The sequence below is a fragment of the Ursus maritimus genome, unplaced genomic scaffold (genome assembly GCF_017311325.1).
Source record: "Ursus maritimus isolate PB19 unplaced genomic scaffold, ASM1731132v1 scaffold_21, whole genome shotgun sequence".
Lineage (NCBI taxonomy): Eukaryota > Metazoa > Chordata > Mammalia > Carnivora > Ursidae > Ursus > Ursus maritimus.
In genome coordinates, this window is record NW_024424564.1 from 40,597,273 (window position 1) to 40,667,754 (window position 70,482).

Genomic DNA, 70,482 nt, shown 5'->3' on the forward strand with positions numbered 1-70,482 from the left:
AAGTAACTTGCTCAAGATCACCCAGTTAGGCAGGATGGAGCCGGATTGGCCCTCCCCAGAGTTCCTAACCATTCTACTCCACAGGAAGATATCATGAGCTCTGGAACAGACAGTTGGATAAATAAGCCTGGACCCTGGAAGAAGCTTCTGGGCAGGGGCTGTACCATGAACGAGAATGCAGTGAATGCCAGTGGAGAAGTACACTGTGCTCAAGAGGGACCTTGACTGCATCTATCTGACGGAAGAATAATTGACTTCCTGGGGAGGTTGCCTTACCTTTAGAGCCTAAAAGAAATACATAAGAGTTTCTGCAGTGAGACTGAGATCAAGGGTAAAAAGGGCATTCCAGGCAGAGAAAGGAATGTGAAAAAGAAGTCAGTAGAGGCAGAGTGGTTACTTAAGAGGACCCTGCCAGCTCTTTCTTGTGCTTTACCTATTGCTTCCAGACGTCTGTAATAGCACATGGGGCATTTGCAGGCATGTCTGCACACACTGTATTGTAGCTAGTCATTGAATATTCATTAGAGCTCCCATTTCTACAATCATTGAACAGGAAAGGACCAAACTCAGCATCTATCCCAACACGGGAACAGTGTGTCTCTTGCTGGCCTCCTGGTCCATTCCTAGTCCTAGTTTGAAGAATGGGACTCTGGAAGGAGACTAGTTTAAGACACAGGTGTGCAGCAGTGATCTAAACACAGGGACCTGGGTGCCTGGCTGGCTCAGTTAGTGGAGCATGCAACTCTTGATCTTGGAGTTGTGGGTTTGAACCCCACGTTAGGTGTAGAGATTACTTAAAAATAAAATCTTAAGAAAGGGGACAGAACTTACGTGCCATCCCCTGGAATTCAGGAAACCCTCAGCCCACTGTGATCTCTGGCTAACACATTCCCAGACTTTTAGAGCTGAAAGGGACCCAGAGATCATGCAGTCCCAAACTCCCATTTTACTGCCTATGATTTGAGGCTCAAGAAGGGAAGAGGCCACCCCAAAGTCATGCAGCCCTTTACTCAGGAATTTTATTCCCTCCCCCAGCCTCCTCCTTTGTTCTTCCAACTCAACAGCTCCAGTAAATTTCTCTACCCTCAGACACATATCCCATTTATTATCTCACTATACGGCTTTGTACTGTGCATCTATCCTCCTTACCCTGCCCCCCACTTTTGGTTTTTGTATGTTTGTTTTGCCGTGTTTTACTTTGTTTCAACCATTTATGGAGCATCACTGTGGCCCAGAAGACCCTGCTAATTGATTTATATGCATTATCTTTTGTATCCTATAGTCGTCCTGTAAATTATAGATATTCTTATGCCCTTCTTACAGATGCAAAAACAGAGACCTTGGGAGATTAAAGTGCTCTTCTCCAGCTCACATAGTGGGTATTTATTTGAGCCATGATTTTAACCCTTGTCTACCTGACTCAAAGCCTGTGCTCACATCCAGGCAGCTACAGTGTCTCTACCCACTGCTTCTCCTTCACAGAAGCCTGATTTCTTTTAGGCTAGAAGCATTGAGTGGTTGGCAGTCTATATTCTCCTTGAGACATGGGTGTCCCTTTACACAAGTAACAGGTTTTTCTTTCATAAGTGTGCTTTTTATTGCTTCTTGGCCTTTTGGTTAAAATCAAGTATAAAAGTGTATTTCTCCCATGTGCCATCTATTTTAACAACAGCTGGTATTTTCAGGCAAGATTGAAATAGAAATTCATGATGTATTGTAATGGCTTTTCTTCTTCACCTAGGGAAATACTGTGATTTTTAAATATGATTTTTTGTTGATTTCTTATCTAATCCTCAGAACTTTGGAGGAGGGGAAAAGCATGGCTACCTTGACTGTCAATTTTGGATAAGCACTCAATTTCCATAGTTTATGTATAGCTCTTTGGGAAAGATAGAATCAATTTTATCTGGTACCCAAAAGGATATGATGCCACATCTCATTGTTTTCTATGTCCTTCTGGTGGAGTGTCAGCAACTGCTCTTATTATGGATCCATTTAGCCTGGCCCGTAACTAGAGAACATTATCTCCCTTCCCAGAATGCTCTTGGAGGAGCCTACATATCAAATTACCACACATCACGCAGGAATCTCAGGACTCTTGCCACTTACTGTGAATTTACAGTTCTTCATCCTCTTCCAAACTCCTAGCGTTTCTTTTGATGTGAAAAAGCAATTTTAAAATGTACCATATCTAATATAACACATGGACATATTCACCACACACATTCTTTTAATTAAAAGAATCGGTACACTGCCTTTTGCTGACAGTTAACACCAATGCTTTAATGCCATTTTCTATTATTGATTTATGAGGTGCATACTCAAAGCAAATTAGGGAATAAATCATCGATGACATTGATTTGCTTACCAGCTCTCTAATAAATGTGTATAATTAATTGTGGGTGTGCTACCTGCCCCTGCTTGTTGAGACCTTCCCACAGTTTTGGCCTCTTCTCTCTGGTACACTGCTGGGCTTAATGGAGAAGGATTGGTGGTATACCTGAAGGTCTAGTGCAGGTGAGAGCTTAAGCCATCAGTATATGTGAGACTCTGAGTTGGAAAAGGAATTTTCGCACATTTCTTATGAAGAGATGGGTGGGGAGGGAGTTTCTGCTTGTGTGAGGCAGCTCCTTATTTCGAAGGATTTGCTTGGGTCCCAGTAACACCTCTGGAACCAGTTATTTCTCAATCAGGATGGCCATAGAATCAAGTGGCTTTTACTTTCAAGGTCATGCTGGGGAAGGGCCTTGGTCTGCAGGTGTCAGGTAAGAGGAGCAGGTGGACATGCTTTTGTTTCATTGGTCAAAGAATCTGCTCTTAAAAAAGCAAGGTTCTTTTTGTTTGTTTTTGTTTTTGTTTCTGAATGCAGGAGGGGAGCTCAGTACCCTTCAGGGGGCGGTAGGGTGCAGTGGGAAGTGTACTTCCTTTAGGGTGAGCGTGATTCAAATCCCAGCAACGTGACTTACTCTCACACTTCAGTGTACCTTTGGCAAGTTATTTAACTTCTTGGTCACTATTTCCTTGTCTACAAAGAAGGAAATAATAATTGTAGCTACCTCTTAGGGTTGCTCTAAGGATTAAATGAGATAATTTGTGTGAAGTGTTTAGACCAGAGCCTGGCACATAGTTGACATTACATGGTCACCATTATTATTTATTATTCTGGAATCCATGGATGGGCTTTTGTGTGTCTGTAAATCTGAAGGTCTGTGAAAACTTTGTGTGTGTACACGTTTCTGGGGAGTGGGTCCATGATATTCATCGGAATCTCAGAGGGATCCCAGACATCCCAAGCGTTGAAGACTTTCTGCCCAAGGGGATCTCCTTCCCAGTTTTGGAGCATTCCTAACTTGGGGTCTCCTTCTTGCTTTGAACATGCTATTCCACCTGCATGGACTATACTGACACAAATCCTCTCCCTCCTTGCCAGTAATAATACTACTACTAACGATGACAGTAAAAGCCCAATGTTTACAGAGCTTTTACTATGTGGTCAGGTCTCAACTTACATAAAGAACTAATTTTTCTCTGAGCCTCATTTTCACATCTTGTAGGGCTATTGTGAAAATTAAATGAGAAAATGTGGGCATAGGAGCTGATACTCTATTGGTATATAGGATGTAATCAGTATACCCTCTTCATTTTCCTATTTTGCATATATATATATATATATATATATTTTTTTTTTTTTGCAATCCTCAATGGATAACAAGCATTAGGATAATAAGCCTTTGTTGTTTTAAAACATTAAGTTCTTGGATTGTTTGTTACTGGAACATGATGTAGCCCATTCTGACAGATACATTACTGTATCCCTCAGTGCCCAGGATAATCAGGCATGTAATTAAATATTCAATAATTACATGTTGACTTACTCAGTGAGGGAAAGAAGAAAAGAAGGGTGGGAAGAGGAGAGGAGGAAAAATGTTGGAGAGAGTTAGGACAAAGTTAACTAAAGTGACTCATAATGGGTCATCTTCTCTAGAGGTGGCCTAACCAATAAATACTCTTCCATCTATAAAAATAAAGATTTTTCTAAAGCCTCCAAAAGACTGAGATTTAATTATAAAGGGAGAGAACATTTTGAGTTTGTGATGGGATCCAGGAGTCGTGGCGCATCCTGCTCTTTTTTGGGTGGTCCTCAGGTTAATCACTGTGATATTTCCAATCCTCCTTGGTACCTGTGGTCTCCTGAGAAGGATGAGACCAGAAGAAGTTTTAGACAAGAGCCTGGCACATAGTTGGCATTATGGTCACCATTATTATTTATTATTCTGGAATCCATGGATGGGCTTTTGTGTGTCTGTGAATCTGAAAGTTTGTAGGATGATCTGCAAGAAGATTCTATTGCATGTAGGCCTTTGATCCAGCATTACCGTCCTGATCTTTCACAGAAATACCCTCTTCCTTACCAGCTCTGTGTTGACCAAATCCCAGTTCTCATTGGAGTGAGGCTCATACCTCTGTGTGTCTGGCTGCAGAGGCTCTCAGTCATGTACACTGGGTCTCAGCATACTCCTGGCTGCATGGCCACACAGAATAAAGAATAAGACCAATTAAAAACAGATGCTTTGCACAACCACCAGGACCTCTCTCTATTTTAATCTCCTGAAGCACTGTTTCTCAGAGCTCAGGAAGACTCTGGCTGGTGACATAGCCGTGTGAAGGACTGATGAATTGTTGGCATTCTTTTGTTCTGAGGAGAATAAACTAGTTTCAGTTAAAATAAGAACCAGATTGCCCAAAAAAATGTCTAAGTCTTGGGACTTGCCAGTTCAAAACAACTTCTAGAGTGTTTGAATGAGAACTTTTCCCGAGGATGGCTTTGGTGAAGGAGGAGAGGCTGCCAGACACTGCATCATTAACTAAATACCACAGAAAATGGCTCTATGTTTTATTGCCGTGTGTGTTAAACTATGGAGAACAAGAAATTGGAAAGCCCAGTTGTATTCAAAGAATGGAGAACAAAATGCTCCAGCTGTTCTGTTTGGGGAAGGATAATTCATAAACAGAGAAACAGGCAACACATTTTTGGATATGACTCAACAACTAGTTGGAGGCCATCATGGTGGCAGAACTCTTTTGGCCACCAAGCACCACTCCCCACCTTCTCCCCTCAGATGTGTCTGAAGACATGTCTTAATTCGATCCTGGAGGAAGTCACGTAGCATGCGTGAGCCTGTCAAATTACCTTGGTCCTTCTGGTGACTGTTTTTTGCTTATATGGGCCTTGCAAAGTGATGTACGACCTAACACAATACCAGGGCAGCTGCTGTTGCTCCTGAGTTTGGGTTTAAAAAGAGAAAAAGTAAGAAAGAAAGTGGCAGAAATGTACCACCCACTGTCTCCTGTTAGAATCATATTAGAGCTTCCATTCAAGTCTGGAAAAATTCATCCGATGACATCTGCTTGACCTCCTGGGAAATAGAGGAGGGGTGGGGCTTGCCAACAAGATAACTTCCTCCTTCCTTCACTTCCTGCAGCCTCCCGCTCCAGCAGCGCCCATGGCTGCCTTCCAGCTGGGCCTGGATCCTCTGCTATCATGGACCCCACCCTGCACGTTCATGTCTGCATCTGGAGGCCCCACGTCCTCTGGCTGGTGGCCTACTAGAGCAAGGCAGACTTTCTCAGCCCAGCAAAGACGTTGGCTCTGGAGACAAGAAGTTAGAGAGGGCTCAAGAAGCCAATGGGTAAGAAATTCCAAGGTCTTTGTGGAGCTTCCAGTGAAAAATAGAGGTCAACCCTCCTTCAGGAATGTTGGACTCTGTTATTCCGTTTGAGCAAAAACATGAATAAGATAAGGAAAGTCCATTTCATTCAATTGTTTGTAGATTAATTCCTACCATTCAACTGTTCTTGAGCTACGAAACTGGTGTTTTCATATGGTTCTACCTACTACATTATTTCAAGATTGTTCTGGGTACTGTGAATAAAAAGAATAGTAGAGAAGTTCCTTCAGGGGACATAGCATCCAATAAGGGAGATTGGCTTATAAGTGTATGTCACAGAACATTGTGAATAGTCTAATTGTAGAGGGTGTGGCAAATCCTGCTTGACCAGAATGGAAGATTGCCAGAGTCAGTTCTTAGTTATTGCATACATGTGAGCTTCTTTGTTTAAGCCTTGTTAGTAACTCTCTAACAGCTCTTAGAATCGGGAGAAGGAGGTGTGTAACATTCTTTTTTCATTCAACTTGTTATTTTTGATTAATTTGGGGTTTATAGAAAAGTTGCAGCGATAGTACAGAGTTCCCGTATACCCATCACCCCGTTTCCCCTAATATCTTACAGTTCCATGGTAATTTGTTAAAACTAAGAAATTAGCATTGACACATTACTATTAACCATACTCTAGACTTAAGTTAATTTCATGTTTTTCCACAGTTGTCCTTTTTCTATCCACATTGCATTTAAATAGGGGTGGTTTTAAAATGTGTTTGCAAATTTTTTGACTTTCCTCCCATGGAAAGTGGGGTCTACGTTCCCTGAAAACTGGACAGTCTTTGGCGACTGTCTTGGCCAATGTAGAGTGGAAGTGACAATGCATGACTTTCCAAGTGTAGGTCATAAGTGGTGATTCTCTTGAATACTCCAGTCTTTATGTAAGTAGGCCAACTGCTCTGAGCTGCCATGTTGGGAGGAAGCTCAAGGTAGCCCATGCAGAGAGGCCACACGGAGAGTCCTTGAGACAACATGGGAAGAAATACCCAGTCACACTCCAGCCTCCTAACCCCCAGCTCCTCCACACAGTTCCAACTTTAACTATTGTCAGACTGCAACTGAGTGAATGACCCTGAGCCAGAGCTTGCCAGTCAAGTATTTCCTGAATTCCTAACTCAGAGATGCTATGAGAGGTATTACAATGATTGCTGTTTTAAGCTACTCTGTGTTGGGCTATGTTAAGCTACTCTGAATATCATTTTGTAGCACTAAATAAATGGACTAAGATGGCTCTCCCAGCAGGTCTTAAATAAGGTATGAAACTCATTCACACATAATAACCTCCCAGACATTCCACTATTTCATTTTTCACACATTCACTGAGCACCTACTATGTGCCAGGTACTGTACTAGGTGCTAGGAAATTAGGTGCCTGAGATAGTTTCTGACCTTGAATAAAGAAAAGCAGATGGTTAAACCAATGGCCCGAGTATGATATGTTAAGGCAGTGTCATGAGATGAGAGAAAAAGGACAAATTTCCCAGGAGATGTGTTGAAATACCCTTTGCATGGGCCAGAATTTGAAGGATGAATCAGAGTTCCCATTGGAGAAGCGAATGAGAGTGCATGGTGTGTTTGGAGAACCCAGAAGAGCTCTGTGTAGCTGGAAACACAGGGTTTATTTGCATAAGTTGTGTTTGGGGTTGGGGGTGGAGTGAGGCATGGAATAGGAAGTAAAAGTGAAAAAAACTGAACAGGGAGATTAAGGTCAAGTTTCCAGAGTGAAATCTGAGGTGAGAAGTAGAATGTCATATCTTTTAGCCTGGATCTGATTCTCCTTCTAGAAACTTCTCAAGAAGATATTTATTTATTTATTTATAAAAAATTTATTTATTTATTTTAGAGAGAGAGGGAGTGCATGAGTGGGAGGAGGGGCAGAGGGAGAGAATCTTCAAGCAGACTCCACACTCAGTGTGGAGCCGGATACAGGGCCCAATTCCACGACCCTGAGATCATGACCTGAGCTAAAATCAAGAGACAGCTGCTTAACCAACTGAGCCAGCCAGGCATCCCAAGAAGATAACATTTAAATGTTTGTCACTAGTGCCCTCAGGAATTTGGGCTCAAAATATACATCCACCGTATGTAGCTTGACCTCCTGGAAGACTAAATTTTGGAAATGAGTAGAAGTTAGGTTCCAAACCTCTGAGCAAGTCTGTCAAAATGCTGGTCAAGGGATTTATGAGGTTTTTATTTCCATGGGTTGTCTTTTCCATGGAGCCAAGTTTGTGTTTGTGTGTGGGGCGTGGGGATAAAACATGTATTTAAAAAGTAAACAGAGCTTAAGTAAAAGGAAATCAAATAAACTCTGTGAAGGCAGCAACCGAGGACGAACTGGGAAGAAGGGTAGAAGGAGAGTGAACTCACGATGGCAGGGGAGAAGGGGCAGTCAGAGCCCAGAGGAGAGGGGCAGTCGAGGGGGTGGATAGAGCCTGCTCTTCTGGAACTTGGCTCCTGCTTGGGCCACTGCGATTCCTTCTTTTGTTTAATCTAGTGTGCGTTTGTTTCTTGCCCCTTTGAAACGCAAGGGTCTTGACTAATTTTAGGCTTATATATACTTCCTCATTTGTTTCCCCCAAAATGTGGATTCTCAACGAGATGAAATAATTTGCCTAAGGTCACACTGCAGGTAAGTGACAGAGCTGGATTTGAACTGATTGTCTGACTCCAGCGTTGGTGTTCTTTCCAGAAACCGAAGCAATGCTTCACACCGACCGCCCTTATTTTACTCTCTGTCTGACAGCTTCCCAGCCTCTGCTGGCAAAAGATGGCCGATGCCCCAGAAGCTTGCATGGGCCCTTATGAACTCCAAGTTATTAGAAGGACTATCATTGTAGAAGGTCATATCACTGCTCTCCCCTCTCATTTTATTTCCTCAACTTCGAAACAGAGAGAGAGAGGATATGCCTCCCAGTTGCCACTCAAAGCAAGGCAAGTGCGTTAGTCTGCTCAGGCTGCCATGACAAAATATCACAGACCCGATGGCTTAACCCTCAGACATTTTCCCTGCAGCCTGGAGGCCACAAGTCCCAGAGCAGTGTGCAGCACGGTGGGGTTCTGGCTCGCAGACTGCTGCCTTCTTGCTGTGTCCATACATGACCTGTTCTCCGTGCAGTCCCTCTCTTCACCTTGTCATAAGGCCACCAGTGTGATCGAATCAGGGCCTCTGCTTATGACCTCATGTAACTTTAATTACCTCCTACCTACCCCATCTCCAAATATATATGAAGGGTTAGGGCTTCAACATATGAATTTTGGGGAGATACAATCTAGTCCATAGCAGTAAGGAAGGTAATATTGCTATAATTTCACAGATTAGGGAGCTGAGGTTCAAAGAAGATGTCCAATGGCTGGGAGCAGCTGACGGGGAACTTGAGACCAGGTCTCTGACTCCAAAATCCATGACCTCCTTTCCCAGAACTTTTGATGCATTCTTATCATTACTGATGATAAAGCAGTACAATTAGCTAATACACACACCGTGCGTACTGTGTACCAGGCACTGTTCTAGTACTTTTGGTTATGCACTCATTTTTATCTTGGAGACTGTCCCATGTTGTATTCTGTAGGTGGGGAATACAAATGCAGAAGTTACTGGAAATGAGTCTTCAGAGTAGGTGACCCTTCACTTTGGCATCTTACCTTATTCTTTCCTTTCACACCTTTGTGCATCCTGCTTGTGCTTGAGGGGGGTTTTATGGTGCTTGTCTGGGTAAGAAGTGGGGGTTTGGGTGAGTGATGAAGAGTCCTTTATCCCCTCAGATAAAGATCTGTGATTTGCTTTCTTGCACCCTTCCGGGTTTGTGGCTTCTATGCACACCTCCCCATTTCTTAGAGTTTCTGGCCAGGGCAGGGAGGGAGGTCTTTTCCATTCGGGTCTCATTTTCCACCTCCCTTCCTGCCTCCTTCTGGCAAAGACTGATCTGTCTCTTTGACAGCTGGACACCTGTTGCCAGAAGAAATAATCCCCATGTGTGCAGGGTGTTACCAAAGGGAACAGGGTGGAGAGAGGAGGGAAGGGCTTCCTGCCAGCAGCCCAATAGACAAGGGAGAGATGTGGGAAGGCCGCACTGGCCCTGGAGGGTGAGGCAGATGTTTGCAGGGAGAGGATCTGCCTGGGAAGGAGCGGGGTCCAGGGGCAGCTGGGAAATAACAAGGGATGGGAGAAGCCAGGAGGCAGAGGGGAGTCAGAGGCAGCTTGCAACTGGAAAGGGAAGGAGGGGGTGGCTGGAGGCTGAGGAAGCACATGGGGTGGGGAGGTGCTGGTGGAGGAGTCAGGCGTGGGCGGTGGTAGCAGCTCACTATTGTATGGCATTTCACTGCTTACATAGCATTTTGACCTACATTGTTGTACGTGTATAACATGTTAACCTTAGCGAAAGTCTCTGGGTCTTGGCTCCCTTGTTTGTAAAATGACTATAGCAGCACCTAGCAGGCAGGCCTCCTGAGGCTACGCATTCTGCTGAAAAGTAAGGCAAGGCTCACATCATAAGTGGGTAATGCTAATGCTTACTGGGTACTCACTAGGTGTCAGGGAATATCCTGGGTGCTTTTACGTCTGTGAACTGAGACAATTCTCAAAGGCAGGTAGACGAAGCTGCTCTTTTGTAGACAAAGAAACAGGCTTCAGTTAATTCCTGAGATACATACTAGCCAGTACCAGTTTCCAGGAGGCATGCAGAGGCTGGAGGCAAAAATCAGTGGAAACACTTCGCTTGGGCCAGGACTGTTCCACGGGCTTTGTGTACTGACTTCCATGCATTTTCACAACCGGGAGATAAGCATGCTATTATTATCATTCCCTTTTTACAGATGGAGAAACTGAGTCACAGGCAAAGTGGCGGGGAGGTAGGTTGTGAGTGAAATTTGAACTGAGGCAGTGTGGTTCTAGAGTCTACGGATTCGTCTACCGTTTTCTACAGCAGTGAGTGAAAGAAATGTGGCTTTGTTCTGAATTTCAGGTGACTGACTCCAAATCCTGTGTCCTTCCCACTAAACCAGACTGCCTTTTGGACTTCACTGAAGGGACAATATATATGTCCTAAGAGTAGTGAAAGGGAATTGTCATGCAACACATGCCAGGATGAGCTGAACAGATGGCCCTCTTCCCTACCTGCCAGGTACAATCTGACTCGAGGACCCCACACCAGGATCCTAACAAACAAATATGTCGATGAAAATGCCATGGTTTCTGGTTCCTTGCAGATCAACCAGGTTTCATGCACTTGGGTGACATCCAGCTCCAGAATAATCTCTACACACAGGGAAGTAGGATATTCAAGTGGTTTAAATGCCAGGCTCAGGTGACAGACCTGGCTTCACGTCTCTGTTCTGCCATTTGCTGGTGTGGGACCTCCATCTCATTGCTTCATTCCCTTGAACCTTAGTTTTCTGCTGTAAAGTGGGTTGGAACAGTACCGATTTTTTAAGGCCATTGTCAGGATTAAGTGAGATCATGCTTGCAAAGGGCTGCACCCTCTACTTGGTGCATGGTCAGGTGTGAAGTAAATGTTAGCATTGGGGTTAAGAGCGTAAGGCCTGGCCAAAAGTACTTAGGTGTAAGCCCAGGCTCTGATATTGACTCTTTGTGTGGCCTCAGCAAGTCAGCAAAGGCCTCTGGGTCTTGGTTCCCTTGGTAAACTGGAGATGGCAGCATCTACCACACAGGATGGCTATGAGTGTTGAGTGAGTGACCTGAAGCAGGAACAGCACGGCAGCTAAATGATTCAAGAGCTCTTACAACTCCCAGAAATTAGGAAGTGACCACTGGGCTGCTTCTCTCAGTCTCACTTTGTCTTGCCCACTATTTCAGGGCACTTTCCCCTACCGGCCAAAGTCTCGAGAAGTGGCCATCACTCATGATGGCCTAGAAACTCATGAAATTGGGAAGATTTCACTAGAGTATAGTTTTATGAAACCTTTATCATTGTGTGGAACACGCCTGTGCTAGGGGCTGCGGGGTATGCAGAAATGTCAAGATAGGACCCTTTGCATGGGCTTTGCATTCAGGCAGTTCTAGGTTTCAGACTGGGTAGGCTGCTCTGCCTTTCTCAATTGCCATTTCCTCTTCTGTAAAATGGAAACAATAATTTTTTACCTTGCATGCATTACTGGATGATGAAATAGAAGGGCACAGGACTTTGCCCAGCACCTAACAAGCTTCAAGCAACTGATGATTGTTATTCTTGACCATACGGGTCCAGTTTTTTTTTTTTTTAGAATAGGTGATAATTAATGGAAAGGCCCTGCTGTTTTTCGATAAGAAATATCTTATACAATATCATCTTTATATCTTTAATAACTCGTATTTTAGGAAGAATATCTTCAATAACTGTTAAGGAAGAAAGGGAAGAAGGGAAGGAAGGAAGGAAAGAAGGAAAGGGGAGGAAGGGAGGAATTCAAAATTAGAGCTACCATAAGTCCTGCCTTAATTTCATATTCCTTGCTCTGTACTATCTATCTGTCCTTTCTCTGATGCCCACCCTCACCCCTCCTTTAAAGCTATTTATACATTCCGTCGGACACTTGTTTTGTGTGAAGAAGTGATCTAGTTAAATAGTTCCTGTACACTGAGTCAGTTTAAGATCAAAATGTAATAATTACAAACATATAAATATAGCAACTCATATTTACAGAGAGAAAAGAGAGAGTGAGTTTCTACAGAAAAGCTAACTATAGGGTATGTTTACTTTCCCCCCACAACCTTCTGAACTGGTTTTAACAAAGTCAACTTCTGAAGGGTTTCCATTTATATGATTCATCTAAGACATCCTCTATGGACTCAGTTCCTTCCAGGACCTGCATTCCAGGCAGAAGTCTGGGACAGGAATGTTTGTGTGTGTCTGTGCTTACGTTTCAAAAGCCAGATGGAATTTTATGCCTCCTTTTTTTCTACCCTGAAAGCTTGCACTCACTTTGGCTTCTTGAAATCATGTTCAGTAGTGTAATTCCAAAGCTATCTCCTTCTCACTTTCTTTATTTCTTTTGTTAATGTCAATCTCTACTAAGAAATCAATGAATTTCTAGAAGGTTATGGCAGCTACAAAAGATACTAATCTGGACTTTATCTGGGTTCTCTTCATTATTCATCACCCTTTTTACCTGTATTGTCTTCTGAGCTACATTAACATCCATTACTAGTTTCCACCCCAAATTATATTACAAAGCTATAGTAATTAAAATAGTATAGTACTGGCATAAAAACAGACACATAGATCAATGGAACAGTATAGAAAGCACAGAAATAAAGCCACTCATATGTGGTTAACTAATTTTCAACATAAGTGCCAAGAATACACAATGGGGAAAGGATTGCTTCTTCAATAAATAATGCTGGGAAAATTAGATATCCATATGCAAAAGAATGAAATTGGATCCTTACCTTATACCATATATAAAAGTCAACTCAAAATAGACTAAAGAGTTAAATGTAAGACCTAAAAACATAACATACCTACAAGAAAGCATGGGGAGAAGCTCCTTGGCATTGGTCTTAGCAATGATATTTTGGATTGGACACTGAAATCACAGGCAACAAAAGTAAAAATAAATAAGTGAGACCACATCAAACTAAAATATTTCTGCTCAGCAAAGGAAACCATCATTAAAATGAAAGGGCAAACTCCAGAGCGGGAGAAAATATTTGCAAAGTGTGTGTCTGCTAAGGGGTTAATGTCCAAAATACTTAAGGAACTCATACAACTCAATAGCAAAAAACCCAAATAACCTAATTAAAAAATGGGCAAAGGAGTCAAATAGAGATTTTCTCAAAGAAGACATACTAATGGTTACAGGTGTATGAAAAGATGTTCAACATGACTGATCATCAGGGAAATGCAAGTCAAAACCATAATGACATGGCTATCACCTCACACCTATTAGAATGGCTATTATTTCAAGTGAAAAGATAGCATGTGTTAGTAAGGATGTGGAGAAAAAGAGCACTCCTGTACACTGTTGGTGGAAATATAAATTGGTACAGTCATTAAAGAAAACAGAATAAATATGGAGGTTCCCTTAAAATTAAAAATAGAATTACTATGTGATCCAGCAATCTCACTTCTGGGTACATATCCAAAGGAAGTAAAAATAACTGTCTTGAAGAGATATCTACATTCTCATGTGCATTGCAGCATTATTCAAATAGCCAACACATGGAAACAACCTAAGTGTCCATTGACAGGTGAATGAATATACAAAATGTGGTATATGATTCAACTGAAGGGAATATTATTCAGCCTTAAAAAGAAAGGAATTCCTGCCATTTGCAACAACATGGATGAACCTGGAGAACATTAAGCTAAGTGAAATAAGCCAGACACAGAGACAAATACTGCATGATCTCACTTATATGTGGAATCTATGAAACTTAATAAAGAAAAAATGTTGAACTCATAATAACAGAATAGAAGGGTTGTTACCAGATATGAGGGTTGCAGGAAAAGGGAAATACCGATCAAAGAGTACAAACTTTCAGTTATAAGATGAATAAGCTCTGAAGACCAAATGGACAGCTTGATGGCTATCATTAATAATAACGTATTGTTTCTTTGAAATTTGCTAAGAGAGTAGATCTCAAGTGTTCTCGCCACACACACACACACAAGGTAGCTATGTGAACTGATGGATATGTCTTTAAAAATTGCCAAGTAATTGCTCCTCAGCAACCCCTGATGGTCCTTAGTAGTGTCTTTCTTGCTGATATTATCATTAGGGATTCAGTAAATATGAACAGAAAATTTATAAAAGAGGAAGTTAATAGAGGAAAACTGCAATAAATTAGCACATAAGTGATTAATGTAAAAGAAGCCAAGAAAGGGGATAAAAAGGAATATTTTTGTGAGAAGTAGAATAAAGTGACTTATTAGCAATCACACAAAATGTAAATAGACTATTCCAATTAAAATAGAAAGTTTATCAGACTGCATGCAAGAATAAAGAAAGGTTGAAAGTATATATACCATCTAAAGACTAACCTAAAATAGACTTTAAGCCAAAAAAATTACTAGAGATAAAAATGTACATTTCAGTTATAAAAGGTTTATTTCACCTGAAATTTATAATAATTCTAACTTTGAGGGTATTTAATGAGAATATCAAAAATAAAGATTGTGAGAAATAGAAGACAAAACAGATTAATTCACAATCACAGTTAAGATATTTTAACGTATCTCTCATAGTAATTGATAGAAGACCAAAGGAGAAATCTGTAAGATATAGAAGATTTGAACATAATTAACAAACATATGCAGAATACTGTACCTCAAAACCAAAGAACGTACTTTCTGTTCAGATGTACATGGAACATTTACCATTTGCTGAACTATAAAGCAAAGCTCAATAAATTTGAAAGAAGTCAAATTACCTAGAGACTGTTTTCTAACTACAGTAGAATTAAGCTAGAAATTTAAAGGTACCCAGAGAAGCAGCCCTATGTATACTTCGAAACCATCCAAGGGTCAATTAAAAAAAAAAAAGTTTGGAAATTAGAAGATGTTTTAAATTTAATAATAAAATATGGGATGTCCACCTGCCCCTCATTTGTTCACTGGATATTTCCTCTAATAATTTACAAATTTTTAAACCCGGGAAAGGACTAGGCCAGCTGGATCCAGAAAACAGATCTGCATGAAGCCCTTCTTCTCAGAAGGTGGGGGAGGAAACAGGGAAGACTGGTGGAACTCTGTAGGAGGGCCTCAGAGACTGTGTGACCTTAGGAAACAGAGCACTGAGAACATTTCCATCATGAAAAGCACTCCTCCTTACCCTTCTCTCTAAGAAAAAAAAAAGGGGGGGGAGGGTTCTGCTAAAGCAGAGGAGAAAACTAGAGCCTTAAATACATATATGATAAAAGAAGAAAGGCCAAAAATCAGTGGTTAAATATCTGTCATAAAAGTTGGCAGAAGAGCAGCAAATTAAATCCAAAGAAAGTAGAAGGAAGGAAATAATAAAGATAAGGGGGAAAATTAATGAAATAGAAAATAAATATTCAAAAGAAAATAATCATCAAAACCAAAATTTGTTTTCTTGCAAAAACTAATAAAATTGATAACCCCCAGGAAAAAATAATTAAAAGAAAAAGAAAAAAATACAGAAAACTAGTATAAACAAAGGGGAAAGATATTTAAAAAAGGATCACAGGTTATTATAAACATTTTTTGGAATAAACCTTGTCAGCTGAGAGAAAATGGATAAATTCTTAGTAAACACAAGATATAAACTTTTAAATAATTCTATATCTATTAAAAATAGTAAAACCATAATTTGAATCTTCCTATGAATAAAAATACAGGCCCAGATAATTTCACTGATGAATTCTTCCAAACATTTAAAGAAGAAATGATAGTAATCTTAGAAACTTCCTCAGAGAAGCAGAATGGATACTTCTCAACTTCACTAGGCCAGCAAACCTTGATATTGACAAGGATATTACAAGAAAGGATTCAATCTTTCTCATGAATATATATGATGATATTTTTAACAAAATATGTAATATGAGATATACAAAAAAGGTATATATCATGACCAAGTCAGGTTTTTTCCCCAACAAGCCACAGCTGATTTAACACTAGTATAATTTCACCAGTATAATGCAGTAAACTAATAGAAAAGGGAAGAGAAATAAGATTGATAATTATATTGTTAGGTGCAGAAAAATATTTGATAATTCATTATCCATACATGACTTAAAAATAATCATGGCAACTAGAAATAGAGGGAATTTTCTTAATTTGATAAATGTCAGTAGAAACTTACAGCAAACTTTGTATTTGATGATGAACCATTAAAAATTTTCTTCCTGAGATTGGAATTGAGGAAGAAATGGTGGAGATCACCATTATATATCACCATTATATCACCACTACTCAACATTGTATTGGAGGGCCTACCATTTGCAATAAAGCAAGAACAAGAAATAAAATGAATAAGAAATGAAAACGAAGAAGCTATCATTATTTATGTGTGATATAATTGTGTATCTAGAAAATCCAAAATAATCTATAAATAATAATTACAATTAATAACTAAAGCAATAAGAAATAGGAAGATCTGTAGGAGAAGGAAGGGAAGAATGAAGGGGGGGTAAACAGAAGGGGGAATGAACCATGAGAGACTGTGGACTCTGGGAAACAAAGTGAGGGCTTCAGAGGGGAGGAGGGTGGGGGATTGGGATAGGCTGGTGATGGGTATTAAGGAGGGCACGTATTGCATGGGGGCACTGGGTGTTATACACAAATAATCATGCAACACTACATCAAAAACTAAGGATATACTGTATGGTGACTAACATAATAAAAAATTATTATAAAAAAATAAAATATAATAAAGAAAAAACAAAACAAAAGTAACTGAAGCAAAACTATAAAACATTATCAAGAAAAATTAGGCAAGATCTAAAAAAAGAGAGAAATATATTATATGGTTTCTCTCCAAATTGATCTATAGATTTAAGGCACTCTTAATATCTGGTAGCATTTCTTTGAAATTATCAAGTAGATGTCTAAAATTTATACATAAATGCAAAAGTCACAGAGGCAATTTTGAGGAGGAAAAACAAGTTTGGACCCCATATATTACTGGATATTAAGAGTTATATAGCTATAGTAATTAAAACAGCAGGGTATTATTGGCATAAGAATAAACAGAACAATGGAGTAAAATAAGTCCAGATAGAAACCCAAACATATTTATATATATATTTGATTTATGACAAAGGGAACATGGTAAAGCAGTGGAGTGAGGATGATCTTGGAAAAATGATATTGACCCCGTCTCACATCCTACTAAAAAAAAAAAAAATCAATTTCAGATGGACTGTAGATCTCAATTTGAAAAAAAATAGCGTTTCTGGGAGATAATCTAGAGAATATCTTCATGATTTGGGGGTAAACAAAGATTTTTGAAACAACATAAAACTACTAAAAGTAATGAAATTTTTGGTTGATCAACTGGAATATATTAAAATTAAGAACTTATGTTCCCCAAAGGGCACCATTCAGGGAGTGAAAATGCAAACCACAGAGTGGGAGATGTTTTAAATATAACCAACAAAGAATTCATATTCAATCTTAAGAATCAGTTTTTAAAGACAGAAAAGCCAATTTAAAAATGGGCAAAATACTTAAACATGTCATATCTAAATAGTGAATAAGCCCATGAAAAGGTGCTCAAAATCATCAGAGGAAGGCAAATTAAAACCACAGCCCAATACCATTACAATGCTACAATGTTTGATGATGAACCATTGTTTGATGATGAACCATCATGTCTAAAAAGACAATTTTAAATGTTGACAAAGATGTTAAGCCGTTGGAACACATATGCTGTTGGCAGGGGTATGAACTGGTGCAGCCACTCAAGAAAGCTGAACATTTGTATACCCTAGGACTCAGCAATCCTAGTTTTAGGTATGTACCCAAGATAAATGCTTACACCTGTTCACCAAAAGTATCTGCAGAAGATGCAATGTCATATAAAGTTCATTGCATCACCAGTGAAGAAGTCTACCCAAAATAGTTAACCTGAATCTATTCAAGCTTTTAAGTTTAATTTCCAATTTACAGTCAATGCAGGGTAAAGGGAAACCATGTTATCAACAGACAACACTCAGATAAATCCAGAGTACTAAGGAATGTATAGAATGGTCTGAAGTCTTTAAAAAGTCTCTATCAAAGAGAAAAAAAAGCAAAACAAAACAAAGGTGAGCCAAAAATATAAAATACCAAATGCAATACATGGACCAGGACTGGATGTTGGTTGATTAAAAAACAACCCATACATGACAATCTTGTGACAGCTGGGGAAATTCGAAGGGTGCATATTAGATGTTATTGTGAAGTTATCATTATTTTTCATTGTGTGTGATGATATAGAGGCATGTTCTTATCCTCAAGAGGTACACGCTATGTATTTAGGGGGAAGTGTTATGTTGTCTGCAATTTATTTTCCAATATTTAGCAAAAATAAGTATAGCTAGATGATAGCTGAATGGATATAGTTGTAGATCTGTATACATCATGAGAAGGAAGGCAGATACGGCAGTAGATTAACAAGTTGTTTAATTTAGGCTGTGGATGTTTTCATTTTTATTATGCCACTCTTTCAATCTGTCTATTAAAATTTCAATAACAAATTCCTAGAATATATATTTTTAAATGGAATTTTGCACCTTTATTTCTTTGGAAGGGCAATTAAATTCTTTTCTACTTTAAGAGAATAGAAACCAGAATTCCTAACATATATGTTATGGATGTAGTTTATGTTAGAAATAATGTTGGAACTCCAATCAGAGAACTTAAGGTCAAAGAAAATGCCTTGGCTTTACACCAAAAGTTTGGTTCATGAATGTACATTGATATGTTTTAGGTTAAAATAAAATGCTTAATGTATGTATATATCACCTTTTAATGATTCCCAGCTTTAGCCATGTTTTTTCCAATGAGCCAACTAACCACAAGTGCCAAGTAATGCCAGGTAAGAGGGCATCCTCTGTAATACTTCAGTATGGAAAGAATGTAGAACCCAGATCATAGCTGGTTTAGTGATTAGGATTGGGCTAACCATCTGCTGTTGGGACTTCCCAGAGAAAATAAGATGAGTGAAGATGGTCCTGGTGTTCTGGGGGACCATATGTAACATAATACTTCAAACGCTGGACTCCTTGCCATCATTGTGCATGCATGGCATACATTAAATATACACATAGACCAAATCAGCAACTCATTGCTCTAGGACTCTTATAATAAGGGGGAGGAGATGTAGAGCTGATTTCTGGGCTTCCTTACATACCCCTTAAGCAGCAAGTTACCTCTTCCTCTCTTCTTTTTCTATTTGCCACTGCCCTTAAGGCCATTATTTCGTGGTTTTGCTGCAGGGACTTGCTATGGCCAGAAAAAGGTGGGACCCTGGTCCTCTTGCTGCCTGAATTGTCCTGGCCAGTGAGCTAGCTTTATGCACAGCGGTTGTTCTCTATCTTGGCTGCACTTTAGAATGACCTGAGGCTCAGCCCCCATCCTAGACAAATTAAATCAGAATCACTGGACTTGAGATCCAGATATTGGTATTTTTCAAAAGCTCCCCAAGTGATTCTGCTATGTTGTAAAGTTGAGAACCATTGGCAAACAATAATATGGATAGTTCTAAAACTTTCAATGTTGAGTGCAAAAGGTGGAAAGTGATTTATAGCACAGTACCGTTTAAGGATATCAAAATTTGGGGCGCCTGGGTGGCACAACGGTTAAGCGTCTGCCTTCGGCTCAGGACGTGATCCTGGCGTTATGGGATCGAGCCCCATATCAGGCTCCTCTGCTATGAGCCTGCTTCTTCCTCTCCCACTCCCCCTGCTTGTGTTCCCTCTCTCGCTGGCTGTCTCTGTCGGATAAATAAATAAAATCTTAAAAAAAAAAAAAGGATATCAAAATTTAACACATACACAAAAAAGCTATGTTTTTCAAAGACACACAAAAATCTAAGGACATATCTGAAAACTCAGGAAGGAGGATAAGGGAGGGGGTAGGAGTGGAATGGAGAATAAATGGGAAAATGTAAAATAAATCAAGAGACAGGCCTTGCACAGACCTTAAAGCCATACACTAAGGAGTGTGGTTCCTTATTATAATTAATATAAATAGAACATATACATGCGCCAGACACAGTGGTAATTGCTTTACATGTGTCATTTCTTTTAATCCTCATAGTAATTACAAGGCCAATATTATTATACAGAGTCAATTTATAGGTGAGGAAACTATGGCTTAGAGTTCAAGAATATTAACTAAGGTCATTCAATTAGTATATGGCAGAGTTGGGAATAAGCCTTATCTGTCTGACCAGAGTTGAGGCTCTCTTTGTTCTATTCATGGCCTGCCTTGGATCTTCTTGAACATCTGCTGGAAGGAAAGCTTCCTTCTTCCAGAACCCTCCTCACTTCACCCCACCCCTTGCCAAGGATGGCACTTACAATGGCCATTCAGAGTTCTGTGTCTACATGCAATCTTCCTCACCTGGAAACATGCAGGACCAGCCTCCGTTTCCTCATGAGGACCAGCCGTGGCTGTTGGGTTCAAGGAACAGAAAGAAGCCTCATATGATAGAATAGAGAAGGAAGGATGAGGGCTATGATGGAGGAGAGGGGAGCTCAGATCTCATTTAACATTTTCAACTTAATGTAATATATTTGACAAGAGCAGGTATTTCCTTTCCCTATGCAGACTCAGATTGTGGAAGACTTTTGTGCAACTTCATATCCATTGCTCACATCTGTCTCTGAGGACACCAATCTCACGACCCTTAGAAATTAATTATAATAATAATAATGTACTTATTGAGGCAGACACAAATATTAGTCCTCATTTTCCTCATAGGAAATGGAGGCACAGAGGGGCAACTTGAATAAGACTTGCCAGCTTGAAAGTGATGAGGCAGGAGAGACAGGAAGTGTACTCTATTATCTGGGTTGGCACCCCCTAGAGGTGAGTTGAGTCTCTGATTGCTCTTCTCCCCTCCCAACTGGATGTCCAAGTCCTAGAGGTAGAACTCTTTATCCCAGAAGCCAGACCCACCAGTCTGCGCTTTACCCTTGGGGTGCACTCCTAGGGCTGGAACAGAGAAGGCGGACCCTTTGTCTTGGTGGCACATGCAGCTACCTCTGTAGGAAAAATCAAGGGGCACTGGAGACTCCTCTTCTCCCACTTATTTCTAGCACTGCCACAATATCAAAAGTCATCCCATTGGTTTATGGAATTAAAAGGCTTTTTGTTAAAATATAATCTGAAAGGTGTGCAAAAATAAGGAAAGTTGCTCAAACTTTACTGTGTCTAAAAACCCAACTTGAAAATTGAAAATGCAGATTCTTGGGTCCCAGTAGCAAAGATTTTGATTGAACAGATACAGAGCGGGGCTTGGAAATCTGATTTTAATAACACTTGCCATCCTTCTGGAGATGGTGTTCCCTGAAGCTCACTTTGAGAAGCACTGTGTTAATATGCACTCTTCCGCTTTAATTGGTTAACGAGACTCTTGGCCCAGAGGTCAGCTGAGTCTGTGCTGGCCACTTCTCTGAGGAGGCAAGAGATCAATCCACAGCTGCTGCTCATTTGACTTACTCTCTCTGCGCAGGTCGGGGCTGTGTTCTACTCAACGCTGAGACTGAGCTTTTGAGGCCCTAACTCAGAACCCCAATCTGAGGCTTACCAGGCTTTGCCTAGACACAATTTGGGGGTAGCGAAGACCTGGTGCCATCCCAGGACCTCACACAGTGGTTCTCTGCCGCATGGTTCCAGCTCAGAAGTGGAGGTGGAAAGAGAAGAGTGATATTTTGAATTGCGGTGACCTGATGTTTAAACATACTCCTGTATCTTTCCCAAGTCTTGAGTGGTATTACAACAGAATGTCACATGAGGGCGCTCTAGCGAATCAATGGGAGCTAATTCCACTGAAAATGGGGAGGAGGGGGATTTGTGTTAATGATAGATTTCACCTTTTGGGTGTGATGGAGCCTTCTAACCTGGGAGGGCCCACTGAGCTTTCAACTATGCATTCATGCCCGCTGGTGCTCAGTGCGCGCACGTGTGTGTGTGTGTGTGTTGCACACCTAAGGGGGGGCGGGGTAGGGAGTATGAGGAATAGAAGCTGACAAAGGACCAAAGGGAGAGAAATTGAAAAGAATGAGCTTTCAGATACCACCTTCTTTGTGATTTGAGAGACAGTTTTCTGCACTGTTATGAAATACCCCATCCTTTTCCTTCAAGGGGAGAAATACCAGATCTCACAGAGGTCCTTGAGAGGAAGGGAGCACGTGGAAAAAAGTGCCAGAAGAAAATGCACACAGAGAGGGGCTTGTCAGTATAGGCACGTGTCTTGGGATCTGCTTTTGCTGGGACCATATCGGCCTCCCTACCCCGGCCCTCGGCCGTCACAGGCTGACATGGGGGGCAGCCGGCACTCTCTCGGGCAGCTGCCCATGTGAGGCTCATGCCCCAGAAAAAGGAGCTCTGGTTACACTTCAGTCACAAAAAAAAAAAAAAAAAAAAAAAAAAAAAAATCAAAGGCAGCAAAAGGCCTGAAAGGGCTTCATTTTCTCAATTTAATTACAGGACCGGAGGATCCATTTAGATCTGGAAGGAGCCTGATTTCAACTCGTTATAAAACAGTTGAATAGAGTACTGGATATGATTTTTATTCCCTACTTTCCCAGCTTTCCCTCCCCTCACCTTCCCTCCCCACCCTCAATGCAAGCTCTTAATGGCCTCTTGGGCCCTTTTCAGTCCCTCCCCGTAGACCCATGATAAGGAACATAAATGAAAAACCACATTTGCTCCCCTTTCACCTGGGAAAGTCTACTCAAGAGGCTGAAGCCAATTAGAGCCAGCAGTGAAGGCCCTTAGACTATCCTGGGCCCCCGAAAGGAATGACAGCAGGTGAGTGATGAGGGGACCTCCCCCTCTGGGCAAGTGCAGTGGTCTCATTGAGAAGGTATTTGGTTATCTGAGAAAAAAAGGGGCCCATGGCTGTTGGATCAGATGACAGCGCTCCAAATGCTTTTGCGGTTACAAGTTGTTTTACTGGGGAGTGGAAGATGTAGATCAAAGCTTAGTTTCAGGTACACATGCTGGGCTTCTCCCTTGCCCCCACTCCCTTGAACACAAGCATGTGCACATACGCGCATACTTGCACACATACCCGACGCTCCTGGCCCAAAGCGAGGCCTTGAACTTTAAAAGGCAAGCTGAAAAAAACAGATTGGGGGATGAGTTATCATCTTAGAGACTGGCTGGTTTTTATACTTATGAAGTGACAAAGTATAACGAAGTTGTAGCTTCGTGAGGATAAGGCCACCAGGTTATTTGAAGAACAATGATGAGACCATCCTTTCTGGGTCATTCATTGTACGTAAAGGATTCCGTTATGACCACGTGGAGGCTAAAATTATCTAAAGCTTGGGTTGGCATCACAGAGGCAGGTGGGGGCTGAAAGGGGTGCAGTTTTCCCCCCACTTCTGGTACTTACTTTCTATGACTCGAGTTTGGGAGGGGGCCTCCTCTGGGCTCATGTTCTTTCTGTACCTGGTGACTTCTCTCTCTCTGGATCTTCCAAGCTCCAAGGTTCCAGGAGCCCAGGCCTCTCTCTGAGGCTCAAACATCTGTGTGCAACATTTGTAGGAGATTTCTACTCTTTCTATGTACGTTGCTTTGAGATTTGCTTGGAATTTTACTTATTCTCTTCCAGGTTTAACTCGAATGCTAGGGGAGACTTTTTCTTACCTCCCAAGAATTAACCCACAGTGGATATTATAGCAGGAAATAGATGGGTCAGTTAAGCATGGAAGATTTTGACTTCTCTTTCTTTGGACCTCTTTGCCTGTCCATATTAAAGCCCAGCTCTGTCTCTCTTCCTTCACATTCCTATTTACAAGCTGTATAGGACAAAGATCTCCAGGCAAGGTCTAACTTGGTTTTTCCTCATCTAAAATTTGAGTGAGCTCTTCCTTGTAAAACGTATTCACCTTTTTAAAAAAAATTTAATGTGGCTAAGCTGGGAAGCAATAAGGACACAATCTAACAACAAAGCACAATTTCATTGGTATCTTCTCTTAACCAAAAGTGACAGGTGCCTTTACAAATTATATCCGTACAGATGCCATATGGAAGCAAAGTCCATGCTGATTTCACACTGAGGTTGAAATGTACATACTCCAAACTGGTAAGAAGCCACGCGTAAAAGTAATTTATGCCTTATATTTTATATGATAGACTTGGCAGCATAAATAATCACATCTGAAGGCTTGTGATTAGCATTGGCAAACAAGAACACAGACTATGTGTAGGCAAGAGTGGATGGAAAGAATTTTCTCCTTATAATTCCCTGTTATTGACTAAGGATTTTACCTTGAAGCTGGATTCACAAAGGTTTTAGTGACGTTTAATATTTGTGCATTTTTCCAAAAAAGGTACAAAAAGTAGAAGACAAGTCTTCATTTTCTAATATCCAGATTCACTCCTGGTTTGATTCAATGGTGCTTTTAGTGGGCATTAGACTCACTGGAGAACATGTTTACAATGTTGATTCTCAGACTTCACTCCTCAGGGTGTTTGATTCTATAAGCTGAGTTGAATGCAAAAATCTGGATTTTAGCAGGATTCCTCGATGATTCATATGCTTCTAATCCAGGGAGATTGTGCTTTCAGACACACTGGTTTTGAAGAATTGAATTTTGTCCAATTAGGATTTTTCATTTTTATTTAACTACACACTCAAAGGCTTAGTGGTGTCATTAGTACTGTAGTTGAACTTATTTGATAGCATTTTATAGATTGCAAGACATTTTATAGATTGCTAGGTAGATGCCATGTCTTATTCATCTTTCTTGTTCCGGAGCTTAATACAATGCCTGCAGGACAGGAGACTCTCAAAATGTGTTGATGCATTTCACCAAATCAAAGGCATCGCTGTGATTTAACATAGCTGCAATCTCGGATCTTCAGCACACTGCCTCAAGCTCTGGAAGACAAAGCAGAACCATTATCTGACCTCCAAAGAGGCCAAATCTTAGTATCTTTACACTAACACATGCCCTCCGCCATAGATGTTTTACTATCATTTAAGGGGGGTCTGTAACAAGCTTGCTTATCTTGTTTCCTAGCCTAAAGGAAATAAAAAATTAGGAGAAGCACCTTCACTTGGCATCACACAGGTCCCACGTTCTCCCGGGTTGCTTTCTCCGACTCCGTGCCTGTCTGCAACATACGCGTCACACAAGGCTTAGCTCAAGCCTCGCTGGGACGCCGTCTCATTATTTTCACTTTCTCTTCTGATCTTCTGTGGCCTTTGGGTGTCCGGCAGCCGCTCTAAACCAGTGGTCATGTCGACCAAGCAAATCTTTATTACTTTTCCTGGCTGCTCTGCTCTCTCACTGCTCACCTTACAGACGCTGATGGGAGCTGGAATCCTACTTTCCCCTCCCCAGCTTTTCTTCCTACATTTTTGAGATCTGCAGTAGAAAAGGTAAATGGCTTCCAACTCCACAGTGTAGTGTTGAAGATCTTTAGCTTGTACCTCTGATTACAACTTGAACATTCCCTGCTTAGATTCTTGTTTGTCTTTTCATATAGATGGAATCCACTGCAAATCCTGTCACTTTCAACTCCTAAAAAGTCTCACAAACTGACCACCTTCTCCATCTCCACCACTGCTTCTCTAACTAGTACAAGTTACCATCTTCTCTCATTTAGGCTTTTGTCCTCATTTTCTGCTTGGTGTTCCCACAGCCCATCTGTCCTCCTCACTGCAGCCAGAGTGATCTCAGAATGTGAAATGATCTTATCTCTCCCTGGCTTAAATGCTGCATAGTTTCTCATTGCTTTTAAGAGAGATAAAGCTTTTCAACAGGAATTACAAAGCCCTGCTTGGTATGGCCCTTGCCCACTTCTCCAGCCTGGTCTTCCCACAAGCTCACCCCAGCCACTCTAGCCTTCTTTCAGTTTTCTGTATTTTCTAGATTGCCTTCTGCCACAGGGCCTTTGCACACACCATTCCCGCTGCTTGATCTTCTCTCACCTCTTTATCCAAGTAACTGCTATTTATAGTGCATAACTCAGCTCAGATCTTTCCTTGATTTTCTTGGCTAGGTCAAACCTCATTCTCATAATACCATAGATCTTCCTTGAGAATGCTTCATGCAGCTTTATTTTTACAGATATTGTGTTTGCTTGATATCTGTTTCTGCCATTGAGTGCAACCTTCATGAGGACAGGGGTCATACCTAGTTCTGTTCAACACTGTGTCACAAGTATTTAGTACAAATGGCAGGTACTCGGTAGCTATGTGTTGGATGATGAAGGTTTAATAAATTTATTCAACAACGCTAAATGTGTTGTTTACTGGGGATGTGAATGTACGTTTGATATTGCCCTTTATATTTACAATCCCATCCTCTATTGAAGAAAACGGACTTGAAAGCTTTTAATTTCAAGACGGTAATAGAGGGATGACCGCAGAGCTTGGGATCCAAAAGAAAGAGTAAGTAAATCCACCCGAAGGAATCTGTAGAGACTTCACAGAAAATGCAAATTGGTCTGTGTCTTGAAAGACACAGTCTTTCAAGTTTAAGAAAGTTTAGAAAGTAGGGGCGCCTGGGTGGCGCAGTCGTTAAGCGTCTGCCTTCGGCTCAGGGCGTGATCCCGGCGTTCTGGGATCGAGCCCCACATCAGGCTCCTCCGCTGGGAGCGGGCTTCTTCCTCTCCCACTCCCCCTGCTGTGTTCCCTCTCTCGCTGGCTGTCTCTCTCTGTCAAATAAATAAAGAAAATCTTTTTTTAAAAAAAAAAAAGTTTAGAAAGTAAGAAAGTTAAGAAAGTCTTAAACATGAGTTTACCAAATGGTGAAACATCCCAAACAGAAGGAAAGCATGTGCAGGTTCCTGAAGGTATATGATAGCTGGGTGGTAGGTAGATAGAGTTCGAGAATGGTGTTGGGTTGAAGTGACGGGCTTGGATGTGGAATGGATGCAGATGGAGGTAAAGGTCTTGCTGAGGACACTGAACTATAAGAGACAGAGTCAATGGGAGTATAGATAAATTTAAGGATGCTTGCATGTTGGGAAGGTCACTCAGACTGGAGTCGGGAGTCCTGGGAGGGAAAGACAAACAAGTTAGGGAGAATAAAGAAAAGGCAACTTCAGCAGCTCATATGGAAAAAAACTAGATTGACACAAGGCAGTGATAGAAGAGAAGGTGGGAGGTAACTCAGAGCTGTTCCAGGAGAAAAGTCAAGACTACAAGACTCAATGATCAACTGAATGTGGGGTTTGAGGAAGAGAGGAAAGAATAAGGTAGTTCAATTAGGTAGACTAGCAAAATGCAGAATTGTTAATTTGCATTAAAAATACTCCTGGAAGAATGGGTTTGGAAATGAGGGAAGAGATAAATTGCTCATTTTGAACCAGGCTGTTTTAGTTGCCAGTGGGGCATCTGGTGGAAATGATCAGGAGAGGGTTAGACAATTCCAGTGGGGTTCCTATGACCACCTGTTACTTGGATTTGTTTCTGCCTGGAGCCAGGTAGGTCATTACCAGGGCAATGTATTGCTCAAACAATAGTGTAATTGAGGGAGAACCATCATATGCTGTCTGAATAACTGAAGAGGCACCTCTAGTATCTAATGGAGCTTTAGTTTGGAATTAACCATCAACAGATGGATGCCAGCTAGCTGAGTATGTGGAATGGAACTCTTTTAAGATTTGATATTATCATGGTAGAGCACGAAAGACACCAATAAAGGATCATTACTTTCAACTGTATCATCTTCATCTACGGAGGCCACACGGTGCCCTCTGGTTTGGCTTGGGGGAGGGTAGCCATCTCGCCTGGGCTCCCATTTACTCCAAACTGCTTATTTACTTCTTCATCCGTGTCATGGTCAAGGTATCTGGGTTCAAAATCTCTTGGCAAAAGGTGAAGATAGCAATTTTGATACTTGATCTTGGGTTCAGCAGGTGAGATCCAGAGATGGAGAGCTTTGGGCTCAAATCTTGCCCCTTTCACATATTGACTGCATGATTAATTTTGTTTTCTGTGTCTCAGTTTTACTTTCTGTGAAAGAGAAATAATAACAGTGGTTATTTTAGGAATTTTGTGATGATTGAGTGATTCAGTATAGGTGAATTTCTCAAAGGAGTGCCTAGCACGTAGGACGTGTTCAATAAATGTTAGCTTTATTACAGGATCTGGAAGTTCCAGGATTGCAAAGTGAGGTGTTTTGTTTGATAATCAGTGGCTTAAAAAATAAATGCAAAGGACTTTAAAGGAGCAGGTACTATCCAGTTCCTTGGGTCCCACTAATCCCCACAGCCACTCATCCCATTCGCACGTTTTTGTTCACTTCCTGGACCCTGTACTCTTTGGAATCCGGACACCCTAACACAGCTCAAAGTAAGAAAGCACTTTGGATTATGGCCTAATGAGGGAGGGAGGACAATTTTCCCTACCTTTACTAACAAGAACAATTTGTCCTAGATGTGGGCAGGATAAGCATTTTTTACCTTGTGTAATTAGAAAAGGCTAAGAAAATCTTGTTGATTCCCAAATCCCATCATTGACAAATATTTCCTACAGATGAAGCAGCATAGGGTTGGGGATACCCCTGAGACCCAGGGGCTGGTAATGTTAGTTTTAGGTATGAGCGACACTTTGAAGCCTGGAGATAAAGTCCACATGGATTTCTCCCCCAAATTAAAGAATTGCATTGATAATTGAGCCTGGTGGAAAATGAATCTTGATTCTAATCAAGTGTGCCCTCAAATGGGCTCTAGGTGGGCCGGTGCTCTTTAATGTGACAGGCAGTGTATGTGGTGCTTTATCCTGGGAACCCTTCTCTTCTTCAGCTACCTTGTGTTTGTCATGGTTGGCTTTGCAAAACATCAGACTTGCGGGTAGGCAGAAATGACAAGGAAGGTGCTCATTCCTGCATTTCCCCTTCTCCCCATCATTCGCACATAGCCAAAGGTGTTAATTTCTGGGAAGCAAGAGATACGGAAAAAGTAAATTCACGAACGAGGCTAATTGCATTCAATGGCAAAGCTAACACCGAGTTGCTTTTAAGCATAAGTTCAGTCACTCAGGTCACACTACTGATTTCAGCAGCAAGAGAGCAGGGAGTCCTCTGAAAGCCACTCACAGCTGTTACAGTTCACTCCAGCCCCTCCTGGAAAATTCCAAACAGAGAACTTATTCCCTGGAAACTGCCTGACTAGTATAGTCCCGATGTTCATCTCTGGAGAAAAAACTTGATTGCATTCAATGACAAAGCTGTCAACAAGCTGTTTTAAGTGAAACTTTCCTTGTTAAGAAACTATCTGTTGGGGGCACCTGGGTGGCACTGCGGTTAAGCGTCTGCCTTCGGCTCAGGGCGTGATCCCGGCGTTGTGGGATCGAGCCCCACATCAGGCTCCTCCGCTGTGAGCCTGCTTCTTCCTCTCCCACTCCCCCTGCTTGTGTTCCCTCTCTCGCTGGCTGTCTCTGTCTCTGTCGAATGAATAAATAAATAAAACCTTTAAAAAAAAAAAAAAAGAAACTATCTGTTGCCCATGGCTTTTGAACTTGGACAAATTTATATGACCCATTAAAAAGCAGCCTCATTCATCTTTTGTTTGTTTATTTGTTGCTTTGCCTTGTTTTGCTTTTCGTTCCCTTATATAGAGAGAGAACTTGGGGCAAAATTGGGAAGAAGAGGAAGTGTGCCTTTACCGTCCTTTCTATTATTTCCTCCTCTTTTAATGGACCAACATCTAACGGACTAGATTCTTGATTAGTAATGGTTCAGCCACTAACCGATTGAGCTGGAGAACTCTAGCAAGTTACTTGTCCTCATTGGCCATTGATAAAATAGAGAGTTGCACCTGTCGATCTAGCACCAATTTATATGCCATTAATCTCTGCTGAACCCCTTGCCCTAGAACAGGGTTTGCTAATTCTTGGACCTTGATGTGCCCACTTTCCCTTCCTATGGTTAAGGCAGACATCACTTATCAATCATAGTCCTCCTTCTGACTGAGCCTGGATTCAGCCACCTGGCTCCTTTCCAAACACCACGCAAACAGAAGAGGAGTGGGAGATACAGGCTTCCAAGTTATGGAATGAATAAGTCATGGGGATGAAAGGTACAGCATAAGGAATATAGTCAATGATATTGTAATAGCATTGTATGGTGACAGATGGTAGCTACACTTGTGGTAAGCTTAGCAGGACATATAGAGGTCTTGACTCTCTATGTAATATACCTGAAACCAATGGAACATAATGTGTCAACTACACTTATAAAAATTTTTTTAATTAAAAAAAAAAAGATTTCCAAGAATTAAGAATTTTAATAAATGTAATTAAGACTACTAGAAGTAATAAGGGAAACAATTCCATGCAAGGAAAGTAAGATATGTGTTTATGTTATGGTAAGAAAAAGCGTAAGGAAATCATTTTTGTTGCGGGGGAAAAAGAATTTTGTCCTAAAGTGAAGCTGGTTATTTAAAGAGGAAAAACTTAGGACAAAATCTGAATGTAAAGAAAAAAGTTGTAGGGGCGCCTGGGTGGCACAGCGCTTAAGCGTCTGCCTTCGGCTCAGGGCGTGATCCCGGCGTTATGGGATCGAGCCCCACATCAGGCTCTTCTGCTGGGAGCCTGATTCTTCCTCTCCCACTCCCCCTGCTTGTGTTCCCTCTCTCCCTGGCCGTCTCTATCCTGTCGAATAAATAAATAAAATCTTTAAAAAAAAAAAAAAGAAAAAAGAAAAAAGAAAAAAGTTGTAGAACGCTTATGGAAAAGGAATCTCTGGAAAGGAATTTCACATGTGGTCAATACCAGCTATGATTAGGCTAAATTTCCGAAAATGAGTTTTAATATCAAAAGCACACTGGCGTAAAATTAAAATGTTGTTTTCTCCTTGTTCAACGAACAAAAAAAATTTTTTTGAACCATTTGTCTGATCGTAAGAAGGAATTATAAACAAAAGTTTTTCTTTACCTTTAAATTTACCTGTCTAGGAAACAAGGACTCTGATTTACCAAAATCATTTCCTGTATTTAATCCGATCTTCAATCACTTAAGAAAACTGAGTCTTAGTATTCAGAGAACTAAATTTTGCTCACTCACACACAAAAATCATGTAAGCAGCCAGTGGAATGGAGTTGCACTCAAATAGAACATCATCCCTACTCTAACTATTCTACCCCTCCTTCCCATGAAAGCATAATTGTTTGTGTTTCAGCGGCCATTTTCCCCCTTTATCTTTAAGATGGTGAGTGAGAGGCACTGATATGCCATGCTTGTTTGAGGTTAGGCACTCTCTGTACCTATCATTCTAAAGCTAACCTAAGGTAGTCTTATTGGAATAAAGATATTAATACTAAAGTTGACACACAACGCTATGCCTCCTACACGTGTCGGTTCTTCAAAGTCTCAGAACAGCTCTGTGCATTATCACTTCCTGGGCCAGCCGGGCCATACTGAACTAGCAGAGTCAAGATTTGGTTACCCAGAGTGAGAAAAATCTGGTAAGTAAGTGTGCATTTGTCTGAAAGAGACTTATTTCTATTTGATGTTTCTTCAGGTACATAATGAGCTAATCAGAAACATTATATTGGAAAAAGGACTTGGGGGAGAGCAGGATGGAGGCATTGCCTAGCATTAGAATAAAACAACCCTCGAATTCAGTTTGCAATCTAAGCAAAGTAGTAATTATAAAGAGCATTTCAAGACTATTGTCGGATCTGATAAGATAGCAAGAGAAAAAAATAAAAAGAAATGTAATGGGTCTCAAAAGTCTATTCGTGTCAAAATGTGATTTTAAATATGGACTGTAAGTAGGGTGACAACATAATTTATTGTCCAAACCAGGACATGTTTGAGAGTGAAAGGAACTCTATTAATAATTGCAGTGGGACGACAGGTGTAAGCTAGGACATTTGATCACTGCAATCATCATCTTATCCATTGCAGAAACTTCTGAATGTGTGTCAGTCAGAAGGGACTAAATGAGCAAAATACGTTTGACAGAGGAACAAAGTCTATGAGCAGCGTCTTCCTTCCCATTGAAGGACATAATAAGGGCAAAGTTCAGATTAAGACACAGGGAAGAAGATTAAAAATATGTGGTTTTCCTACCAATATGTTGTTCATAATGTATTTTTATTTCAAAGTAAAAGTGAATTAGAAGATTCCTTCCTAGGAAGACACATTCCTAGAAGAGAATGCCATTCTTAGAGAATAAGAAACCTTAATTGTATAGTCTTGGAGCCAGCCATTCAGCTTTAACAACCAGAAGTTTCCATGCAGCCCACAGAGAAGTCACATTTCTGTGACACATTTCAGACATTGCCAAACTGGGGTCACAAGGATCACTTGATTGCATCAACTCAGATTTCCTAGTTGAAGAGACTAACGTTTACCATATTATTTAGTCTCACAAAAATTCGGAGTATTTGTCAGATTTTCTATTTTTTTTTAAAGATTTTATTTATTTGAGAGAGAGAGAAAGAGAGAGTGTAAGCAGGGGGAGGGGCAGAGGGAGAAGCAGGCTCCCCACTGAGCAGGGAGCCCAATGTGGGATTTGATCCCAGGGTCCTCGGATCATGACCCGAGCCAAAGGCAGGTGCTTAGCTGAGCCACCCAGGCACCTCCAGATTTTCTATTTTATAAATGTAGACACAGCTCTCACAGATGACTTGCCCAAGGTTATCACAAAAGACAGATTGGGATTCAAACTCAACCAGGTCCAACTCTTCCAACATTCCTAAGATAAAGGCATCAAACAGAAACAGCAGAGCATGCATTTCATTTGTTAGTTCATCAAATATGTATTGAGTGCCTGCTTCATGCTAGATGGTTTTCTATGTGCTAGGGGCACAGAGATGAACCCAGGGCAGTGCCCTTTATGATGCTTATGTTCTTGTGGAGAAGGCAGGTAGAGAATTCATGGCGGGGAGAACAGCACACGCAAAGGTAATGAAGAGAAGCTTTCTGGACCTTGTTGAAAGAACATCAAGGACAGCAATCTGGCTGTAAAGATGTGAGTTAGAGGAGCTTGGAGAGGAAGGCAGAGGACAATGTGTCGGGTCCCATAGCCCCCAGCCGAGCACTTTGGATTCCACAGAAGATGGGCATTCAGAGAAGTGACGTGATTGTCTTTACAGCTGGGAGAAGGGGGTAAAAGAAGAAGCAGCAAGATGATAAGAGGGACTACCATGGTCTTCTAGGCTGGAAGTGAGGGTGGTTTAGAGAGGACAGCAGCAACTGAGGTGAAAGGTAGAGTGAGGATATGCTCTGAAGGCCGTGTGGCAGCGTTTGCTGATGGATAAGGTGCTGACCTTGGGAGCGAAAGAGGCAACTGTTAATGGAACCAGAAATGTAAGGTTGGAAGCAAGAATAGATGAGGCTGGGAAAGTGAGCAGGATTTTGTTTCTCTTCAAATGGAAGAATTTGGGATGTTTACTGGAACTTTAGGTCCCAAAGGATCTCCTAGGGGATCTCTTGGAGATTTTTAAGCCAAGGAAAAGTATTCCACTTTCCTTTTGGAAAGATGCTCTGATAGCAGTGTTCGGAGCGGATCAGGCACAGGGGAGGAAGGAACAGGGAAAGCTGTTGGAAAATTAATTGCTGAGTTAGGTTAGGGATTGTGAAGACTTGGATCATAACAGTGACCTAGGGGATAGAGAGGGGAGGGTACATATGGGAAGTTTTTAGGGGTGGGGGAGTTAATAAAAAAAATAGTCACTTACTAGATGCAAAAGGAGGAGGATATTTAGAATAGTTCCTCTTTTCTGGATATTCTGAACTCTGGGAGAGACTGCTAGTTGCCCACTGACACTCAAGTTCTCCTTTCTTTCTGACAGAGCCCTCAGTTTATTGAGGTAGTGATGTCTACAGTTCCCAGACTTCCTTGGTTTGGGTGTGGCCACGTGACCCAGGTCTAGCCAATGATCTGAAACAAAGATGTTGGGAAAGATTTCCAGAAGGGCTTAAAAAAAAAAAAAAAAGATTTATTTATTTGAGAGAGAGAGCGAGCAAGCAGGAGGGAGGGGCAGAGGCAGAGAGGGAGAGAGAGAGAATCTCAAGTGGAGCCTGATGCGGGCTTGAGCTCACAACCCGAGATCATGACCTGAGCCAAAATCAAGAGTCCGATGCTTAACCAACTGACCCTCCCAAGAGCCCCCCAGAAGGGCTTCTTAAAAGGTAAACAGACATTTGAGGAAAGCCCTTTTCCCCATTCCTGACACTTAACAAGGAGATTACTTTGAAGACATAATCTATCTCTAAAAGACAGGACCCTCGCTCCCTGTGATGTCATGGTGATGTCGTTTTGGGATACTAGTGAGGTGAGGTCCAGAGCCCACGACCAAGAAAGAATTCTTGAGGCGTCTTTGGTGCAAAGTGGTGGTTTATTAAAGCATGGGGACAGGACCCCTGGGCAGAAAGACCTGCTGCCCCAGGGTAGTGAGGGGTGGCTGATATATACTAAGGGGTTGGGGGAGGTAAGGACAAAGGGAGGTTGAGGAAGTACTTTCATATGTTAAAGAAGACTCACAGGATACCAGAGGCCTTGCCTTGTCAAGGTTGTTTTTCCCTCCAGCAAGGCATTAGCATTGAGATGGTTCGGGGCTTCCTGGAAGAATGGCACACCTGTCCCACCCTAGAGTGGGGGTTGAGGGGAGGTTGCAGGGTGTCAGCTTCTGCTCTGTCTCCAGCCAGCCTTCTGCTCCCTCATCAGTGGCACCAGCGTTATCAGCTGTAGTCAGCGCTCTCCCGACATCTTGAACACGGGGAAATGAATCCCTGGCAGTTTCAGTGTTCTTATTATGGATTTTCTGCTGCAGGCAGTTAAACCTGGTCCTGATGAGTGTAGGTGTTGTAACAGAGAATATTTTAATTAACCTTCACAATATCCCCCTGAGTTAAGTATTAGGATCCCCACTTTATAGATGAGGAAATTAAGGTAGCAGAGTTGGCTTTGAACCCACGGACTGTCTCGCTGCAAATTCTGCTAGTGTTACAAAGCTGATCCTCTGTTTTGAATGAATTCGGGCTTTTCCGCCAACTTGGGAGTTACAGATTTTATACATTTCTAAACACTTCTTGAGATCATTTTTTCCCCTTCTACCCTCTTTTATGCATTTTTTTATGTGATCAAGATTTATGGTTGGACAAGAAGCCAGTAAGACCTTGTCCCCAAAGATTTCAACCCAGAGAAAAAGGCCTAATGTTATTGCTCTCTTGGTATCTGTATAGTAGGAGTTTTGCTTTAAAGAAATGCCAACACATCCTTTGTCTCCTTTTGTCCTCATGATGCTCTGAGACCAAGGCAGGACTGCTGATGTTTCCATTAGTTAATGAATATGAAGATTGAGGTTCTCAGGATTAGCTCAGCATGGGGCCATTCGGGGGCTACTGAACACTTTTCATTCTGTACTCAGAATTCAATACTCCTGGGTCACTCTGTCCTGCCTGGGAAGTTCGAGGGACCAATGTAATAAATAACACACCCTGGGAGAATTTTAGAATCCTTGAAGGGGGAACTCTATCGTATCACTCAATATATTTCTTTTAATTCAATTTTAATTTTCAAATGTACATAAATTTTACACCAAGAATTCTGAAGAACTCTCAAAAAAGAAAAAGAAAACAAAAAACCCCACAAACAAACCCGGAAAGAAGATCACAGGTATTTGTGCCTCTGCTTTTCTGGGTTGTAAGAGAGCCATCGTGCAAACATCCTTTATCTGCCACATGTTATGTATTCATAAAAAGATAGTTCAATTCTAATAAATATCTCTTGGATTCCTTTATAAATATTAAGCTCCACCATGTCCTTGCCTTTCATCTTAATGAAACTCATTCTAACCCTTAAGAGGATCAAGTCATTTTGCACATCAGTGAATAAGCCTCAGGGCTCCCATTTCAACCCACAGCAAACGCCCTTGAGGTTAGAGCTTGACGGTTAAACACAAAAGGTCCCAATGCCCTAAAATTCCACAGATGCCTGTTGAATTACCAGGATGCCCACAGACTGCAAATACTTAACAAAAGAGGTTTCTCCTCCTGACATCCCCCACACTCCCACCCTCGCCACGACTAAAAGAGAAAAAAAAACCCCAAAACTTCAAACAGTGCACCTGGCTGTAATCTTTTCTACTTGAACTAATTGCTATTTGCAGTGGCATAAGGTTGGGGGGCTGGGGTGGTGGTGGAGACTCCTTTAGCTAATAATGAAGTATCAAACCACAGAATGATTTCATACGGTCGGTTGTTCCATTCCAGGGCAGCCAACATCTTACAGTAATTTTCAGTTGCAGGAAATATAGTTCTCATACAAAGAAAGACATTCCTAACAAGGTACAGGAATTAATTTTCAAAATGCCCTTAATGCAAATGCAGGCAGAGTTTCAAGTTGCTGCAGAGTTTCAGAGTGACTTTTAGAGTTGTCTGAAAATTATGCAACTTCTGGACTTTTTTAAAGCATTAATGTTCTTAAAAGAGGAAAACCCCAGTGTTTAGAGTTATCCACGTTCTTAATTATGCTTTCGTGTTTATGATGATTTATTTAATGTGTCTCTTACCCGTTAGCTTGTACATGTTATGTGGACAGGGACTCTATCTATTTTTGGTCACCGCTGTACCCTCAGTATTCAGCTGAGTGGCTGGCACGTGGCAGGTGTTCAATAAATCACCGTTGATCGAGTGAATGAATGAAATCTCAAGGCTACAGACAATTCTTTAAACGTTTGCAATAATAGCCTGCCGCCAAATGATTTAAAGGGAGGGGATAGAAGGAAGGGGATTTATAAAACTCTGTACATTCTATTGTTTATGGAGTGTCTTATCTAAGTGGAAATATTTTCACATAGAGTAATATGATAACTATTAGTATTGTTAGGAGGAGGAGTAGCAGTGGGGCGGTGGTAGTGGCCCTGGGTGGCTACGATGTGCCAGGTGCTGGGCTTAGCTCTTCGCATAAATCATCTTTCATTTTCACAGCTTCTCTAAGGGATAGTGATTATGACTGTCTCCACTTCACAGATGAGAAAACTGAGACATAATACATTAAACAACTTTCCCAAATTCCCAGTATTCCCAGAGCTGGAAGTGGCCGAGCTGGGAATGAACTTCAGGCCATCTGTGCCATCCCTCTCTTCCCTTCCCTTCCCTTCCCTTCCCTTCCCTTCCCTTCCCTTCCCTTCCCTTCCCTTCCCTTCCCCTCCTCCCCTCTCCTCTTCTTAGAACAGCATAATGATGGTAGACATCGTGGTGGGCAATGTGCTTTCACTCTCCAAACATCCATTCCCAGGCACTTTCTCCCTGACCTTCCTCTCCTAAGAGACTGGAAAGCTAAGCTCTTAGTTTCTGGCATCCTTTACATCAAGGATGGCCATGTTACACAATTTGGGGCAAAGAGTTAGAAGAGGAAGTCCGCAGAGAGAAGCTGCAAGTGGGGGCTTGGGAAAGTTCTTGATTTCCTGACAAAGGGGCATGTGCTGCAGGAGTTCCTCCGTTTCCCATCTGCCTTCATCCATTAGTGACTGTGATGTTTGTCTGGAAGTGCAGCAGCCTCAAGTTGTAACCTTGAGGCCAAGAGAATCTCAGGGCAGGGAGCCCCAGGAATGTGGGCCCACTGAAGCTACCTCAGTTACCACCTACCTAGGAAAACTAGCCTCAGTTTGCTTAAGCCACAGTAAATTCAGTTTTCCACTATTTGCAGGTGAAATCATTCCAGAATGATGCCAGTCTAAATCTTCTAAAGTGAAGGCTAAGGACTTAGGAAGCTGCTTCAGTGGCAAACTGGTGAAGCTGACTTTTGGTGATAAAACAAAACTAACCTCCTCACTTATGTTGAGGTTGAGTCTTGCAGAGTGGGGCTATTGAAATCCCACATCAAATAGAATGCACTAGATTGTGAGATTAGGTATAAATATTTATATATGCCTTTGTCTCTCCAAATAATTACAGACCATGAATATTGCTAATAAAAAAGTGAAATTGGTATTTTGCAAACTGTAATCAGATTAAAAGAAGAAACGCAGGGTTAGGAAGGAAACCTGATATTCCCACAAATGGATGACATACATTAAAAGACCCGGGATCATTGTTCAAAAAGTCCAGTAGATTTTGTGACCCGGCATCAAGAATTCATAGGGACCATCATCAGTCACTTAAGGTAAGAAGGATATGTATGTTCCTGCCCAAGTAATCATTCCTTTTGCTGTTTTACTCTATCTTTAAGAATGATCTGGAGATGATATGAAACTTTATGTGGAAAGCCCAAAAGACTCCACCCCAAAACTGCTAGAACTCATACAGGAATTCAGCAATGTGGCAGGAGATAAAATCAATGCACAAAAATCAGTTGCATTTCTATACACCACCAACAAGACAGAAGAAAAAGAAATTAAGGAGCAGATCCCATTTATAATTGCACCAAAAAACATAAGACATTTAGGAATAAATCTAACCAAAGAGGCAAAGGATCTGTACTCAAATCTGTACTCAAACTAGAAAGAGGCAAAGGATCTGTACTCAAATCTGTACTCAAACTAGAATACTCATGAGAGAAATTGAGGAAGACACAAAGAAATGGAAAAATGTTCCATGCTCATGGATTGGAAGAACAAATATTGTGAAAATATCTATGCTACCTAGAATAATCCACACATTCAATGGAATCCCTATCAAAATACCATCAACTTTTTTCACAGAAATGGAACAAATAATCCTAAAATTTGTATGGAACCAGAGAAGATTCTGAATAGCCGGAGGAATGTTGAAAAAGAAAACCAAAGCTGGTGGCATCACAATTCTGGACTTCAAGCTCTGTTACAAAGCTGTAATCATCAAGACAGTATGGTACTGACAGAAAAACAGATACATGGATCAATGGAACAGAATAGAGAACTCAGAATGGACCCTCAACTCGATGGTCAACTAATCTTTGACAAAGCAGGAAAGAATATCCAATGGAAAAAAGATAGTCTGTTTAACAAATGGTGTTGGGAAAATTGGACAGCCACATGCAGAAGAATGAAACTGGACTATTTCCTTACACCATATACAAAAATAGACTCAAAATGGATGAAAGACCTAAATGTGAGACAGGACTCCATCAAAATCCTTGAGGAGAACATAGGCAGCAACCTCTTCAACCTCCACCTCAGCAAGTTCTTCCTAGACACATCACCAAAGGTAAGGGAAGCAAGGGCGAAAAGTAACTATTGGGACTTGATCAAGATAAAAAGCTTCTGCACAGCAAAGGAAACAGTCAACAAAACCAAAAGACAACCAACAGAATGGGAGGAGATACTTGCAAATGACATATCAGATAAACAGCTGGTATCCAAGATCTATAAAGAGCTTACCAAACTCAACACCCAAAGAACAAATAATCCACTCCAGAAATGGGCAGAAGACATGAACAGATATTTCTCCAAAGAAGACATACACATGGCCAACAGACACATGAAACAGTTCTCACCATCACTTGGCATCAGGGAAATACAAATCAAAACCACAAGGACATACCACCTTATACCAGTCAGAATGGCTAAAATTAAGTCAGGAAACGACAGATGTTGGTGAGGTTGTGGAGAAAGGGGAATCCTCTTATGCTGTGGGTGGGAATGTAAGATGTTGCAGCCACTCTGAAGAACAGTATGGAGGGTCCTCAAAAAGTTAAAAATAGAGCTACCCTATGACCCAGCAATTCCACTACTGGGTTTTTACCCCAAAGATACAGATGTAGTGATCTGAAGGGGCACCTGCACCCCAATGTTTATAGCAGCAGTGTCCACAATAGCCAATCTATGGAAAGAGCCCAGATGTCCATCGACAGATGAAGGGATAAAGAAGATGTGATTATATATACATACACACACATGCACATGAACGTGCGCGTGTACGCACACACAATAGAATGTAACGCAGCTATCAAAAAAATGAGATCTTGCCATTTGTAACGACGTGGATGGAACTAGAGGGTATTAGGCTAAGCAAAATAAGTCAGTCAGAAAAAGACAATTATCATATGATCTCACTGATATGTGGAATTTGAGCAATAAGGCAGAGGATCATAGGGGAAGAGAGGAAAAAATGAAACAAGAAGAAACCAGAGAGGGAGATAAACTATAATCTCAGAAAACAAACTGAGGGTTGCTGGAGTGGTGGGAGGTGGGAGTGATAGGGTGGCTGGGTGACGCACATTGGGGATGGTATGTGGTGTAGTGAGCGTTGTGTATTGTGTTAAGACATGAATCACAGACCTGTACCCCTGAAACAAATAATACATTACACGTTAGTTAAAAAAAAATAAGAGCTATCTGGAGAGTTTCTTAACAACTGCCTACATAAAAAGCTCAGAATAAGGAGTTTCTCCTTTCCCACACTTGTATCCTTGCTGGTAGCTCTCTACTGGTACGTGTTGGCCTTTGTCAGTTTGGAATAGCTTCCTCTATTTGGATAGAAAATTCTTAGTCTTTGGTAGAGAGAGATTATGTGTATTCATTGGGACTATCGCATAAGTTAACCTGGCCACTTATTTCCCCAAATCTTTCAATTCAGTTTATTCGTTCATTCGTTTGTTCAACATGATGGTAGACACATCGGGGCTGTGTTTCTTCAAGTGCTCTTTTGTTGGCAGTTAGAAGTGACTGGATAGTTACCAAGGAAAAATTGACAAAAATTAATTCATATTTTTTCACCAGCTTGAACTGTAAAAATAATTGTGGTCTTCACAGAGATTCCATTATATTTTTAAAGGTTGTTTTGCTACTGTTCACTTAACTTGACTAGTTTGTTTTCACCTCATTAGTATTTACATTTGCTGAAATCTCATTTTCCATCAGCACTATGTGGTTTTATATCTACAATTCTTATAAATAGAACAGTGGCTCAAAAGTGATTTACCGAGTGCAAAGTTAGTGATAAAAATAGGTGTACATGAATCACTGAATTCTACCCCTGGAACTAATAATGAAAAAATAAAAATCAAGTATAGAGAACATGTAAAAAATAGGCGTACTGTTACTACAGCTCAAAAGAATGTTATAAACAAGGAATAGGGCTTGAATATAAATGTGAATACGTGTGTGTTGAGACAAATGGCTATGTGTGCTAATGTGATATGTCTTTGACAGCCTGTCCCCCAAATGTATGCACAGGCAGAATCAAAATGAACATCTGAGAGTGTATCTTACTATAAGCAAATTATACCCAGAGAATCTTGACTTTCAAAATGAATGAATGAATACATGAATGAATGAATGAACACATATCTGAATGTTAGATTGCATTACTCTCTAAGAGCCAGGGTAGTCTTTATTTTGAAAATGTGTAGAGTAGAAATATAAAGTCAACAATCTATTTGCTTCATTTCTAAACAAAGCTTAGTGGTATCCCTGTTAAGCACTTGAGTTTCTCCAGAACAACGACAAAATAATGCTTTCCAATACAAAATTGGTGAATTAGTTAAGGCAGTGAAGAGACCAAAGATCTTGAAGTATCATCCAAATTCATACTCCTTGAAGCAAAACAACTTAGTCATACTGTGGCCAAGACTGTGACAAGACTGGCCTCAAGTTAATAAAAAATATTATGCCCTGGAAGGAGTCAGGATGAGGTTTTGGCAAGATTCTCTCATCCAATGACACTTGTGGACTTCTTATTCATGGTAACGCACAAAGGAGAGAAGTTGCCATTACTTTATTTCAGGACAATTATTTATATGCAGAATGTGGATCAACTCTTAGCTTTTATGCAGGGTGTACATTAGGGTAAGTGCAAGACAACATCTTGTCTTATTTAATTGCTCTAAGCCCCTGCAACAGGAGAAGACATTTTTCACGCAGTTCACTGTTCTTTTGTGGTTTGTGTGCAGGCTGCAGAAGGTTGCTAGAACGGGGGTGACGGTCTGCCATGTAAATAAAAGGCCTCGAGCCCGATCCCTGTTCACACACTGCTTGATTAAAAGAGACCTGGCAGAAACAGCTCCAAGAAATGGTATGGAAGTGCTCGACAAGGATAATGGCAGTATTAACCTCCAAAATTATGCAACGAGGTGGCCCTGATGCTCTGCCACCTACTCTTGATTCCGAGTTGAAAGAAACGATGAGAATTCCAAGTCCCAACAAACCACGCTAATGCGTGTAGGTCTTTTCTGGTCTTTGCTATTAACTGAGCAGCAAGTCGAACATTCTGCTTTTTGGCACGAGAGTGTGCTGGCTCTTGAGGGGGAATATGCTCTTACAATTTTTTTTCAAATGAAAGATGAGAAAAAATTTTTTTCCATGACACTAAAATACTCTTTTTAAATATCATTTTAAGTGGCTTGCTCAAGTGGACCATCTCAACAGTATATACTCTGCATTAGTTCCAAAATGCCGTGACTTTCAGTGTCAAGCACTGGATATTATATTAGGGACCACTTAAGGAAATCAAACTGGTACAAACCCTTTCATTGCTGGGAATTTAATTCATTCCCAGTGCTTAATGATTTTACTTGCAGAAGATAATTACTAATGACATATTACCAGGCATGTTTTAAAACCACATCCAAAGGCTCCAATACACTAAGAAGAAATACCTTTGAGAGCAGAAGGCTAAAAAAATGGGTGCATTAGGAATTCACTGGCCAATAAATACCCCCCCAAGTTGAAAAAGGCAATTTCTAGCATTTGGATAAGATACCGTTACCAACTAGGTATACAAAATGTTTGCTGCCAGCACCAGCCACCTTCCACTATGCTAAACTAACATGTAAACTGATATATGAATAAGTAGACATTTGTTCTTTTCCTTTTCGTTCTTTTTATTAGCAAAAGGATGATATTTTACCCTCCATTTTACTCTGGAACTTGCTTTTTGTTACTAAAAAATCTATCATGGGTAACTCTCCAAGTCAATAAGCACAAAAAATTTACTTAGAATATTCTAGTTTTGTAAGTAAAGTAACGAAACCAACTGAATGTGGAACTTAAATGAACAATTGCAAACGAATCTCTCGTGAAGATGAGAAAACTCTATTATTAATATTGAAATTTTATGTAACAGCTGATCATTTAAAAACATACTTTGAATAGTTATTGAGGTGTAGTTGACATACAGTAAATCACAAATATTTAAAATGAAAAGCTTGATGTTTGGACATATGACCATATCTGTGAAACCATCACCGCAATCCAAATAATGAACATATCTCTCATCCCTGGAAGTTTTCTTATGTACCCGTGTCCTCTCTTCCTCCAGCCCCACCTGACTCCAAGCTGTAGGTAAGGTTCGAGTCTGCTCCAGATGTCTTATCTGGGACTGGCAGCCGTATGAGGTATACTACTATCCTGGTGGTGGTAGAAGACTATGTAAACCTTCTTGTTTTATGACCACTAACATTCCAGTTACCAAAATGGGTCACATGGCAAAGCCTTACATTGAAGTGGTGGGGAAAATGTACTCTACTCGTTCCAGTGAGATGACCTGCGTCATTACCTGGCAAAAGATATCGATGAATTCATCTTTAACTGAGAGGAAGTAAAGCTCTGGGAAGAATAGCTCAGTTATAATAAATAGGCGGCTGAAAATATAGAATTGATGTTCAAAAGCTGGGAATTCAGATTTGGTGGTTGAAGCCATCGATGTGTTTGACAGCACACAGAAGGGAGGGTATTGAACAATAAGGCTAATGCTGGAACTTCAGGCTATGCCACAGTTAGGGAGTAAGTGCAGGATGAAGAGAACCAGAAGAGCCATTGGGAGGTTGGAGGAGTCTCAGAAGTGCAAAGGGAAGTGTTGTCAGGAGTCATCTTTCAAGCATTCAAAGATGCTACAAAAGTATTAATGGCTCTAACCATAGGCATTTTATGATGTATTCCCTCTGCTCTTGAACTTTTATTCTCCTTCTTAGCCAGATAAGGAAATTGAATGGTTTGGTGGAGTCTCTGATCTCACTTTTTTTTTTTTTTTAAATCACTAGATTCCTATTATAACCAAAGTAAGTATTATAAAGGGGCAGAGTAGAGTTAATTTCAGCTCTCTTTTAAGCTTTTAGAATGTACACAATGAGAAGTTATTCGCTATTCCACAAAACCTTCTATGTACAAATATATACATGTATGTCTAAATTTAATATATGTTTACTGTGAAGGGTCTTAAATATCACATATAAATATATCATACGGTCAGTCTTCTGGACTAATGCAGGCTAGCTCATTTTCTGTGACTCATCACTTCGTGAACACTGGGAGGACCCTGACCGCAGCTGTACAGAAACTTCCATAATAAAACCATAATGGGTACTGCACAAATTGCCTTTTTTAGATTTGGGGTTTCAATGCAATTGAGAGTGTTGGACGAATTTCCTTGAGGCTTGGCTTGAGGAACTTCCAGTTGCTCTTTGCCCAGTCCTGAATCTGGAATATAGCTTTAGGTGGAAAATATGTTCTAAGCCCAGTGCTAGGTGTGGTGGTGGTGTTTTTGTTGTTGTGCGTGTAGCATGTAATAGAAAATTAAAATAAAAATGTAATTGTTCGTGGAAAGAGCTAGTTTTCCTTCTTGGGCATGGATTGAGAAGAGAAAGTGATGGTTCATTTAAAATGTTCTGACATGATAGGTTAGTTATCCATTTATGGCCTCTAATGTCCCCTGTTTGACCTACCATGTGGCTTCCATCTCCTGATTGGATCAAAACTGCTCCCCATGATACTTAATTTCCCCAGCTTCATCTCTTGTCCCTCCTCTCCTCAGATTTGACTCTTGAGTCAGACCTCTTCTCTTATCTCTGGCCTGGGTCACCGTTCCCCTTTCCCTGCTTCTCTCTTCCTCCACCTCTTGTCTTTAAATCCCACTCATCCTTCACATGTCAGAAAGGAAGCTTTTCTTCTGGAAACTATCTTCTGAACCAGCCAACACTGTGTTGGGTATCTTTCCCAAGTGCTCCCTATAACCAGCCATTAGTACTGATCACTCTGTATTGTAGTTGCCAGTTTACTTGTCTTTGTCTCCATGAAATTAGTTTCTGGAAGGTCTAGAGCTTCCATCTTTCTCCATTGCAACCTTAGCTCCCAGCTGGGCCCAGGCACATGGACCCAGCTGGTACCTTAAACGTGTTTATTGAATGAACATCTGAATGACAAGGTACCTATCTTCAGGGAGGATCATAATCTACCACAGAGATTAGTGCAAAGAACACTAGATGAGCTTAGACATTTAATTTTCTAGAGATCTGAGAAAGCTTGATGGAGAAAGCGGTATTTAAGCTGGTCTTTGAAGGATTTCTGGAAGCAGAGATGAGGAGGTAAGGGTGGAGGGAACAGAGTAAACAAATACAGAGGAGAATCCATTTGTGTTCTGGGCATGAGGGAAAAAAACCACAACTCCGTTTTCTGGGATAGTCAGGTGCATGATGGGAAACCCAACTGTGGCAAGGAGGTGTGAACAAGAGACTTGGGGCGAGATCCTGAAAAGCCTCACAGTATGTGCAGGAAGAGTGGTTATCATGGTCCAGCAGTATCGGCACCACCTGGAAACTTGTAAGAAATGCAAATTCTTGATCTCCACCTCAGAGGGCTCCCTAATTGAGGGGCTCAGGAGCTGGGGCCCAGAAAGCTGTGTTTTGACAAGGCCTCCTGGCGATTCTGGTGTGTGCTAGAGTTTGACGACAGCTCTAAGATATTTGGCCTTTTCCTCTGAATGCAAGTCACTGTCACTGTGTTTGTGTTGACTGTAGCTCATCTTCCCTAAACCTCCTGAGGTTAGTTCACCCAGATAAATAAAGTGTGGTGCCTTCTGCTGGCTTCTGGGTCACATGTCAGACATCCTCAGTGAAGTCTGACCTCAAACATCAACCCCAGTCCATAATTTCTGCATTAGCACATCACATCGTCTCTCCAGTTCCCAAGTTTATCAATGGGCCACTCTTCCCCTCCTTACAGAGATTGTCTGTGGGATTCTTCTGCCTGGGTGTCTCCAAGAGAAGAGACCAGACTCTCAGGAATGGTTTGTATTTGTTTGGGAGTGGAGTCATGGAATACTGCTCTTCCTGAATCTGTTCTTTTAGTGTTCATTAGTTCTTACACTGATGCTCACACTGTCATTTAGAGAAACAGCGTCATCTGTCCACAGATGGCACACTGAGGACAATTCTCTCCCCATCCATTCCTGTGGAGACCTAATATCTGGGATTAGCATGAAGATAGTGTATTAAGTCTCTCCCTCTCTCTCTCTCTCTCTTTTTTTTTTTTTTTTTTTTTTTTTTTTTGAGCCACTTACTTTCTTTGAAGACACTCTTGATTTGTTTTTGCTGTGGACATTTGGTTTCCTAAATAATCCAAACCCAGTTTCCTCTCTCACACTTTAATCCCTTCCTTCCTCCTTCTTCCATCACAAAAATCTCTTAACTGCTGAAATCAGATATGTTCCCCCAGTTACAAGCACTCCTGAAACGGGGCACTTAATTTTTGAAGTGCTCATTATTGTTGTAATTATTCAATACGTTCTTGGATTGTGAATTCCATGAGTTTGGGCGCCATTTCTGACTTGTTCTCCACTACAGCCTCATGTGTTATAGTAGAGCCTAGATAGTGGCTAAGTGCTTAATAACTATTTTTTAAATTCTATGACTAAAGGAATGATGCAGTTTTATCATGTAGGTCACAAGAATTTACCTCTTAGCAACTCCAGAGCCCAGAGTTGTGTCAACAGTAGGCACTAAATAAATGATGGTTGATATTTTGCACATACTATTTCCCTCTGCCTGGACTGCCTTCCTTCTGTTTCTGCACCTACTAGAATCCTAGTCCTTTAAGGCTTAAGTCCTGGTCACCCTCTAAGACTCCACAGGGTATCCATTTGATCACTCCAAGTTTGCTCTGACATAGGCTGATGTGAATGGTGGCCCCTGGAGGTGTGCAATATGAAGGCCCCTCCCCCCCCCCAAATGTCTCGTCCACTAGGAAGCTTTTCTGGTTATAGGCTGTGATCTTCATGAAGGCAGGGATTTTTGTCTCATCTAGCACCTGGCATAGCGCCTAGCTAGCTCATAGCAAGCAATGAATAAATATTTGCTTGATCCATGAATGACCTCCTCAGTCATGAGGAGTTATTTCTCCTCTATGTCTTACACCTTGTCCTTGCTTCCTGTTTGGCAATTTTTTTGTGTGTGGGGGGGGTGATGTTCATAAGTTCCTCGTGATTATGACCAAGTTCCCAGTAATTCTGAACCTTGTTCTTTTTTATATTGAATGTGAGGGTTTCAGAGAATCTGTAATTATAAGATTGAAGGCCTTATGCCACATCTATACACAGGTGGATCAACTCCCCATAGAAATTTCTGGAAACTGTGCACACCCATGTTTTAATGTGGTCTGGAAGTTTTACCTCAGGGTGTAGTTACATGCACTTTAGGCCACAAACCATGGTTTCTGAGAAGTACTGTTTTGAGAGTGAAGGCTCTGGAAACTTGGATAGGAAGCATGAATAAGCCCTAACGGTGGACAGTTATACTCAGAGGCTGCCAGCCCAGCCCCAAACATTAGGTAAAACCACAAGGCACTGCTGGCTTGAATTGTATGAGAGGGTGTTGTCCCATGTTCTGAAGAGCTGGGGGAAGGAAGGGACTGTCATAAGCTTGGGTGACCAGACCTCGTGCTTTTTTTGGCAGAGCTATCTGGGATAGGTTATTTCATATTCTGTGTTTTTCAGGGTCTCAGATCATACAGGATCATTTGTTCTCTTGCATACACTGCAAAGCCCAAGGATCTATTTGCACTTGACTGGACAAACCTCACTCTATGGGACATGTATGCAAAGGTGTCCCGTGTTAGGCCGAAAAACACGGTCAAGCAATTGTCTAGTGTCAAACTCAGGATTGGCACCAGCAAATGACGGTGCTGTGTCAAATCGGGCCTGCATCCTGTTTTTATAAATAAAGTTGTATTGGAACACAGCTGGGCTTACTGTTTACATGTTGTCTATGGCTGCTTTCACTCTACAAGTTGATTAGTTGAGAGAGACACAAACAAAGTTGAAACTATTTACTCTCTGGCCCTTTAAAGCTTCCCACCTCTGACTTAGGAGATGAAGCTTCCCTCTACCAGTCGGAGACTGTAATTACCTGTTATTTTAACTCTGTCCCTTGATAGATTTAAGTTCCGTGATAGGAGAGAGGTGTCTGTTTCTCTCACTGTCGCATCTCCAGGAACTGACTAATGTGCTTTCTAAATATTAGTCAAGTTAATTAATTAGGGACTAAATAGGTGATATAGAACAAGGGAAATGAGACAGACCATTGAGGGGACAGACATTTTTAGTTCTTTGATATTCCCATTGACTTCTTCGAGATTTATACATTAATTTTTGTTGTTTAATTTTTTAAGATGAAGCACTCAAGAAAAAGTTGCATGTAAAATAAATGTTTGACTCTTGGTTCATATGTATCTAATAACTTCTGTTATAATTTCAGAAGTATTTGCACAGAAAATTTTGACTTTGATATGCAATAAAAAGTATATTTAGGAAGCCCCAAATATCTTTTCAGGGACATTTTTACATCACTGCCTTTGTCTAGTATATTAATTTTCTAGGGCTTCCATAGCAAAATGCTACAGCTGGGTGGCGTAACCAATGGACATTCGTTTCATTTTCTCACAGTTCTAGAGGCTGGAAGTCCAAGACTAAGGCATTGGCAGGTTTGGTTCCTTTTGAGGGCTCTTTCCTTGGTTTGCAGAAGGCCACCTTCTCACTGTGTCCCCACACGGTCTTCCTTTTCATGTGTCTCTTTTTGTGTGTGAATTTCCTCTTGTTGTGAGGACACCAGTCAGACTGGATTCAAGCCCATCCTAATGACCTCATTGTACCTTAATTGCTTCTCTAAAGACCCTGTCTCTAAACACAGGCACATTGTGAGTCCTTTCTGCTAGGGCTTCACCAAGTGAATTTTAAAGGGACATGATTCAGCCCTTTGCACCCACATATCCCTATGTACTTTCTTCTTTTCTACGAGCTGTACGTACTTGTGTAGAGCCACATGTGAGGTGACTGTCACATCACAGAGCACCAACACCAATGCGACCCATCCTGCTGACGAGGCATGCGTCCTCCTCTTCCTCAACTTTTCCATCAGAAAAATTTAAGCTCCTTCTTCGGTCAAAGGCTTACTGATGATCACTTTCCCCAGTTCTAACCTCCAACTACATTTTAAGGACAAGTTTTTCCCAGCATAGAAAAATCACTTAAATGCTTTCAATGCCCTATACATATTTAAACATGGGGGGAGAAGGAGTGGTGGGGAGCAATTAACCTAAATGTTCTCCCAAGGGGACCAATTAAGTATGTTACTGTGGAGCCATAATGTGGAATCTGGCATAGTCTTAAAAGATGGGTTGTTGAGAAATACTTAGGGACCTGAAAGTTCTGTACCATATTGTTATAGAAGAAGAAAGCAAGTTACAAAACAAAATTTATTCACTCATTCAATGCTATTTATTGAGCACCTACTATAGACCAGTCACTGCTTTAGACTGTGGACATTCAGGGATGAACTAAACAAAACATCTACCTTCCTGGTGCTTAAATTGCAGCAGAGAATGCCTGCAAGAAACAGACAACTCCGGGTACATCAGGTGGTGTTATGCACTGAAAAAAAAATAAAGCAGAGCAAGGGAATAGAAGAATGAAAAAGGAAGCAGTTATTTCAGCTTGTGGGTCAGGAAGTCTTGGAGGAGGTGACATTTGAGCTGTGAGTTGGAGAAGATGAGGGAGTTAGTCACTGGTATATCTAGGAGAAGAACATTCCACGAAGAGGGAACAGCCAGTGCAAAGGGCCAGGAGATGCAAACATGCCTGGTGTGCTTGGAGAATCTCCAGGGGGCCGGTGGGGCCGGAGTGGAATGAAATAATGGCTTTTCCACCAGGAGTGGCATAATGTCAACTCTGTGGAAATAAAAAGCAAATGCCAAGAAAAAAACCTGGAAAGACATGTATCAGGATTGTGACATTCTAGGTAACATGTATGCCCTTCCCTTTGATTGTTGTAAGATTTTAGATCTTTTACTACGTGTGTGTTACTTTAAAAAGAAAAACGTAAACGTTTTGGTATGAAATTTGCCATGGGGCTCATTACCTTTGCCTGGAAGCTCTCACTGAGATCTCCGGGCCTGGGTCTCCAGACAACTGCTCAGGCTCTGCATCATTCCAGGAACAGAGGAGACCCCTAGTTGGAAAAGTCAGAGGGAAGTGTTTTGCAGATACTCACAGACAACCAGAGCAGCCCTGATTTACAGTTAGTGGTGAAGGTGTTAATGTCTCCTCTCAATGGCATCTCTGCTATTGATAAGTGTTGGCTGAGTCTAATGACAACCTAATTGGCAACAGAGATCGGAACAGATGTCTCACCTAATAAAAAGCCTTTGTGTCCACAGGCTGACCCCTTCTGGTCTTAGCTGAGCTTTGGTTCTGTGCATGATCCTTTCTGGCAATTGTCATTAATCACACATGCTCACTGATCGTGGCTTGCTGTGTACCAAGCGTACTGGATAGACCTGGGCCAGCTGAGCACACCCACACTGGCTTTCCCCGAACTCTGACCTAGGCCATGTCTTCTGTCACCTCATTTAATACACACACAGGTTAGACTCTTCGCCCATCCGTTTGCCCTGTGAGTCCTTGGTGGTTTTACAAAGGATCCTCCATCCTCCAGATGTAGGTAAGAGAAGAGATTGTTACTGGCTCTTAGTGCAAACAAGGAGGGGCTGTGTGTGGTATGAAGTGAGTTGGCCTGAGGTCCCATCCTGTGGTAGAAATGGAACCAAGGACTTCCTGTCTAGGGAGGGAAGAAAAGAAAGTACTTTGGAGCACAGATATCTCCTTTCCCTCCTTCTGAATGTATACCCGACTGGGTGAGGTCAAGACAGTGGTTATCAGCTTGCAAAGGCAAAGGCATTTTACCTTCCAAATTTCTGGTTGAATTAAGTTCAACATATTGATGAACAAAGTACACTGTTGGTAAGAGAATAACCTCTTTGCTTATGGAGGCCTAAACAACCAGCTAACACAGTTGAGGAACATTATATGAAGACCAAATGTCTAGGAAGCAGCATTCAGAACACTAAGTAGAACATTCCCTTTAGAACTAAAACCTTGAAAGGTGTATATCCTGTAATCCTGATTCCAAAATTTGTAAGTAGTCAATGAAAAAGGAAAAAAGTTCCACAGTCGATTAAATTTGGGCCTTGTTAAGTTAGACAAATTTAGCCAGATTTGCTTTTCTACAGAACTTATCAGAGCCTTCAATGTAGAACATAATTAATGGAAGTGTATTACTTTGACTCAATCTTCCTTTTTAAAATTTTTTTTATTTTTTAAAAGATTTTATTGACTTATTTGTCAGAGAGAGAGAGCACAAGTAGGGGGAGCAGCAAGCAGAGCAGGCAGAGGGAGAAGCAGGCTCCCCACTGAGCAAGAAGCCCGATATGGGACTCAATCCCAGGCAGCCACTTAACCAACTGAGCCACCCAGGCATCCCTCTTTTTTTTTTCAATTGACAGAGAGAGCGTGAGCAGGGGGAGGGGCAGATGTCTCTGGGGAGGGAGAAAGAGAATCTCAAGTAGACTCCATGCTGAGCTCAACACGGGGCTCGATCTCATGACTCTGAGATTATGACCTGAGCTGAAATCAAGATTTGGACACTTAATTGACTGAGCCACCCAGGTGCCCCTTGACTCAACTTTTTTTAATAAAAGAGTTGTAGTAGGCACAATACAGGTCAATCTTTTTTTTTTTTTTTTCAAGATTTATTTATTTGAGAGTGAGATCTTGAGAGAGAAATCTTGAGAATGAGAGAGCACAAGCAGGGGGAGAGGTAGAGGGAGAGGGAGAAGCAGACTCCCCACTGAGCAAGGAGCCCGATGTGGGGCTCGATCCCAGGACCCTGGGATCATGACCTGAGCTAAAGACAGAAGCTTAACCCACTGAGTCACCCAGGCGCCCCCAGGTCAATCTTAATACAGAAACTGACAGCATATCTTTTTTCTAATTTTTGGTAACTGATGTTTCACCAATTTCTGCTGTTAAAAGAAAGGTTGCATTGTTCAGCCTCCCGGTTAGGTTCACCAGTTATAAACATACTTTTCTGAATCAACTCAGTGTTCTCAATCAATGAATGGGCAGATAGATGGATGAAATGAGGTGGGATGGGATGGAACGGGATGGAAAAGTGTGGCAGCAAAATGTTCTCAAGAGTCTTGTTGCTTCCCCTCCAGCTCTATTTTTATTGTTGTGTGATTCTGGGCCATTTCCTGTTATTATTACACTTATTGTTGTCAGAGGAAGCCAATTCATTTTAATATTAGCCTGAGCAAAACATAATGAGGAAGAGAATCTGCTACCAAAAAGGAAACATGTATGTGCTGCTTTGCATTCCAAAGCCTAGTACTCAGATAAAGAAAACATCCAAAGTGCTCTCCACACAGTCTCAAAACATCCTGCCCGGCCAATGACAAATTCAGTCACATCAAGGAAAAACCGCCTGAGAACCAGATGATTTACCAAGCTCTTCGCTACTCCTATTTTTATTTTGGAAGGGGAAAGAGGTGACGATGGAGAAGGGGAGAGTTAAGAAGTGGGCCAGAGTGGGAACAGCTTGGAGCACCGACGTCGCCAGACCCCAGGCTGAAGGGCGAACTGCTGGCCATCTTCCCTTAGATTGCCCGGGCAGCCAACGCCACCACTGACGTTCTCCTCCTGTGAACGGAGAGCCTCTGAAAACTTGAAAGTCTGTCCTATCCACAGGCCAACGCTTCTTTTTCTCCTCTCTCTCTTCCTTTCCCAAGTGTGTCCTCTGAATTGCGTGCAATGTCCGCTAATCTTGGAAGGATCTCTATTTTCTGGGCATGCGCAGGAGATGTGACTGGTAGTGAGAAGAGGAGGGACAGGGACCCTGCCGGGGAGGAGCCCAACTCTGGGCCAGGCTGGGTTAAACCTTTTCACATAATGTATTCGATGCTCACAGTAATAATCTGGTAGGTATTGTGATTGCCCCCCATGCTACAGTTGAGGAAATCAAGGCTTAGTAAGGCTAAGGAGGTTGCCTTCCCAAGGTTACCCGGCTACCAAGTGTTAGAGGCCCGGTTTAAATAGAGGCAGGTTTGCTGACTTTCCAAACCAATGCTTTTAACCACAGTCCCACTGTTCTTCACTTACCTTTGTCAAGCCTCAACGTTCTCATTCATGAAATAGACATTATCCTTGTTTTTGCCTTTATCCTTCTTGTTTATTCTCTTCACAGTGGCCAGGTAGGACGAGGCTCGGCTGCCAGAAACAGAGACACAAATACATGTCTGGCGGCCACTTGGATGGGAAGACATGGACCTGCTCCATAAAGTCTTCAGGGCCTTCAGATTCTCCCAACACACCATTATCCCGTCCAGAGGGCTGGCCCTTGTTCTCACGGTCCAACATAGCATGCTCCAACCATCACATATGCATTCCACGCAGAGGATAAAGAACAGAGCGAAAAAGAAAAGGGCAAAAACATATAAATGGCCTATGTTTTAGGCATGATTTTCTGAAGCACCACACCATACTTATCGCCCTCCGGTCAGACTTTTCTCTGGCTACAACTACCTGCAGGAGATGCTGGAAAATATGGTCTTTATTTTTATTCTGGGATGCCATGTGTCCAGCTAAAAACTTGGGTTTTCCATTATTATGCAAGAAAGAGGAAATGGGTACCGGGGACAGTGTGGTCTCTGCCAGAGTAACCCTTCTGAAATGTGAGTTGGGTCACATTGCTCGTTCTGCTTAACAAGTTGTGGAAAGCCTGCCCACTCATTGGGGCTAGAAGCGCAAGCCTTTGCAGCCTGCGACGGGGCCTTACATGTCTTGTCTCCCTTATCTCTCTGACCTCATTTCCTACGGCTCTCTGCCTTGCTTACTCTGCTTCAGCCACGCTGGCCTCCTCGCTGCTTTTCTAACAGCCAAACACATTCCTGCCTAAATGTTCCTTCTGAGCCTCTGAAAGCCTCCTCCCTGGGGGAATCTGCTCATCTCAGTTCCTCAGGGCTCAACTCAAACAGCACTTCATCAGAGACCACCCTATAGAAAAGCACATCCCCCTCGACTCTGTCCCCCTTATCTTGCTTTATTTTTGTTTTCTGCTTTTACCCCCACCTTTCCCCATCTGACATACTCTTTATTTGTTCACATTTGCTCATCGTCTTTTTCTCCTATTACAACAGAAGCACAAGGATTTCGGGGACTTCATCTGTTGTCTTTGACGTCTTATATCTCCAGCACCTAGAATAGCGCCCGGCGTCTGCTGTAGGCATCCAATAAACATGAGCAGAATAGACGAATGATTGATTGAATAAATCCCATTTCATCTATCTTCAAAAATGCAGGAGAGGATGATTTGTGATAGCCAGTCTAAAAGGGCGTGGAAAATAGAGTCAAATATAAACTAGCACTTTGCTCTTCTTTGATGTTCTCCTGTTTGAAAAAGCCCTCCGTTGACTGAAGAAAATGCAGATGTTGTTGGCCTTTGTTATTTTGAAGTCAGGCATAATGGGATAGAATTTCCAGTCTTTTCTTCCCAAAGCACCAGGACTGCTTATTCTAAATCCGTTTCTTCCCTGCCTTTAGTTTTGAATGAACCTGGCTTTGCCGCACATAGTTCCCTAATATATCACTTTGATGGCTTATTTCACCCTAAGTAGCATGGAATTGAAGTCTGAGACTGTATCAGGCGAATTTCAGAGCTCCTTGTCTTCCCTTTGTGCCATCGCAGTGGGGGAGAGTTGTCAAGCTGTGCTTGGCCAAGTTAAATGGGGAGACCAGATGGTCAGAAAGAAAGGAATTTTGGTTCAGGTTTAGGAGGAGGAAAGGTGGGAGCCAAAAACTCCTGCATAGTTTTTGACCAAGAGATCAGAGTACTCAGCACTGGGGTGCATTAGTGAATGGTGGGGTCCACAAGCAAATGTTTGCAAGATTGGAGTTCCTTTTCATGTTAATCTCCCGTGACTTTCTGCCAAAACATCAAAAAACCATCTCCTAGTGCTGGGGTTTGGGTTGTATGTCGCTTTTCGTTTCTAGAGACAGAGAAATGAATTTATGTTAAACACAACGGAAAGAAGAAAAAAAAACCAAAACAGGAGGTAATGAAGTCACTTTGAGGTTTTGCTTGTAGGGGGCAATTTTAGGGAGAAAAGCAAACCAAAAGTCCAAAATCAGGGAGGAAAGGTTTGACGGGAAACAATGGAGCAATGGGGAAAGGCCATTTTTAGGAGGATCTCTCTTGCTCTACACAGAAAAGGCAAGGGGTGCAGAAAGCCAGAGGCCACTCCAAGTTGAACTGAGAAGTGGCAATCTGAGCCGTCTGGCACTGAAGTGGGGTCAGGAGGCAAGAGATAGAAAGTCAGGCAGTCGAAGGTGGCAGGGATCCAGGCAGGAAACAGGCCGAGTGTGAACAAGGGTCTTCGTGGTCGGGACAGATGCAACAAGAGATGTGAGGGACATACTGCTGACAAAGCCTGACTCCTTCATGTTCTCTGATAAAGTACCTCATTGCCGCTGGCGTTCAGCAGGCCTCGTTTTTCTTGTACTTGTAGGCTGTGCTGGAAATAGAAGGGCAGGACCTCTGCTCCGTGGTCTCAGAGCTTAAATGTGAAAGGCAGAAGCCTGAGATGCTGACTTGAGAGAATAGGGCTGGCTGAACGTCTCTGGTTTTCACTAGATTGTCTCTGGTGGCCAGGGTGACCTCATGACCACGTGCCGTGTCTCTAGCTGAGATGTAAGCCACTGGCCCATCAGGGCTCTGATTGGAGTGCATCAACCGTATGGCGTAAACATGGGATGAATCACAGCCACCTCTGCAGGCGTGAGGGGCCAGGGCTCCGTGTGGTGGATTGGCTTGCTCATGGTCTCTTGGCTAGACGATTGTAACCCTGGACTAAAACAGGGCGCTCCATCACCTACCACGCTGTCTCTCCACCACGTGATTTATGTGAGTCAGTTAGCAGCGCTGATGGCCGTGTGTGCTTTGCTAGATGCTTCAGGGAGAGGCGAGAGAGCAACCCAGAGGTGACCCTTCTTCCCCGGAGGCTTCTGCTCTAAAATGGGAGACAGTACAAAGGCAGATCAATGAATCCATGTACAGATGCTCCCACAAGCGTACGCTGAACAAGATGTTTGGACATATTCATACCTCCCAAGGGTGTTGTTGGAAGGTCTGGAAGTAAATCTCTGGAGATCTGAAGAGACTCAGAAAACTGACCCATTGGCTTGACTGTGAGGCTTATCCAGATAAGGGGGAGTTATGTAGGTGGCAGCCCAGATGGGGCCAAAAGGTGCATTTGACTAGAGGGAAGGGATTTGGGATTGAGAGTTGAACAGTTGTCAGGCAGCAAAGAAATTAAACAGTCTTACTTCTCTGGGGTGATTTCTCTGCTGAGATAATGGGATGCTTCACTCTTGTAACTGGGATCCAGATACAGACAGATGTCTGGGAAAAACTGGTCCCAGCTTGTCGTCTCGCTTTCCTCTCATGACTTTCTAGTGTGGTGTATGTCTGACTTTGAATGACCAGGGCTCTTAGAAATACAAATGCCACCTGGGTCTGGAAAATCCACAAGCCCAGGGATGCTGCATGGGAAAAGACGAAAGGAAAGCCTAACATCGAGTTGAGGGTTTGTCGTTGGGTCACACTAACCTTTTGCTGGACATGCTCAGATTACCTGTATGGAAAGTGTCGCTGGGCAAACACCACAAGACCCATCTTTTCATTACATGGTGACCTCATTATCTGGTAAAAACATCCTGATATCTCCTTGGGAAAACATCTGTCTCCAACATGGACAGTTTGAAGGGTCAAGATCCCCCCTTGGTTCTGGTCCAGGGAGCCTGAAACTGAAGCAGGGCCAATCCCTCCTCCCTGAAGCTGAGTCTTGAGCAGAGTGACAATTAGATTGGAGCTCAATCAGATAGATGGTGGTTTTCCAAAGAGACTGCCCATCTGTGCTATTCCCAAAACCCCTCCAGTCCTACCACTCCAGCTTTACCTTCTGTTCTCTGACCTGCTTCCTATTCTTCCTCCAATTCCTTTTTTTCATTGGACAAAATCTGTTTCTGTTGCCCTCAATCAAAGAACTTCAAGGGATAAACAAGTAAAATCATAAACATATTTTCAGGTGTTCAGGATGCACCTCCCTTTGCCCATCCTCCAGCCCACCTGTCTCGGAACCCCCTTAAGGGGTGGAAGCCCTTCCCATGAGCCAAGGGTGCCAAAAATGGAATGTATAACACCAAAGGGTTGAAACAATCAGTGAGGTACTGTATGATGGAGGCTTCTATTTCAGAATAATTACCAACTAATAACTGCCCCTTGACCTCCGTGTCTAGTACAGCACTAATCACAGGGCTGGTTTAAATCTCAGCAGTAAATTTATAGGCCATGTGCTCGAAACTATTTCCAGTTATCCATGGAATTTCTATTTCTATTTCCTAATGTTAAAAGCCAGAGCAGTAAAAGGTATTCTGCACGTCACCATTATAACATGTACATCCTGGAAACTTAAATGGTCAACACAGTGATGGAATGCCTGGTAACCTCTAAAATCTTTTGCTAAGAGAACTGGCTTTTTATTTCTATCATATGGAGCCCAAATTCTTTGGCAATGATTGGTAGAGCCCAAAAAGTTGATAACGCTATTTATTGCCGAATTCAAAGGTGTCTAGAAAGGAAGGAGAATTTCACAGCTCTGGAATTACATGGCAATCTACTGCAAACGAGACAAGGTGGAATCAGAGTGGCATCTTCGGATGCTGGAAGGGCTGCACTGGGAGCAGACAGAGAAAGGCTTCAGTTCCAGGTGGCCCTGAGTTCACCTTCCATTTATGTGTTTCCTTTGGGTCCAGTTCTAGGAGGTCTGGCTTTGAGGTTCACAGCTTAACCCCCCAAATCATGTCTCTGCCTGACATAGGCTGGGCATGATTGGAGTGTCTTAATATACTAAATCATGCCAGTGGAAAGGTGGGAAATAAACAGTAATGGAAAACTTTAGTGAAAATAACAATTCAGTCTATTTGTAGCTACCTTTATCTGCCCCATCGGAATGCCACTTTTTCTTGTACCTCCATAGCTGACTCCTAGCGTCCTATACTGCTAATCTGGAAACCTCACTGTTCTTCTGTATTGAGAGACAACTGTTTGCATGGAGATAACTGTTGTCATTCCATCGAGACTGCATGCAAGTTGTATCAGTCAGGGTTCAATCAAGGATGCACAGTAACAATGAATATGATGGGAAGAAGGGGTTTATTATGGGACTTAGACCCTCACAAGTGTGAGAAAAGCTGGAAGATTGAAGGTAAAAGAGAACAGAAGTATCAGAGAAAGAGCCACTGACCAGCCCCCCAGAAGCCTAGGCGCATGTGGGCAAGCGGCATTTGCAGGGAGCTATGAGAAGCCAAGTGCATCCAGCCCTCGCGGTGGACAGCAGAGGGAGAGCTCTCTAGGAGGGCAAGTTGATGGCTTTGTGCTACTGCATCTCTGAGCCCATAGCTGAGAATTGGTCAGCAGGTGAGCAATCAAGAATATGAGCTAGATGTGGAGCAAGGAAGACCCAAGAGTAAGGCAGGACTCATTGAGGATCTCTTCTGTCTCTCCAGCACCGTAGCTGAATGCATATTGTATGCCTGTTGAGAGTAATGGCCAATGATTTACTTCCACCTTCAAGATATTGAATGAATTCCTCTTTTGGCCAACTCTAACCTGGAACCATGCCGATGAGGGAGAAGCAGAGGATGGAATTTTGAGAAAGTTTCTAGCTTAACCAAGTTGACAGTGTAACGCTTTAGAACAGTGCAATTCTTATCAACTTAGTATATCTCTTTTTCTCTATATTTAGCTTCTGGATAAAGACAATGTAAAATCATGCTTTCTTTTAACATGATGCAACTATTCTTTGTACAAATGAAAACAGGCTAACTGTCTCCAAGACAATACAGCTGGGTGCATCTTTGGGTTACACTCACTATCATCACTAGCTGAATCATACTCTTCTCTTAATATCTTGTACCTTAAATATCAAGATATAAGGCTTACCACTTTTATCACATCTTATGTTGCATAGTAAATGAATAGGATTAAGAGGGAAAAGAAATAAAAAGTATGTAAAAGTATACACACACATATCCATATAGATAGATACACACAAATATATCAAAGAAAAGAAGAAATTCTGACAACTATTAGAGTCACTGTTTCTGCAACTGGTCATATTATCATAGCTGATATTTATAATTTCTTCCTTCCATGATCGTTTCTGCATTTGCTTTGCCCTCAGGAAGCACCACAGCTGGTCCTAGATTGTAGTCTAACGGAATGGTCCGAGCTCTGATTCTACTAGAGGTCTTATCTTTATTGGGTTGTAGCTTCCCATTAGTTTTTATCACAGAGCGTGATATTACTAAGAGAGGTCCCAAAGATTGCCTGCATTCCAGACAGACTCTTCCCTGCCCTCAATGTGTGGTAGTGACTCAATTTCCCCTTGATAGGGTCAATCACCTTGACCAGTACAGTCACCCCCTTCCTTGCTTGTTGGCTTCCTAGCATGAGGACCTTGGAGTGGCCAGGTAAAGGCTAGTTTATAGTTAATTGAACTATTCTGAGTGCCTGGTGGACACTCCCCTGTCAGAAGCAGCCCAAACCTGTTCATGTTTTAGCAAAGCTACAGATATTTTCTTGGATTCTCCTTTGGAGCAGCTTCTAAATTCTCTCTGAGATGTGAACTTGAAATTCAAGGCATCTTAGGTCTTTGACAAAAAAAGGTCCACTTGGGAAACTAAAGAAAGAAAAAGAAAAAGAGAGAAGAGGGAGAGGAAGAGGAGGGAAGGAAGATGTTGTCTCCTTCAGGGAAGGTAGGCTTTCCCAGATAGGATGATGTCACAGTTGTTTCATGTCATTGACCCTAGAGCCACCACCATATGTGTTGCTTATGGATCTGCACCTCTGTTTTCTCATTTGATATATCATGAAAAACATGAATATGAGAAATCTATGCTTGAGAGCAGTGAGATCATGGGATTCTTGGGAGCTAGAGCTGTGTCAATTCAGAAATGTGAAATAATTCTGGAAACAAAAACAGAAAAACCACTTTCCAGTCTTGGGCAGGAATTTTTAAATTTTAATTATTTTTACGAGGCTAAAAATAACAAGAATTGTAGTTTGTCAAAATATTTAACACTTAGTTCAAGACAGAAATTGGTAAGGTAGGGGAAAGACTTGCATTGGCTGGGTTTTAACCTATAAATCAAGAGAAATCAACAGAGAATTTAATCCAAACATGTGCTGCACATAGTTTCCACTGGCCTTGTGCTACCACGGTTAGAATTATGGTTGGGTTCACTAATGAGAAAGTGAAAAATTGATGACATCTGCCCTCTGTGGTCTTTTTGCTTTCCTAATAGCTACTGCAGAAGCCTTGGCATTCTGTGATGTAGACTTCAGAGGTATGATGTAATCTGTCACGTGGGGGTTGAACAATGTGAAACCAGAACTCTGTCCATGCTCCTAGGACTCTTGTAAACACCTTCATGTTGCTACTGACAAGATCAGACACCCTGGATATCCCGTGGGACAGTGTCCTGAATGATGGAAAATCACTAAGATGGCAGGAAGTCTTAAGAGTCATAATGAAGCAAGGAAAATTAGGGCATCTTTGCTTCCCATCACCTCACCTCCTTCATTCACTAATTCATTTACTCAACAAGTATTTATTAACGCTGTAGCAGATGCCGATGGTGCCTGCCCACATCCTTTGGATCTCATCACTTTGGTGCATTGCAGCCAACTTCCTCTGCCCGTACCTGTGTCTCTTTACCTGAGAAATTTCTCCAAGGCCACTGTGTCTGCCCTCACTGACAGATGAAGTGATAAAGGGTTGATGTCCCCTGGGAGGATTCCTCCACCAATGACTGATGAGAGTTTACTTCTAAATACCCCAGCATCTTCACTCTTGAGGTGGGATAACACTAAAGCACATTTTCTACACCATTCCACAGTGTTGCCCCAAGGCAATGGGCTCCAGGGGCCCACAATTTTAGCTTGTCTGAAAAGATACCCTTTTTTAGGCTCCCTTCCCTTCCCTTCCCTTCCCTTCCCTTCCCTTCCCTTCCCTTCCCTTCCCTTCCCTTCCCTTCCCTTCCCTGTACACCTCCCCAGTCCACTACCGGGGGTTCCTGCACTTCTTTCTCAAATGAACCACTTCCACTCAAATCCTTGTCTAGAGTCTGCTTCTGGGGAATGCGCACACCTATTATGTACCAGGCATGGTGTGGGGATTTATTGATTGAAGAACCACCAGATTATAAGATTTCAGACACCAGCGACAGGTTGGTAGGAAGATATTTGATGGAAGTTTGAGAGCATATCCTAAAAACTAATGCTAGTTTAGTTTGTGTGAAGTTAAATCTCACCAAGCACTCAAAATGTGGCTTGGCATATAGTAGGCATATAGTAGAAACGAAATAATTGTTAGTTGTTGTATTTATCGCTCTGCTGACTTAAGGCATTGGGTGTTTATCAGTACGTTGTTAAAATAGAAGTTCCCACTGGGGATTCAGGAGTGCACCTGTCGTGATGAGTACAGGGCAATATATGGAACTGTTGAATCACTATATTGTGCTCCTGAAACTAATATAACACTCTGGGTTAGCCAACTGGAATTAAAATAAAAACTTAATAAAAAAATAAGTGAGGAATGAAAATAAATAAATTCCCATCCAAAGGTGTTACATTGGTTCTTGGCTGCCATCAACACCTTAGAAAGAATAGATCTTTCAGAGAGGCTTCGGTCACTTTTCTACACAAAATGCCGAGGAAACTTGAAAGGTGGCAGTGGGAGAAGGGAGAGCTGGTGACAGGGCAGCGGGATGGGGAAGGCATGGGACAGTCCAGTGAGGCCTCCTGCCTGGCAAGCACCAGCCTGGGACTCTCTCTGGATGGCCTGGGTACTGAGGCACATTCCAAGGCAGGTGAATCCCGGTTTCTCTGAGTCCAAAGCCCTCAACAGAAAAATGGCAGTGTCAAAATTTGAACCCAGGTCACTCATTTTTTTCATTTATCATTTTGATGCATTTATTCACCACATAGTTATTTAAATCAACAATTCAGAGACTGTCAGAGGACTCCTAGTGGGAGGACACATATTTATGGACCAGTGGTGTGTGAATACAATATCTTAAGTGTTTTGATAGAAAGTGTGTATGGTTCAGAAGTGAGGGAACGGTGCCTTCCACTCAGTTTGAGAAGAGAAGGCCTAACTTGGTTAGGCAGCTGACCCTGTAGGTCACATTACCTCCACTTCCTCCTTTGCCTCCCACGTGCTGGGGTGTAGACAAGTCAGTTCATTTCTCTGCACTTCACTTGGGCTCTTCAGCTGTATTGTGGGGAGGATCCCGACCGCATGCTCACAGGGCCACTCTGAGCATTGCAGAAGTGTCGGTATGGGGAGCAGCTCAGCTGTAGATCTATAGATGCCAATTTCCTTCCATCCCTCCTCCGGCCTGAAAAGCGCAAGATGCGAACAGGCAAACCACCCAGCGACATATGGACCATAGAGACTGACAGGTCTGAGAGTAGACGAGCTGCTCTGGGCCGGAGGGAGCCCTGACACAGCTGTACGGGGACATCAGCAGGAGAGCACCGAGAGTGAGGGGTGAGCTCCTGAGGCACACAGCCTGGGTCCAAATCTTGGCCTCATTCCGTACGGACTATGTGATCTTGGGCACGTCCCTGAAGTCTATGAGCTTGTTACTTCATCAATGCAACGCGAACGATAGTATTAATAGTTCTCACCTCCAAGGGTTGGTATAAAAATGAAATGAGATGATTAAATGCCTAGCATGTCGTAAGCATGCAATAGATGGAGTTATAATTTAGAAGGGATTCCTGGCAGAGGAGAAATCATCTCTATATTTCTATATCTGGAGGGCCATGATTGAGCAATCTCTTGGAGAAATGGGATAGGGTCTGCCTGGTCAATGCTTTTGTTTTAGGGAGCTTTTGTGTTTTGACTCGCTGGCTGCAGACATTGGCAATGCCCTGCCCACATGCCCTAGACATTCTCCACACTCTGACGGCTATTTACCGACCACACCTGCAATTCTCAGCCCAAGAGGATGGAGCTTGTTCTGCATTCCCGGCAGACTGAATGTGCCCTCGGCCCACGACAAAGGAGAGCTGATGATGGATAAACACGCCAGCTTCCTTGCTCTCCTGTTGGGGTGTGACCCTGGGACATTTCCACAATGAACTCAATGGTCACCCGGAAGGGTTGAGCTCCACTTGCCCACAGTGGTAACTAACTGAACAACACACCCCTTTATTAGCTTCTTTCCCTTCTTCTCACTCCTTTACTTCCCTACCAGCATATTCGAGGATCACTTCCTTAGGAAATTCGTTGCATTAAAAAGCCTATGTTCTGACTGTGTTTTGGGGGGAACCTAAACTGAGACACCCATTGATAGGCACCTTTAAACAAGTTCAGCACAGGCCAAGTGAAGTGCAAGGTCATACCTGTGTCCAATCATGACTGTCTAGACAGCCAGCTCAGGTCCAAGCAAATTTTTGCTTGCCTGAATTATTTGGGTTGGCTCGCCCAGGCAGCCCTGGACTCCCTCCAAAATTCTTCCAGCCCCCGCTTCCCTTTAGTTTTAGAGACTTAACCTCCGAAGCTGGCAGGCCTCAAATGGGAACTGCGTATGATTCTGTGAAGGGCAAATGTGGGCTGCTTCTCTGAGCAAACACGGGATGGAAACATGGCTTTTTTCTTGGACTTCAGCTGCAACACCAAGGCCCTCCCATCTCTTCTGAGCCCGGAGATGAGACCCAAACCATTATTTCTCTGGAATCAGTGCTATTATCAAAGGTGAGATGGTAACAAAACATGGGAAGTATGCATGGAAATGGGGGCAAGTTGTTACCATTTGGAAGCACTCACGGCAGGCCCACCCTTGTCTGTAATTCCTATCCGGGTTCTGAGTTATGCGTATAGCTCTGTTCAGCACAGCTGATGTGATTCATGCGTTTATAAGGGTGCCGAGGCTCTCATGAGAAAGCTTCCAGCTAAGCAGATGGGGAATACCAAATCCAATTCAAGTTCAGAGGTGGAGACCCAATCCCGAGTTCAATACCAGGAGCCCTTTCTCTCCCCATAAAGTCCTTGAAGAAGAGGGGAGGGGAGAGGAGCTGAGGACTCAGCATTGCAGATCTGGAAATGAGGGGGCAGGGGTTTCAAAAGGGAACAGAGGCCAATGAGACAGTAAATAAAGGTGAGCATTTTTTGAGGACTTCACATGGGTCAAGCAGTTGAGCTAAGTAAGCACATTATACACGTAATGGTACTTAGTCTCTGTCTCTTTGTCTCTGTCTGTGTCTCTGTCTCTCTCCTTCTTTCATTATCCCTACTTTAGTGATGGAGAAGATGAACTTTGGAGAGAATAACTTTGTGCCCAAGATCACCTGCCTACTCAGTAAGGAAGATGAGACTTGACCCAGGTTTATCTGACCCCATATTTATGTTCTTTCCCACTATATTCAGAGAGTTTGACTCAGAACAGCCATGGATGGTGATTTTTCTAGTCTTCCTCATTACCGGGACTGGTGATAAATATTTGTGGCGTACTCGTATGCTAAGTACAGTTACGGAAGATGTAAAGATAAATAAAACATGGGCCCATCCTCCTTGCAATCACTTTGAATTTTTCCTTTTGACCTTTTAAACACCACATTCAATTATTCAACAAGCTTCTTTCACAAAGTATCCCAGACTTTGCCCTCCCTCTTGACTTCTCCAGTCGCTAGGTATACAAGCCTTCATCACGTCCCTTCTGATGGTACCACAGCCTCAGCCCCTTGGCTGGCCTCTCTTTGCCTTCAGTTTTCTGGGGGGTAACCTTTTGAATCATGACCTTCATAATGTCACACAGGCAAAAGCTGGCACCCAGTCCTTCCACTATTGTTAAGGCTTATATGGAGAGAGTTTAGGCCTGGGAAATGAGAGGACCTGACTCTGAACCTTGCCTGATGCTGACTGCTGGCTGACCTTGGGAAAGTTACTCCTCTCTTATTTTGGGGCTCAGGTCCTGATCTGTAAAATGCAAGAACTGGGGACTTAGGGGTTTTGGGACATGCTTCACGGACCTCTTCATAGGATTCATTCATTCATTCATTTTAAAAATTTAATTTCAATTAGCCAACATATAGTACATCATTAGTTTCAGAGGTAGAGTTCAGTAATCCATCAGTTGCATATAACACCCAGTGCTCATCACATCACATGCTCTCCTTAATGCTCATCACCCAGTTACCCCACCCCCCTACCCATCTCCCCTCCAGCAACCCTCTGTTTCCCATAGTCAAGAGTCTCTCATGGTTTGGCTCCATCTCTGATTTCTTCCCATTCCATTTTTCCCTCCCTTCCCCTATGATCCTCTGTGCTGTTTCTTATATTCAATTCATTCATTCATTCATTCATTCATTCATTCATTCATTCATTCTTAAGCTTCTGCTGTGTGCCAGGCATTGTTCTAAGCACAGGGGATAGAGTGCAAACAAAAGGAGACAAAGTTCCTGCTCTGGCTGAGCCAACTTTCTAATAAGAGAGAACGGTGGTAAGTACTGTATGTCAGATAATGGTAAATGCTAAGAAAAAAAAATAAACAGGGTAAGGACACAGGGAGACAGTGGCCCCATGCTAAATATGGTGGCCAGGGAAGGACTCAAAGTGTGGTGGTAAAAGGGGGTCTGAAGGAAGTGGGGGACAGAGCCCTGTGGATCTTTGGGGTAGTGTTCTCCAGGCAGAAGGCAGAGCCAGTCAAAGAGCCTGACGTAGGAGTAAGCTTGACATATTTAAGTAATAAGACAGGAGGCTGGGATGGAGGATCAGTTGTAGAAATGGTGGGAAATGAGAGTTGGCTGGACACATGATCATGGACGCCTTGCAAACCTAGGTGGGACTATCGGATCTGACTTGCATTCGTCAGTATGGTGAACAGATGAAAGGACATCAAGGGGGACGTAGGGAGTCCAGTGAGGAGACTCATGCAGAAGCCAGGTTTGAGCTGGTGGTGATCTGGACCAGTGTGGGAACAGTGATAAAGAAACGACCAGATGTGGAATAACACTGACAGGATTTGCTGACAGATTCAACGTGGGGCGAGAGAAAAGGAGACCAGGGCTTGTGGCTTGAGAAACTGGAAAAATTCATCACCATTTATGGAGATGTGAAATCCCAGGGAGAGGAGCAGGTTTGGGTGGGGAGGTAAGGAGTTTGGTGCTGAACGTATGAAGTTCAGTATGAGTGGAGATGTGGTGTAAGGCATTTGGTGTATGGGTCTAGAATCAAGAGAGAAGTCTGGGCTGGAAATATAAATCAGTGAGTCATCAGCATGGAGACAGTGTTTAAAGTCGTGACACTGAAGAGGCTCAGCAGGGCACAAGTATACACAAAGGACAAGGACAGGGCCCTGGGCATGTCAGCCTTTAATACGAGAGGAGAAGAGAAGAGGGAAAACCTTTAAAGGAGGCTTACAGGAGCAAGCAGCAAGAGAGGAGAACCAGAAAGTGGCATGCTGAAAGCTAAGGAGAGTTTTTTTGTTTTTTTGTTTTTTCAAGAAAGAGGAAGTGATGAGCTGTGGCTAGGGCTGCTGACAGGGCAGGAGAGACAGGACTGACTACTAATTGACCGGCAAACTGAGAACTGGCCCCTGGATTAGGCGACATGAGGGTGACCTTTGTAGGAGTGGTTTCAGTGCACTGGGTGGGTAACAGAGAAGATAAAGTATGCAGGGCTCTGGACCCCTTGGTCCCTTTCAACCAGAACTTGTACCACACGTGCACACACACAGCCCATCCAGAGCAATATACAGAAAAGGTATCTTAAAGTAGTTTTCTTTGTTTTCTGTTTCAACACTTCTTTGTATGAATCCATGCCATTTTTCTAGCTAGTCAAAAACACCCAAATTGGCTCCTGGAGTATTGAGAGTGTAGCAGAAATTAAAAGTAAAAGAAACTGTCAATGCTCAGTTTAATTTTAGGATGTCAGATCCCACACTAGAAATATTAGTTTAGAAAGCCAAAGCCTTGCTTTGTGAAGCCAAGTTTTATCAAAAGAAAAAAAAAAAAGATTCTTGATAATCAGGACATTGGGAGGAGAATGGAGACTTTGTATAAGAACGTGCTTTGTAGGGGCGCCTGGGTGGCACAGCGGTTAGGCATCTGTCTTCGGCTCAGGGCGTGATCCCGGCATTGTGGGATCGAGCCCCACATCAGGCTCTTCCACTATGAGCCTGCTTCTTCCTCTCCCACTCCCCCTGCTTGTGTTCCCTCTCTCGCTGGCTGTCTCTATCTCTGTCGAATAAATAAATAAAATCTTAAAAAAAAAAAAAAAAAGAATGTGCTTTGTAGAGGAAGAAGGAAGTCCCAGAGCACTCGATCCACCATCCTCGGGGGACTACCTGAGGGTCAGTTGGGCTAGAGTGGGGCTGAAGGAAAAGGATAGGGCATGACCTTGAAGGATATCTTTAAAGTTTTGGACAAGAGGACCAGACTTTGACTGCTCAGGTGAAAGACACATAGAGAGGGCCAGAGATCAATATTGAGAGAATGGCCAGCACCAAGGAGCTTGATGGGGGCCAAGCCATAGTCTGAGAGTATTTGCCTCCCTTTCATGGGCAATGTGAACCACCATCACATGGAAGAAACCGCATGAGCCCTTCTTCTCATTATTGTCTGCTGGGGTTTTTCCATCAACTCTCTGACCATTTCTGCTGGATTTTCTGGCTAAAAAGATTCCTGCCCATGCCCAAAGATTTTGCTCAGTCCCATCCTTACTTCTCCATATGGGCACTTTACTTTTAAATGGCCTATGACGTTCGTAAACCTCCTGAAACACAGCGTGAGTCAAAAGGAAGTGCCCTAGATACCCAATGGGACTGTGGAAATGTAGGAGGGAAATATTCCAGTGCTAGTACTTGGATTAGGCTAGAAAGTGATGAGACGTATGCAGTTACATAAGATTTCATTGGAAAGAGCTTTTTTCTCTTAAAAATGTTTCAGTCCCCACATGTAAAGGGTTGGAAGTCATCACTTCCAACCTTATAATAAGAAAAAGTTGAACAAACTGAACAAGCTGAAAGTCAATAACTTTTCTTGGACCCATCAGAAAGCTGAGGTTGCCAGGTTAGCCAACACCTTGAAATCTAGAGAATTCTGAGAGAAGCCCAAAGAGGGCTTCAAAAGGGGACACAAAACAAGGACAACAGGGAAACTTGAAGCCCCTACAGCTGCCGCAAACATGAAACACAGCTCAATTTGCTGCCAGATTCACAAGAATCCTCTCTCACTAAAGACCGGTTTACTTCAGTTCCCATTACCTGATACAACATATTTAGCTCTCCGCAAAAAATTGTAAGTCATGTTAAAAGGCAAGGCAAATGGTAGCCTGAAGAGTCAAAGTAAGTGTCAGAACCAAACTCAGATATATGTGTTATGTATGTTTTGGAATTATCAGCCAGGGGATCAAGGCCAACATTACTGGTGATGAGTTATGTTGATAGTATCTACTGTTGATATGATGTGATGGGAATGGCACTTTACTTCTGTGGTCTTCCTCCCTGAAGCATGCAGCACCAGTCTAATCTGAGAAAAATATCAGATCTTACCATACTGAGGGCCATTCTACAAAACGTCTGATCAGTACTCTTCAAAACTGGCCTGGTCATGAAAAACAAAAGAAGCACGGAATCCCTCACAGTCAAGAGGAACCTAAGGAGATTTGACCATTAAAGTAATGTGGTGTCCTGGATGGGGTCCTGGGGTAGAAAAATGACATTAGGCTAAAAGTAAGGAAATATGAATAAAGGATGAACTTTAGTTAATACTAACTTATGAATATTGGTTCATTCATTGTATCATATGTACCATACTGATTGAAGATGTTAAAAATAGGGGCAACTGGGTGTAGGGTATATGGAAACTATCTGTACTAGCTTTGCAATTTTTCTGGAAACCTAAAATTATACTCAAAGTAAGGAGTATTAAAAGAAAAAAAAATATGGCAATGCCTGGGCTAATGATCACTGAGGTACCTTCAGCTCTAATCTATGTTTTTTGTTTTGTTTTGTTCTGCCTGTCCTATCTAGGGAACCCAGAGGTCCAACTCATCTTGGTCCACCATAGAAAACCCCTGAGTGTGAGGGATTGTGGAAGGCAGGTGGTGGTACCAGAAATTGAAAGGCTGCCAAGACTGAATTTCAAAAGGCAGAAAATTGTGGTGGTTAAGAGCACAACTCTTACTATTTATTATCTGAGTGACCTTAGACAAGCTATTTAATCTCCCTAGGCCCCCCGTTTTCTCATCTGTTAAACAGAGATTAGAAATAGCTCATAAGATTAGTATCAGGATTAAATGAGTTAGTATTTGTACCTTGCTTACAATAGCACGTGGGACTATCTTCATCTACGTACTATCTACATGTATGTTAAATAAGTACAACTCATCATCTGCTGTTAGCAGCTATGTGGAAGCGGTAGGATCTGTGGTGGTTTATGTACTGATTTTCCATTAAAAAATAAAGAAAAGAACAACAAATGGCCATGATTTACCTGAGCATTTATTTAATACTAATGGAGAAAATCTTATTGTTTGGCACTGTGCTAGTCATTTCACATACATTAAATGCATTTCCTCATTAATAGTTTGCAGTTTCTGATACTATCTTCTTCTTCTTCTTCTTCTTCTTCTTCTTCTTCTTCTTCTTCTTCTTCTTCTTCTTCTTCTTCTTCTTTTCTAAACAATCAGAAATGTCTGTTCAGCTCATAGTGAACCTACCTGGGCTTTCCCTTGAACCTGGCCTGCTCTAAAATGCCCACCTTTCCCTGGTACAACTGATTCTGGAGATGAACAATGAGTTTACTAAAGGAAAACATGTTTTCAGGCTCATTCTGTTGAAAATTAGGAGGGGTGCTTTTTGAGGAAAGCTCATTTCCAGGCTGTCTCCTGTGTCCTTCTCCATTTTCTTTGAGTCTCCTTTGCTTGTCGCATCCCAGGAATGAAGTGTCACAGCTGGGGGAGTTGCTGGATTACATTCTGATGATGTGTGGGGCTCAGGAAGTTGGAAGTGAAGAGGCTGGAGGACTGGCTCTGCATCTCTTCCTGATGAGTCTGTTGGCTGTGGTTGTTTTCCCAACCATGAGCCT

The 70,482-nt window shown here is 42.1% G+C and overlaps 1 long non-coding RNA gene across 1 annotated transcript; it reads right to left on the reverse strand.

Moving 5' to 3' along the window:
- Window positions 1-49,713: 49,713 nt before the first annotated feature.
- On the reverse strand, window positions 49,714-54,177 carry LOC103676474. The gene is made up of 3 exons (XR_572143.2): window positions 53,427-54,177; window positions 50,350-50,439; window positions 49,714-50,159 (listed from the first exon to the last, which is right to left on the reverse strand). It is a non-coding gene; the product is annotated as an uncharacterized LOC103676474 (long non-coding RNA).
- Between the last annotated feature and the right edge of the window lie 16,305 nt (window positions 54,178-70,482).